General features: G+C 30.8%; 2 protein-coding genes across 2 annotated transcripts; both read left to right on the forward strand.

The window, feature by feature from the left end:
- Positions 1 to 8,484: 8,484 nt before the first annotated feature.
- On the forward strand, positions 8,485 to 9,033 carry LOC133037013 (uncharacterized). Its single transcript, XM_061113807.1, has one exon. It carries the CDS (start codon positions 8,485 to 8,487, stop codon positions 9,031 to 9,033), a length of 549 nt encoding a protein of 182 aa, XP_060969790.1.
- A 19,544-nt stretch (positions 9,034 to 28,577) lies between these two features.
- LOC115715011 (fatty acid amide hydrolase) lies at positions 28,578 to 57,132 on the forward strand. The gene is made up of 20 exons (XM_030643790.2): positions 28,578 to 28,786; positions 29,171 to 29,280; positions 32,592 to 32,655; positions 33,404 to 33,582; positions 33,683 to 33,800; positions 33,924 to 34,001; positions 34,420 to 34,567; positions 39,209 to 39,321; positions 53,858 to 53,933; positions 54,048 to 54,119; positions 54,217 to 54,268; positions 54,607 to 54,678; positions 54,829 to 54,909; positions 55,039 to 55,142; positions 55,280 to 55,372; positions 55,787 to 55,855; positions 56,101 to 56,165; positions 56,281 to 56,342; positions 56,513 to 56,608; positions 56,784 to 57,132. The coding sequence occupies exons 1-20, from the start codon at positions 28,687 to 28,689 to the stop codon at positions 56,838 to 56,840; spliced, it is 1,809 nt and encodes a 602-aa protein (XP_030499650.2). The 5' UTR covers positions 28,578 to 28,686; the 3' UTR covers positions 56,841 to 57,132.
- The last annotated feature ends 14,957 nt before the right edge of the window (positions 57,133 to 72,089 follow it).

The following is a 72,089-nucleotide window of genomic DNA, read 5'->3' on the forward strand; positions in this document are numbered from 1 at the left end:
CAACTACCAGGATGCATTTTCACACTATTGAGTTCTTTTGCAAAGATACTAACTAGGAGTGGATCGGGATGAGGGTTATTCATATTGGCACTACAACATATCAATAAACAGAAGTAAGGTTTTGGTTCTATAAATTCATACACAGGTTCAGAAAACAAATGATCACATATGTTATAAAAATACTAAATCTAACATAGTTTATTTTCCAAGGTTTCCAACAAACTGATACAGTGTCCCGTTTAGGCGAGAGTCAAAGCATCATCCATTGAATAGAGTTGTCAATTCATCTAAAATGTCAAACATTCTAGCAACCTTTTATTCGATCAAGATTGGAATTCAGCGTTGTCCCGTTTAGGCGAGAGTCAAGGCAATTCTATCTTATGAGCTTCTACCATTGTTTCGCATTCTTATAAGTCTTACATAGTCGCCACCATTAGGGTGGTCATGAACCATATAAATAAACCTATAAGAATACTTATCTTTCGAGATTAAACGGCGCTAACTTGCTAATGAACGTTCCTCCATTAGGGAGGATTACTCACTAAAACAATAGCTATGTAAAACCAACAATGGAGATCGAATTTCTCTTGATTAAAGCTCATTATTTAAACATGTATTTTGTTTAATCATTTATATTCCATATCTCAATAATGAAATATTACAAATTAAAGTAAAAACTTTAATTAAATTTCAAAATGGAATAATTTTGAAAAATATCTTATTTAAGTTGTTTAGAAAAATCTAAATACCCAACTTAAAAATATTCCTCAACCAATGACTTAATTAAATATTACCAATTAAGTAGTAACCACTTAATTTAGAAGATATTCCATTTTAAGTTCCCATATTTGGAAAATATCAACTTAAAAAATATCTAAAGAATCTTAATAACCAATTTCCAAAATTCCTCAACTTAATTTATAATAGGAAATTCAAAAATATTCAAATCTAAGTTGATTTGATAGATTTAACTAAATCTCAACTTAAATAGGAATATTTAATGAAATTATAAAATTAAGATTCAGAAAGAATTTATATGGTTATAATTCCATATTTAATTAAAAACAAGAAAAATACATATAGCTTTCCAGAATATAACTATTCAAACTATGTTTTTCTTAAATTAATTTCAAGGAAGAATGAAATTAATTATGTTGCTAATCAATTTTTTTATTAGGTCAAACTAATATAATTAACCTAGCACAGTTATCCAAATCAGGCAAATGGGCCTTCACAATTGGGGTTGTTCATGTGAGGGGGGGCTGGGTCCAGTATGTCGCACCCACTTCTAAGGCTCCCAACTCTCACACAAGGCCCAAAAGAGAGGAATTTAACCTTACAATGAATAACTGTTATTAATTGAATAGGCTCACAACTAAATGAGCCTAAATAAAATCTATCAGTTATGATATTTTATTTAGCAACAACCACCTATATGTATCTATAATAGAAATTAAACATATAGGCTCACACAGGCATACACATTTGGATGGATCCTATCATGTTGCTAGGTCATACACAGATGAAAGAAGTTTGTAAAAATTACCTGTTACAAATTATTTACTTGATCTATCGTCAATTGAACCTTTGGTTAAAATTAGATCATCTGATCTATCATCAAGTTAACCAAGGCAATTTAGATCAAGCAATAATAGGTTTTAGAAAACTTACAAACAATCTAAAACACATACTCCTGCAACAAGGTTAGATTTGGATAGTTGGATGTAGGATTTATTTAATTTTAAACATTTATTTCGAAAATAAAATTAAAATTAAACCTACCATTTTGAAAAATTAGGTTTTTGGGTAACCTAAATGTCATTTCAAAATAAATTGCTAACTTTCCTTTTAAATTTCATGTTATTTAATAAATTAAATAATAAAATAGAAAATGGTAAATACATACCCTTTTCTTGTTTTACAATTTAATTTAATTAAAAAAAAATAACAAAATTTAAAAGTTAACAAAAATACCTTATTTCCTCTTTTAAAATTATCATGATTATTATGATCTTATTTTAATTAAGGTCAAGTTACCAAAAAAAATTAATATCTGACCTTAAAAAAAAATAAAATAATCAAATTTTAAAAGAAATAAGAAAAAGGGTAAGCAAAACTTGATTTTTCCTATTTTCAAAATCAAATTACACTAATATCTAAAATTAATTTTAAAAATAAAAATTAATTTATTTTTGATAATTAGATTTGAAATTTGAAAAACAAAAATCAACATACAAAATTACACAAAAAATCGGAATTTAATTCCATGAAATAGCATGAAAAATCGAAAAAATTGAAAAATTGGATGAACTGTACGGATGTCATGCAGTGCATGACCATCCGCGCGCGGATCCAAGGTGCTTGACCGAGAAATCACGGCGCAGGAAGGCTGCAAGCAGCCATTCCGCGCGCGTGATGAGTTGCTTGTCACCCCGATTTTTCCAATTTTCAAAAATTCATAACTAATTCAAATTAAATCGAAATCGAGTTCTGTAAAAAGGTAAATTGCTTAGAATTTTCCAAACTATCCAACAAAAATAATTACAGAATAAGAACAGTAACCATTTTTCCCAGAATTCACAAACAACAATCAAACATCAATATGACACTCAAAGCAACATGATACCATCCAAAAAACAAGAAAATCGTTTTAAGTCCAAATTTCTTGCAAGCAAATCAATTACCATGGCTCTGGTGCCAGTTGTTGGAAGTTATTTTACCAGGAACTTAGATCTACTCACAAGTATGTTGATTTAACAACCTAAATATGAACTTCTAAAACAATATGAAATTAAACACATAAGAGTATCAGAAATCTTACAGTGATTGCAGCGGAATATATGTCTCCTCCCACTCAGATCTCTAACCCTTGATTCCTTTCTGTAGCAGAGTATAATCAAGATCTGAGCCCGATAATCCTTCTTTGTTGTTTCTGAATTCTACACAGCCTTCCTCACTATGATTGAGGTATTACTTGATGTGTGTGGGCACTACTCTAGCACTCATACATTTCGAAACAGTGAAGGAAGAGAGAGAGAGAGAGGGTGGCGGCTCAGAGAGAATTTTCTGACAGAAAATTCTTTCAGAATAATGCTGTGAAAAGCTTTTTCAGTTGTGTACAACTCTGAAGCCTTTGCCTTCTATTTATAGAAGACCACCAAGGGCTATGATTGACATTTGGAATTGAAAAAATCAAAGGGAAAAGGAAGCTAAGTGGCCGGCCTAGGCAATGTGGAAACAAGGCTTCCCACTTTTCCAACTTTCCTTTTCCTACACTGATAGTTTCTTGTTTTGTGAAAAACTGCCAATTCCATTGTTCAACCATATTAATGACAAATCTAATTATTTAATAATTAAAAAATAATTATCAAATAATATATTATCATTTATTTTATTAATAATGAAACTAATTAAAGTTTCCTAATTAATAAATATGCCCTTCAAAATCTCTATTTACTGTTTTGCCCTTAATAAGTGATTAATTCTCAAACAGACAAGTCCATCTTGAGAATTTTTAATTGATTAATTAAAATCAATTAAATGAGTCTTACAAGTAATATCATCTCAACTAGTGAGGGGACCATGGGTCTATATATTCGAGCTTCCAATAAGCAGATCTAGAATTTACCACTTAAATTCACTAACTTATTAATTCTTCGTTGAATCCACACACAGAACTCAGAATTGCACTCTCAGTATATAGAATGCTCTATATGTTCCACCATATAGACACATTATTAGTTATCCATTGTTATAATCCTAATGTGATCAATGATCCTCTATATGGATGATTTACACTGTAAAGGAACTTAAATTACCGTAACACCCTACAATGTATTTTATCCTTAAAACACTTAACCCTGTATAAATGATATTTCAACTAAGTGAAATGAGTACTCAATCATTTATCTCGTTTGGTTAAGCTCGAAGGAAATCACCCTTTGCTTACTATTCGCCAGATAGAAGCTATAGATTCCATATTTATGTTAGCGCTCCCACTCAATCGCACTACCGTGTTCCCAAAATGTATGTATTGCCCAGACTAAAGATTTAGGCTTAACTAACAAATCAAAGAACACGAATAACACTCTTGAAATTAAGCCTAACCATATCAGGATTTAGATCATGTGATCTAGGATCAACTTATGATATTGAATTGAATAGATGTTTACGATAATTTTCAAAATCTAATTCAAAGTTCAATATCGGTCCATTCCAATGCATACTCCATGCATCCAACCTGAGCTTTACTTTAACCTATGTTCTGGAAAGAACATAACATTTTTCCAAATGTAAGTAAACTCTGTTGTAGATTGTCATATCAGTGAAACCCAGTGTTCTGATAAATCTAGGAATACTTTATTCACATAGTCATGTTTATTTTCAACTGTGTTGACAACACAATAAACATGTTCAACTATGTGAAAGGGGTTTGGATGAATTTATAAATCAAATAGACAAGCAATTGATTAAGTGAACCAAAACATACACAAGTGAATGAAAAATTACTTCTGTTACTTTATTGATATTGAATAATTTGGATTACATTGAAACAGAGTTTTATTTAGGGCATAAAACCCAACAAATGAATAGCGAGCTATCCATCTCGCTATAGGAAGAAATACTCCTGGTAAACTCCAGCTCGCTGCCAGGGTTATTGTTGCTATTGAGAACTCCCAGGACATGATTGTCCAGTCTAAAAGGCTTACGGTCAAAGAGCGGTTCTTAAGTTTGCTTAGTACATAGTGCTCATGCCAGTACTAGAAAGTGTGTACGCTAAGTCCTTCGTCTATACACAAGGCGAGACATCTCAGCGAGGTACACTCTGTAGCGTGTCCTAATCCACATCAACGTTGACTTCCTTCAACACGATATAAATCACAGCTGTGTGATTTTCAAATAATAACTGTATATACTTACAAGGGGCATAAATTGAGCCCAGAATTTCAGGACATATCGTTAGATGATTTGAAATCAAATGTAATTAACTACAAACCTATGTTATTAAAAATAGGGGTAGAATATACAGAAAATAGGGAAGAAAAACTTTAGAGAAAAAAGAGAATACACCGTTTGTGAAAGAACCCTAGTTCTGTATCAGGAAAGTCTGAATAAGATTGACTCGTTGTAACGCCCTGACTGTCAGGGACGCCACGTGTGTGTTTTACAAACTTATTATCACTAATCTATTAGTTTAGGAAAAGGATGTGGTTAAATTTAAAACCTTTGGTTTAATTTAAAGTAAAAACTTTCATTATAAATACGGTTGTAATATCGGGATCCCTATAAACTATAGTTCATTTACAACTAGTTTACAATACAGTTATTACAAAATCAAGGTTACATTTCAAAAAATAAAAAGAAAGGGTCAATCCTGATTCCCAGAAGCCAAGACACCACGGCTGATACGTACAATGCTGGATGACCTCTGGCTCATGGCTGAACACATTTGTTATACTTCTAACCTGCACCACAAAGCATCCGTGAGTCACGGTTACTTAGCAAGAAAAGATACTAGATAAAGAAAAATCATGGAAGGTGAAAGCAGATTTCATTACAACAGATTATACATACCAATAGGTCATACTCTTTCAACATACTTATTCAATTCAACATCTATACGAATAAACTTATTACAAAATTAAGAGTATTGCTAACTATACATAATCAACATCTCCAATGTTTCATTAAACACCTTAATCATACTTTATTATAAATACTTATTTTCAATGCTTCATAAAGCACTCTAGTTCACCCATTAACATATCCACACAATTTCAGTGCTTCATAAAGAACTCTAATCAAGCATCATTAAAAACATGTATTCTTACATCCCTAGGCCACTGAGACTGCAAAAAAAGTGACCAATTTCATAAGCAATATAACATTCATTCAACCATACCATAACAGAAATGTATTCAATTACAACTCATCACATAATAATACACTTGATCCATTTCACAACATCGTAAGCACCTAATTTCGGTACTTCATAAAGTACCCTTACCACTCGTTAACCACGAGCTACATATGTCACTATCGTTGCCCGATACAGCAAACAATAAGTAAGAAACCTATCCGCGGTTTCAGGAGTAATTACTCATAACGGTAATGACAATTTCTTATACTCGATCATTATCGAGTCACAACGATAATAATCGTTTCATAACATTACCCTCAATTATAATCGAGTCACAACAATAATAATCGTTTCCTATCCTTTTCCTCAATCATAATCGAGTCACAATGACAATAATCGTTTCCTATTATTTCCCTCGATCATAATTGAGTCACAGTGAATACATATCGTTAATCTCGTTTGAGATTAAGTTACAACAAACACATACCGAGATTTTGATCATAATCGAACTGTAACAGTTATAACGTTAACCATATACGGTATTTAAAACTTTTCTTACCTCAGTCCAAAAATTTAGTGTACATGCTGACCTCAAGTGGAGTCAAAGCTTGACAATCCCGGGTCCTATGTCATGACAACAAAGCTCAATAAACAACTTATTCCAAACTTTAGAATAACCCTAACTTCATAACCGGACATATCTAACTCTCCACTGATTCGGAATAATTCAAACATCATTAAGATATCCTATTCTAAGCTCTGGGAAAATACCCCGAACAAAATCAATTTGGAAGCCTAAAACTAGGGTTTCCCTGTTGCCAAAATCGGTTGACCGGTTTCACTATGCATGTGAAACCGGTTAACCGGTTTTCCCTGCTGCAGAAATAGGAAATCTCTGGTTTGATGCTCCAAAACCCAACCAAATCACTTCCAAACCTGTTCAAACTCTCCAGAACAGTTTAATATTACAAATACAACATGTTCAAAACATTTATTCACATTAATTCATCCAATTACACAATTCACCATGCTAGAATCAAAATTAGGTTTTTTAACTAAATTTTCCAATTCCTAATCAAGCAGCCATCAAATACACTTAATCTAAACTCAAGTAAGCCCTAAATCAGACCTATAAACATAATTTAAACTCAACTTAATACCACAGTTCCAAAATCACAAAACTCGTAACAAGAACTAACTTAAACTTAAGAAATCTCCAAACAAACACCAAGAAAACTCACCTCAAAGCTTGGACAGCCACAAGCTCTTGCAAGAACACTTCAATTAATTAAATTGAAGAAGAAAAAATCCCCCTGGTGTGCTGGCCCTCTAGGTTCGAAGGAAGGGAGTAGAAGAAAGAAGGTTACTCTTCATTTTCTCAATTTCTCAACTATCTTTTTATTTCCAACTTATCCTTCAGCATAAATCATTTTTTTTCTAAATTAGAATAGCGTAACTAAGCACTAGAAGACAAAAGAATTAACTTAAGAAAATGACTATCCTAACCCTCCCCACCAAATTTAAACTATATTATACTTAAGGGTATTTAAGTAATTTCTAACTAATCCGCCAAACCGACAACTTAGAATTTTAAACTAGTCCGATCTAATTCCAATTCAACTCATCGTTTAATGTTATGACATTTTCGACCACTCCGTCAAGTTCCCACGGCCGCCGACCCAAAAATATTTTTATTTTAAAAAAAATGGTATCTACAATACCCCTATAATTCGATAAAATCTCTGTAATTAATAAATTACGCTTCATTTATTCATTTACTCAAATCCCACTAATTAACTCGTAACTAGCTTAAGTAAGATTATAATCTTACTCTAATATCCATATATTTACATATTTAATAAAATATGTCCAAATAAATATCAATAAAATTTTTGGGATATTACACTCGTGAACTATGCAGAATTAACTGTAAAACCACGCAAAAACCTTGTTTTCTTTTTGTATCAATTATTTTTTCTTAGATCATTTATACTTTCTGTGCAAAAATCTATTACAAAAATAGGCTCATAATCGTAAACGAAAATTTGCGTTAACAGTTTGGTGCTTTCATTGAGAGCCTACGTGATAAAAGCTCAAAAAAATCCCTCCTAACCAAAGAAGAAATTTTTTCTTTATGGCTGATAATGGGGAAAACGATAACACTCATCCTGAAGTGACTACTCACCATCCTAGAAAAGAGTCGATGGGCTCACAAAGGCCACCTAATTCACGAACAACACGTTCGACACGATCCACACGCTCAAGGAGGAGTCAGCATGATGGAGACCAAAACCCAAAAACTGGGAATGTGGAACCTAGCACGAATGTTGGCGGTTCTACACCCATGGGTGATGGTTCCTATGACCCTACGAGATACGTACCGTTGGTCGAGTCTGAAAATCGTCAACTCCAGCGATGTCTAGAGGAGGCAAACCAACAAAACGCTAAGTTGGAACGGGAGGCAGCCGCAGCTAGGGCGACAGAGGATAATGCCGCACAAAACTAACCTAATCCTGAAGTGAGAAGACCACGAGGCAGACCTCGCGGCTCACGAACCAGGAGGCAGGAGACAACTCAATGAGACCCCCAAGATTCTCAGGAAGAACAACCTAGGGAAACTAGGGATGCTCCTGAAGAAGAACAACCAAGTGATGAAGCACCTCTTCGAGAAGTGCCTCAAAGACCCCGGGGATGCCCAACCAAGGGGAATGAACATAATAACTTGTCGGAACCTTCTCACAGAAATGAGAACAGAAGGCAACCCAGGACTAGGGAATAGGTCAGACAACGGGACTCAGTTCAATGGTGAATTATTCACTGTGTTTTGTGAAAGGAACAAGATAATTAAAATCCTCTCGTCAGTATCCAGGCCTCAGGCAAATGGACAAGTAGAAGTTGTTAACAAGACCTTAAAGGATACTATGAAGAAGAACTTAGATGTTGCTAAGGGTAGATGGGTCGACGAACTACCTCAAGTACTTTGGGCTCATAGGACGACTGAGAAAACAGCAATGGGACATACTCCTTTCTCGCTAGCATTTGGCTCGGAGGCAATGTTGCCTGTAGAAGCAAATAACTTGACTCACATACAAGAGATTTATAACCAAGAAGAAAACCAAGAACTTTTAAAACTGTCCTTGGATCTACTTGATGAAAAACGTACTGAGTCGTAGATTACTAATGCAGCATACCAACACCAAGTAAAAAGATACTTCAATAAAAGGGTGAAAAGGAGGCTCTTCAACATTTGAGACTTGGTGCTAAGGCGAGTATTTGCAAATACGAGAGATGCATCTGCAGGAGTGTAAAGACCGCTTAGCTTAAATTCGGAAATTAGTAGATAATTAGAGTTTAATAATGAAAATTAGTTATTGATATTATTTATGATGATTTATTTGAATTCAGGATGCATTTTATATGACATGTATAGGAATTTCGTATTTTTGCATGTTCAGTGTCCGGCAACATTGGAATGCGGTGTATGGCTTAGTTGAATCACATCTTAGTATTTTAGTATAGCGAGGCGATTTAGTAGAAATTGGGAATGTCGAGATTAGTCGGGAATTCAGAATTTCCCAAATTACCCCTTAGTGACTTTTAGTGATTTTTGGTGTTAAAGGGCAAAATGGTCTTTTTAGCAAGAGGTGTTTTATCTTTTGTGGGTTATTTAATCTGAATTTTAAAGTTAATTAAATGGTTTATTTTGATTAAATCAAAAGGGTATTATCTCATTTTCATCAAAAAAACAAAGTAAAGGAAAATTTCATTTTTTTCTCTCAATTCTCTCTCTCATTTTTGAAATCCATAGAACCAGCTAGGGATTGGGTTTTCTTCAGAAGCTCTAGGGGATTTTCAGCTAGTTTCAAGTGAATCCAAGCCAAGGTATAGCCCTTGGTAACCTCCTCATTAGTTTCTTGAATTTTAAGGAAATGAATTTTGCATGAAATGGTGTTTTAGCTACTGTTGTTGCTGTAGTTGTTAGATGTTGTTTTCAGAAGTTAAATTATGCTTGATTGTGTTGGTTTAAGCTTGAATTGATGGTTGTTAGTTAGATTTAACCAAGTTTGAGTTTTGAACTCAAACTTGCAGCTTTAATGGTGGATTTTGTTTCTGAGTATGTTGTGATGTTTTATTGCTTTAGATATGTTCATTGGGGTATAAATAGCAGGTTTGGAAAGTTTGTTTTGGATTGGGGATGATTTGGTTGAGATATGAAAATTTTGGTCTTTCCTGCACTGAACCAGAATTTCGGTTCAGAGGGGCTAGTAGGAACTAGAATTTCGGTTGGCTCACAAGAATTTTCCCAGAACCAGAATTCCGGTTGGGGAACCGGTCTACCAGTTGGGGCAATTTTGGGAACCCTAGTTTTTCCCATTTTTGTGTTGTTTAGGGTATTGCAATGCTATTTATCGATAGGGAAACTTTTAGTTTCTAGTTTAAGACCCCGGGAAGTGATTTAGTGTGTCACTCACCCATGTTCTGATTGATGTGATTTAGGAGCCTGTAATTCGCCGAGCAGTTGTTCCACTCAGGTTGGCCGGCACACCTGAATTCGAAATCAAGGTAAGATTAGTATAATGTCATGCATATGTTTATACATGTTTAGCGTACATGTTAGTTGCTGATAGAATAACATAATAGATATATGTTAGGCAAATATATATAGCCATCAGATTAGCATATCCTGGCAAGAGTGAGGTGTACATAGAGTTGCACCGAGATGCCATCAGATATAAGCTAGGCTATCAGATAGTATGGATTAACTGCTACCACATCAGTGCGATTAGAGTACTGAGTATAGGCTGGATTCGCAGTTAGTCATACTTTGTCAAGATCGATCCTGATTCAGTTAGGGTGGCCCCCTAGGATGTTTTGCTCGTGAGTCGCACTGGAGGATAGCAACTAAACTCGCCGACACATACAGATCTAACCTGGCAGTCTCACCTATATTCGATCCCACAAGCCCTCAAGGTGTTACCTACATATTCTCTGACGGGTCGCACCTTTGACTCTATTAGCTCAGCCTCGAAGGTGACATTAGGGTCTTGGGGAGTCTTTGATTTACGTGTCTTGGAAGAGATAATTTCAAAATCCAAGTCACCTGGTTCAAAAGCAATTGTGACCTTGGGTAAAAATAGAGGCTTAGCCAAAGGAATAGAAGACACATTGAGAGGTTCAGGCCAAGTAGCATCTCGCAAGAAATGGCGTCTGCCTTCTATAATTTCTTGCAAGAAGCATCTGTGGCGACTAGCAATATCATCTTGGTGGGTTTTCACTAAGTGTTCCCTAATTTTTGCATCATTTATTCCAAATTGGATTTGGGTTTTGGAATTTTGGGTTTGTATGGGATGGAAAATTCAGTAGGATACTCAATTTCTAACTCTTCTGGACGATAAACTTCTAAACTAGATTGGGACATTGCTGCAAGGAGAAAGCAATCCCAATTCCTGGAAGAAATTTATCAAACTAGAAGTTGGTAAATTGGAGAATTTCAAAAACCTGTGTTTTGTCTAAACCCTAACATTTACAGTGATACAATTTGACCCTAAAAATTCTAAAACCAAATGAGATAACAACGATGCTGACCAAGAAGTTGGTAATTAAACCCAGAAACACAACATAACAAGCATGTAAAAAAAATAGGAGAAAAGTCACTTACTATTTGGAATCGGTTTTTGGGACGATGTACGGCCCTGCAATCTACGTGTTGGATATTTATTTTACCAGGATCTTAGATCTACTCACAAGTATGTTGTTTAAACACCCTAAATATGAACTTTCTAAAACGATAAATTAAACACATATAAAGTTAAGAAAACCTTACATTGATGTAGCGGAATTAATGTCTCCTTCCACTCAGATCTCTAACCCTTGTATCCTTTCTGTAGCAGAGTATAATCAAGATCTGAGCCCGAATGTCCTTCTTCTTCAAGTTTGATCGTTCACAGTCTTCCAATCTATGATTGAGTTACTGCTTGCTCTGTGTGGGCACTCACTCTTTCACTAGGGTCACGAAATTGATGAAGGGAAAAGAGAGGGATGATTTCGGCTAGGTATAGAAAGTAGGGAAGGCTCAATTTTTCTGAAGAGAGAAATTTCTGTCAAAAAAAGGTTATATTAAACTTGTGATTTGACTGAGCCATCACTTTCTATTTATAGGCAACTACTAGGTTTAGGTTAGGAATTATTTGGCATTAAAATAATGAAAATATTAATTTGAAAAACCTCAATTAGTGGTCGGCCATGGTGTTATAGTGGGCCCCACTTGATTTTGTAGTTTTATCAAATTTTATCTCTATTTTCTCAAAAACGCCAATTTTCCAATTCTAACCTTTTAAATGCCAAAACTAATTATTTAATAACTAAAATAGATTATTAAATAATATTGTCATTTAATTTAATTATTAATTAGACATATAAAGCCCATTAATAAATAAATAAACCTAGAATCTCTTTTCTTTCCAATTTCACCCCTCCTTAGTGAAAATTCATAAAATTAGACATAGTCTAACTTTAGAATTATAATTGATCAATCACGAATCAATTAATGAGCCTTACAAGCAGAATGTTCTCAACTAGAATGGGGACCATGGATCTATATGCTGAGCTTCCAATAAGTGAACCAAATTTACTAAGTAAATTCCTACTTATTAATTCTTCGTTGAATCCACTCTTAGAACTTAGAATTGCACTCTCAGACTTATATAGAGCATATTATATCTTTCACGATATCAATATGCTATCTCATTTAACCATTGTTATAATCTTATTGTGATTTAAAGATCCTCTATATAGATGATCTACATCGAGATGGGATTTCTTTACCGTTCTCACCCCTCAATGTATTTTGCCCCTTAAAACACTTAGCTACCTGTAAATGGTGTTTAGTGCTCTAATAATTAGTCAGTTAAACAAGAGCTCATCCATTTACTTCTATTTGCTAAGCTCGAAGGGAATCATCACTTGACTTCTATACACCAGTAGAAGCTATAGATTCCATATTTATGTTCAGCACTCCCACTCAATCATACTATCATGTTCCCAAAATATACGTATCACCCTGACCCAAAAGTAGGCTTAACTAATAAATCAAAGAACATGAATAGCACTCCTGAGTTGAGCCTAAGCATATCAGGATTTAGATTCTTTTAATCTTAAGATCAACTACTGATATTGACTTGGAAAGATATGTATAACGGTAAGTTTGTAATATCTTAACTTAGTTGCAATATCGGTCCAGTCCAATGTATACTCCATACATTCGAAACTAGTATACTTTACTAATGTCCTGGAAAGAACATAACACTTACTCCAAGTGTAAGTACACATCATCGCTGATTATCACATTAGTGTAAATCCAATAACACTGATGAAACAGGGACCAAGTCTTTTGATTCATATGATCACAATCACATTCCACTGTGTTGACGATACTGTAATTGTGAATAAACATATGATCTGGATTTAACTGATTCTGTGTATAATAGTAATAAATATATTAAACCATTAGCATGTAGAATTCATGCAAACATCAATCACTTCAAATTTCTTATATTGATAACTAATCAAATTGTAAAGGGTTTTATTTAGGCCATAAAACCCAACAAACTCCCACTTGCACTAACATAAAACAAACTGTGTAAATAGGTCAATCTGATGTCTTGATCTTCAGATCAAGTGTAGTATATTAGAATCCACCCAAACTTCTGGAACTAGTTCATAAATACTTATGAAAACTCCTTTACTATATGCTTTACTTATCTAGGGATACTGAAATCTTTTACTGTTTTAAAAGTACATCTGAATTAACAGAAGACATATCTCTCATATTTTAAAATATGTAATTGAGATAATACAGTGTAGACTTTTCTTTAGTGATATAACTTTATGGTATTTTCGAATTTACAAAGTTATAATTCTTCTCTGGTAGAGCTTGAATTATTATACAATAATTCCTCCACCCCCAAAGTAAGCACAATCTCATAGATCTCGAAATGAGTTGGTGAGATACAAGGATAACTGATACACAGTTCCATAATATCTAACATATAGATCACTTTCATAAATCTTTCCTGAATATCTTCTAATGTTCCCTATTTGATTACTTCTCAGATAGCTCCCACTTAATAGGAGATGTCTGGTTAAACAATACTTTCAACCTCTGATTGTTTGGAGAGTTACCTAGTTGTGACTTTTGTATTAGTCTGAAACTTTAAGTTAAGACTAAGTCATCAACATAGCAGACTGGTATTTGAAGTGAAAAATACATGCCAGAGATTAAGTAATCAAAATTAAGATACCATAAAATTTTAGGAGGATTAAGAATTCTTGGTTCAAGTCATTCGAATAGACTGAACTAGAGTTCTTTATCTTATTCTCATAATTCTGATAAGTTATACCTATCCATGTGAATGGTTAGATTTGCTTTTCAGTAGAGTTCTTAAGTACCTATCACAAGTATCAACCTAATGATGATGGGTATAAAACTTTAAAATTCTCCCACTCAATTAAGGTAGTGTGAAACTTTAACAAAGAACTTTTATAGGTATCAATCTTTTACTTACAACAGTAAGAAACGAAATGGAACATACAATCAAGATCAAGAATTTATATTGACAATAGCTGACTCATTATATTACTTCCATGTTTAAAGAAGATATGTGTTACATAGGGAATTGTGGAATAGACTCCACCCCTAAGAATATACATATAGGGTACTTGTGGATAACCTCCACCCCTAAGTATATAGAGATTATGATCCACCCATAAAGGTCGTAAAGATCATTATTCTCTAAGTGTGATAGAGTTTATGTGGAGTTGAATACTATCCAGAGTTCATTAGATATAAAAGATCGTTGAACTGCATAGTTTTCTTAACTTTTCTCCACCCCTATCAGATCAAAAGATCCTTTTATTAAATAAATTCTTAATAATTGTATTAGAATTAACAATTATTAGTGAACATAGAAATAATTTCTAGTGTTTATTTAATATAACTCTATGAAGAGTTGTAAATATTATAGAATTTGCATCAATAATAAAAACACTTACACATACAAACATAAAAATATAATGTGGTAATAATTGATGAAGATAAATTAAATGAAGCTCAATCTCATAAATTGCAATGGTGATTTCGAAAAATAAAAGAATACTTTATTAATAATAAAAAAAAAAAATGTATTGCAACAAAATGAGAAAAACAGGGATAAATATCCCTAACTAAAATTTGAAATCCAAATTGTCTTTAAACTAAAACAATTAATTCAAAAAAAAATTGAAGAGCTTCATCTTCATCTGGACGATTTCACCCTTTGGTCCAGCTTTCTGATCCAACTCATCTGAGTTCAAGTAGCTTGGCCTATAAAAAGAAGAAAACAAATAAACAAAGTTAGTCCAGAATCATAAATCCAATTGGATAATAATTCACTAAAACTCTTAAAGTTTATAAATAGAAATACCTTGTTTCTTTGCAAGAAGTTTAGGACACTGGGGTTTCCAATGACCTTTTTCATTGCAGTAGAAACACTTTCCTTTAAGTGTAGCATCACCAGAAGGAGCAGCCTTTTTATTCTTCATGGCTTTTGTTCGCTTCTTGGTGTTCTTCCACTTCTTCTTCGTTTTGGGCTTCGAAACAGAGGCAACATTTGCTTCAGGTTTGTTCGTCCCATTACCATTTCCAGGATTATGAGGCTTACTCCCTTTCTTCTTGGGTCCTCCAATCAAATTTTCATAAGTTTGAAGGTCATTGACTAATTCATGAAAGTCAATTTCCTTCTTATTCATGACATAATTTGAAGTGTATGGTAGAAATGTTGGAGTTAGGCTATTCAAGATAAGACTTACTTGAGTAGCACTATCCATTTCAGCACCATGATCCTGGGCTTCTGGGAAATAACTTGACATAAGGAGAACATGGTCACGCACGTTTTGATGAGGTTCCATCCGTGCATTAATGTACTTCTTAGTCGCGTCAAAGCGTGACTGAAGTGATGCCTTACCGAATAGCTCATTTAACTTCGTCATAACTTCAGCAGCCTTTTCGGTTTTAGAAAACCGAGTTTTGAGGGTGTCTACCATGCTAGAAAGCATAAAGTATAGAGCTTTGTCATTTACTTTCTGCCAACGCTCATACTTTTCTTTCACAGCTTTGGAAGCATTGTCCCCAGGCACTTCAGGTGACGGCTCAGTTAAAACAAACAAGGCACTTTCTCCTATGAGAGCAATATTAATGTTCTCATTCCACTTATTAAAGTTAGATCCATTCAGCTTGTTTTCAGTCAATAGTGATAACATGGGATTCATTTTGATAATACAGGATACTACAAAATAATAGAAATCAACAAATAGAAATTAATAATGGTTCGCACACAAAATCAATTCAGAAATTATAAGCACATAGCAATTAGGAATGATATGAGAAAATACTTAAAAAATTCAATCCTAAATAATTTCCAAGGTTTTTCAACAAACTGATATCAGTGTCCCGTTTAGGCGAGAGTCAAAGTTACCATCCATTGAATAGAGTTGTCAGCTCATCTAAAATGTTAAACATTCTAGCAACCTTTTATTCGATCAAGATTGGAATCCAGCGTTGTCCCGTTTAGGCGAGAGTCAAGGCTATTCTATCTTATCAGCTACTACAATTGTTTCGCAATTTGCAAGTCAAATATGGTCGCCATCATTAAGGTGATCTATACCATATAAAATACTTACAAACTACTTATCTTTCGAGATTAAACGGTGCGAAATTGCTAATGAGCGTTCCTCCATTAGGGAGGATTACTCACTAAAACAAACGCGATGTAAAACCCACAATGGAGATCGAATATCTTAATAATAATAAAGCTCATTCTTTAAAATGTATTTTCTTTATTATTCTAATAAATAAATTCTCATTAAATTCGAAATTTAGATTTGAAATTCAAAATTAAGAATTTAATATAATATTTATAAAATTATACTTAGATGGTGATTGAAATAAAAATAATTATTTCCATCTTGGTAATAATCTTAAATATAAATATTAAGGAAATTAATTTAAGTTGAATTAAATTAGATTAATTAGCAACTTAAAAATTTCCTTTGAGAATATATTTATTGTATTTGAAAATTAAGTATATAAAAAAATACAAATTTCGAAAAATAATAAAAATTAGAAAAGAAATATCTCAAGCAAAAATATTATCTATCTAGATTTTCTTTTGACTAGTTAATTCAATTTCTAATAATATATATTTTAAATTCATTTATTTTAAATTAATCAATTAAATGAAAAAATCATTGATTGAAGTTGACCCAAGAATTAATTAAAATAAATAATTAATTTACAAGTCAATCTATTTTTCAAGATAAATTCAAAAATATTGCATAATTAAAATGCAAATTTCAAAATTGATTAATAAAATAAAGAAAAATATATATTTTGAAAATTATTTAAATTTAGGTTGAAAAAATAAATTTCATCCCTAAAAATAATTTTCTATTTAATTAAGTGTCATGAAAAATAAATAAATATTTAAGTATCATGATGAAAATCAACTTAGATATTTAAATTTTTCAAGTTAATTAAATGTATTAAATTCAAGAAATAATAATTAAGTGTAGAGAAGGCTTAATTATTTAATTTCTAGTTTAATACTAGGAAAAATATACTTAATAAAATTGTACCAAAATTAATTATTTAAATAATTAATTTCACAAAGTATAATATTTTCCTATTTAAATATTAGAAATAATAAGTAGTCTAGAAATTACTATCTAGAAAATATCTTATTTGGCTAAGTATCTTTTCAACAAAAAATTTGAAAAACTATCTAATTTAAGTTATATAGAAAAATCTAAAACTTAAATAATTTTAAATTTAGATTTAATTAAATATCAAAAATTAAGTTATAACCACTTAATTTGAAGATATCTTTTTAAGTTAATATTCGAAAAGATATTAACCTAAAAAATATTTAAAATATTCCATTTTAAGTTAATATTCGAAAAGATATTAACTTAAAAAAAAAAAAAAACTTAAGAATCTTTAATAACTAATGCCTATGATTCCTCAACTTGATTTAAAATTTAAATAAAATATTCAAATTTAAGTTAGATAAGAAAAATCAGTTGATACAACTAATTTATAACTTAAATAGGAATATTTAATTAAATAAGCTCCAGAAAGAATCTAGTTAGATAAAATTCTATATTTAATTAAATACAAGAAAAATACAAATAGTTTGTCTAGAAATAATATCAAAAACTAAAAGTGTTTTTCTTAAAAATTAACTTTAAAATATTAAAATGAAAATAAATTTTCATATATTTTAAAAGTTAATTATGTTGCTAATTCAATTTTATTAGGTCAAACTAATGTAATTAACCTAGTACAATTATTCAAATCAGACAAATGGGCCTTCACAATTGGGGTAGTTCATGTGAGGGGGTGCTGGGTTCAGTATGTCGTACCCACTTCTATGGCTCCCAACTCTCACACAAGGCCCAAAAGAGAGGAATTTAACCTTAAAATAAATAGCTGTTATTAATTGAATAGGTCCAATAACTAAATGAACCTAAATAAAATCTATCATGTTGTGACATTTTATTTAGCAACAACCTATATGCATCTATATAATAAAATAAACACATAGGCTCACACAGGTACACACTTGGATGGATCCTATCATGTTGCTAGGTCATACACAGATGAAAGAAGATTGTAAAATTTACCTGTTACAAATTATTAACTTGACCAAGGGAGCCATGAGTTAAAATCAGATCATTGGATCTGTCAACAAGTTAACCATGGCTAGTTGCAATCAAGTAATAATAGGTTTTGAAAACTTACACACAAGCTAAAACCATATACTCCTGCAACAAGGTTAGCTGGATAGTTGGAAGTAGGATTTATTTAATTTTAAATAAATAAATTTCGAAAAATAAATTATTAAATAAATAAATAAAATAAATATTTTATTTTGAAAAATAAAATGAATAATAATATTAATTTATTTTTCGAAAAAAAATAAAATTAAAATTTAATTTTCGAAAATAAAAATATTTATTTAAATTTCGATATTAAAAAAATATATTTAAAATTAAACCTACAATTTTGAAAAATTAGGTTTCAACTAACCTAAATATCATTTCAAAATTTGCTAACTACTTTTAAAAATTAAATGTTATTTTATAAATAAAAATTAGAAAAGATAAATTAAATATCTTTTTCGGATTTTAAATTTAATTTAAATAAATAAAATAACAAAATTTAAAAGTTAGCAAAATATCTTACACCTTTTTAAAATTACATGATTATAGTTATCTTATTTTAAATTTAAATAAGGTCAAATTATTTAAAAAAAAGTTTAATATCTGACCTTAAATTTAAAAATAAGATAAGATATAATCAAATTTAAACATAAGATAAATAATTAAGCAAAAAGATAGATATTTACTAATTTCAAATTCAAATTACACTAATATCTTAAATTAAATTTAAAAAATATTAAGTTAATTCATTATGATAATTAGAGTTAAATTAGGAATAGTAAATATATAAATACAAAACTACACAAAAAATCGAAAGTTAATTCCATGAAAAAGCATGAAAAAAACGAAGAAAAACGAAAAAATTGCAAGTTGTACGGACATTTTTCGCGGGCACATGAGAATTTCAGCACAACTCCGTTTTTTTTTTAATCTTCAAAAAATCATAACTAATTCAAATTAAATCGAAATTGACTTCTGTAAAAAAGTAACTTGCTTAATTTTTTCCATACTATCCAATAAAAATAATTCCAGAAACAAAATTTCAATTATTTTTCAAGAAAATTCACAAACATCAATCAATCATCATATAACACTCAATACAACATGAAACCATCCAAATAACAAACAATCGTTTTAAAGTCCAAATTTCATGCAAGTTAATCAATTACCATGGCTCTGAGGCCAGTTGTTGGATATTTATTTTACCAGGATCTTAGATCTACTCACAAGTATGTTGTTTAAACACCCTAAATATGAACTTTCTAAAACGATAAATTAAACACATATAAAGTTAAGAAAACCTTACATTGATGCAGCGGAATTAATGTCTCCTTCCACTCAGATCTCTAACCCTTTTATCCTTTCTGTAGCAGAGTATAATCAAGATCTGAGCCCGAATGTCCTTCTTCTTCAAGTTTGATCCTTCACAGTCTTCCAATCTATGATTGAGTTACTGCTTGCTGTGTGTGGGCACTCACTCTTTCACTAGGGTCACAAAATTGATGAAGGGAAAAGAGAGGGATGATTTCGGCTAGGTATAGAAAGTATGGAAGGCTCAATTTTTCTGAAGAGAGAAATTTCTGTCAGAAAAAGGTTATATTAAACTTGTGATTTGACTGAGCCATCACTTTCTATTTATAGGCAACTACTAGGTTTAGGTTAGGAATTATTTGGCATTAAAATAATGAAAATATTAATTTGAAAAACCTCAATTAGTGGTCGGCCATGGTGTTATAGTGGGCCCCACTTGATTTTGCAGTTTTATCAAATTTTATCTCTATTTTCTCAAAAACGCCAATTTTCCAATTCTAACCTTTTAAATGCCAAAACTAATTATTTAATAACTAAAATAGATTATTAAATAATATTGTCATTTAAGTTAATTATTAATTAGACATATAAAGCCCATTAATAAATAAATAAACCTAGAATCTCTTTTCTTTCCAATTTCACCCCTGCTTAGTGAAAATTCATAAAATTAGACATAGTCTAACTTTAGAATTATAATTGATCAATCACGAATAAATTAATGAGCCTTACAAGAAGAATGTTCTCAACTAGAATGGGGACCATGGATCTATATGCTGAGCTTCCAATAAGTGAACCAAATTTACTAAGTAAATTCCTACTTATTAATTCTTCGTTGAATCCACTCTTAGAACTTAGAATTGCACTCTCAGACTTATATAGAGCATATTATATCTTTCACGATATCAATATGCTATCTCATTTAACCGTTATTATAATCTTATTGTGATTTAAAGATCCTCTATATAGATGATCTACATCGAGATGGGATTTCTTTACCGTTCTCACCCCTCAATGTATTTTGCCCATTAAAACACTTAGCTACCTGTAAATGGTGTTTAGTGATCTAATAATTAGTCAGTTAAACAAGAGCTCATCCATTTACTTCTATTTGCTAAGCTCGAAGGGAATCATCACTTGACTTCTATACACCAGTAGAAGCTATAGATTCCATATTTATGTTCAGCACTCCCACTCAATCATACTATCATGTTCCCAAAATATACGTATCACCCTGACCCAAAAGTAGGTTTAACTAATAAATCAAAGAACATGAATAGCACTCCTGAGTTGAGCCTAAGCATATCAGGATTTAGATTCTTTTAATCTTAAGATCAACTACTGATATTGACTTGGAAAGATATGTATAACGGTAAGTTTGTAATATCTTAACTTAGTTGCAATATCGGTCCAGTCCAATGTATACTCCATACATTCGAAACTAGTATACTTTACTAATGTCCTGGAAAGAACATAACACTTACTCCAAGTGTAAGTACACATCATTGCTGATTATCACATTAGTGTAAATTCAATAACACTGATGAAACAGGGACCAAGTCTTTTGATTCATATGATCACAATCACATTCCACTGTGTTGACGATACTGTAATTGTGAATAAACATATGATTTAGATTTTACTGATTCTGTGTATAATAGTAATAAACATATTAAACCATTAGCATGTAGAATTCATGCAAACATCAATCACTTCAAATTTCTTATATTGATAACTAATCAGATTGTAAAGGGTTTTATTTAGGCCATAAAACCCAACACTACGAATCAACGAACGGCGTGAAGATCCCCCAAAATGCTTGAAGTCAAAAATTAAATTGGATGAGACTCGTAGAAAAAATGTTAATGACAAAGATGGCATGCAAGATTTTGAGCAAATTTGGGAATGGTTTTTCGGCATAAAAGCTTGAAAAGTTTCTAGAATTTCAAAAATGGCAAAAGTAATGCAAAGGTGGTTCATTTTCTCCTTTAATACTCTTGGGATAATCTCTGTTAGATCAGGAAAACAATTGATCCAACAGGTAGAATTTGAAAGAGAAGTGGAAAAGATAGTTATTAAATGTTGATATCTCGAAATCACAAAATCGCCAAAATCAGAGGACATGCATTTTTTCAAAAGGGATTATGAAAAAAATACCCTATGCAATCATTTAAAAAGTACTTTTCATTAAAAAGAACTTTTTAAGGGGCGATTGTTATACCCAAAATTTGGCTGGCACTTCAGAGGAGGACACGTGTCAAAATGGGAGAATACGAATCAACAAATATAATGATAATTATATTAGAAGATAGTAAAATAGAATAGCTCATTAAATGTAAAGTTGATAGAGTATATTTACAACTTGCTGACTGTAAATTCTTAAGAGAAATAAGGATATAAAAACTAGTGTCTCGCGCGTTGACGAGAAACAATTCTACGTCAAAAGTACAAAGCAAGGCATCAACCTCATTACATATGAAGAGAAGTAGATGAAACATGTTGACTGTTAAAAGACTTAGCGTATAATATACATTATACAAACTAAGTATAACAGTTGAATGAATTTGAACAGGGAATAGCGAGACATCCATCTCGCTATAGGGGGGCATACTCATGGTACCTTCACTAAGCTTCAAACATCTTTCAATGGGATTCATTGCTCCGTCGAGTCAGCTCTCTCAGATAGAAGCTGACATTCAAATGATGTTGACTGCTGAAGTTCATCTTGTCACCAAGAACATGTGATGGTCAGATGGAGCTTTATGTCTTCAATCGCAAAAACAACGAGATTTACATAATTAACCTCGGAAAGACATGGGAAAAGATTCAACTCCCTACCAGGGTTATTGTTGCTATGTTCCCAGCCAGATGTCCCAGCACGATGCATTTTGCAACATATTTAATACACATATGCATTGACCTGGTAAAAGCGGACCAATCACAGTTATGTGATTTTCAAATAACGACCGCATTTATTTTACGTGGGACGTAATCAAATCCCACAATTTCAGGGGATTATCGTTGTGGGATATCATTCTGATTGTAATTAACTGCCCTCCTATGTAACTATAAATAGGGGCGGAATACACTGAAAAAACGACGAAAAATCCTTTAGAGAAAAAGCCCTAGTTTTGTATCAGAAATCTAATAAGATAGACTTGTGGACTATGCAAAAATTTAACTGCAAAACCATGTAAGAAAACTTTGAGTTATTTTTTTTCCTTTTACTACAATTATTTTTGTGCAACTCCATCACGAAATAGGCTTTAATTTTGTTAACGAAAATACAAGAACAAACATAAGGTGTAGGGTTTATTCGCTTAAGTACATTGCCACATAAAGTATATTTTTATGTAATGAATATATCGCAATACATGGAAGATAATACTCGTCATATAATGAGGACCTATCGCTATGATTCATATGTTTATTGTATAAAGAGGAACATTGGGTTTAAGTGATAAATCTAAATACTAACCAAGTGGAAGAATATTAGAATATTTTTAAGGGAAATTTGCGACATAAATATTCATTTTGTTCATTTTGTTGCTAATAAGTACCTAATTTTTAAAAATTGCAGCATGAATACTCAAAATCATACTTTTAAAACTCTGTCGTTGGTACCCACTTAACAGAGTTACTATTAAGGACACATGTACTGTCCTGATAATTCTTTCTTTTCTTTTTACCTAATTAATTAAGTAAATACATAAAATTAATTAAAATAAAAATAAACAAATTAATAATCGTTTAAAACATATATTATATATAAAAAAAAACCTAAATTAGTAAATCTAAACGCACTAACCTAGCCACCCACCCACACACTCCTTCACCATCGCACCACCACATGAGAGATCAGAATTGCGTTTCACACGTTCTTTCTTCTTAAACCCAATTTCCAAGCGAACACCTTCCAACCGCCCATCACTATCACACCACACGAAAGACCTTGGGAGAGCCATCAATGGAGGAGGACAATTACTGCGGTATGGGTTCTTACCATGGTTTCTTTTTCTATTATATTTTTGTCTTTGTTTTCTTTTCTTGTGGGTTGTCTTAGAGAAATGAGCTGGTTAAAATTTGGAGGGTAGTGATTTATGTTTTTTTTTTTATCATATATGTTTTAAATGATTATTGATTTGTTTATTTTTATTTTAATTAGTTTTATGTATTTTCTTAATTAATTAGGTAAAAAGAAAAGGAGGAATTATCAGGATAGTACACGTGTCCTTAATAGTAACTCTGTTAAGTGGGTACCAACGACAGAGTTTAAAAAGTGTTATTTTGAGTATTAATGCTGCAATTTTTAAAAATTGGGTATTTATTAGCAACAAAATGAACAAAATGAGTATTTATGCCGCAAATTTTCTTATTTTTAATATTAGCACAAAATCGTTCAAATTAATTTTGCATTATCTCCCTGACTATATTTTATCACAAATCAATATGTGATAAGTATGAATATTCTAAATATGGTCCGTTTTTTATTTATCGAATCATTCTTGATTTGATTTACCGAATTAATTGTCAAAATATTCTGACAATTAATGTGGCGTAAATACTAATGGAATATCTCGCCTATATATAGGGTCTCGGTCCCCAAGCTCCTGACTCATTTTTATGCAAACAGTAAAATTCCATCTAAGAGAGTAGAGAGACCTTGGAAGCCTGATTACCCAATCCAAAGCAACACTAGGATTGAAGCTCAAAGATCTATGACTGAAGATATTATGATCTCTTTCGTAGTTCACATATACGGTTAATATGTTTATTATTCTGCTTTGCAAATTGATCGTAAATACATCATCTTTTCATATAATAATATCTAACAGGAATCCCATGCACCATATCTTACACTTACTTAATCCTAGTTTCTAAATCTTATTTCTACCACGTTTCTAAATTCTAACAGTATCTCACCTTATTAAGAAGATTATTTCATTTTTAATTTTTTTAGGGGGAGAGGAGCGGAAGATCACGTGTTCATAATTTTTAGAATAATTAGAAATTTTTTCCCTTGAGTTTTCGACAATATTAATTTTAGCTCCTAAAATATACGACTTGTTAAGAATCCCATATGAACTATTACATTTACAGAAATTCAGTCATTCTGTTAAGTTCCATCCCATCATTCCATTTAAATGATGACGCATCTTTGTCAATTAGCGAATTCGCCCCTAAATTTTGGCAGCTATAAAATCGTACCCCCTCAAAAATAAATGAGAAATTTTTAATATTTTTTTTAGTAAATCTTAAAAAAAATAATTTAGATCTTAAGAAAAATTATTTTGAATGATTAAGAAAATTTAAAAAAAAAAAAAATTAAAATTTTAAAACTAATTACGCGATATAAAAAATTATTTATTTTTTATTAGAAAATTCAAGTAGATATTAAAAATTTAATTTGTAAAAAATATATTAAAAACAAATTTTTTCAGGAACAAACTTGAATATATTTGTTTTTATCAAAAAATGTAGATTTAAGTAACCATAATACTTTTGGAAAATTCTACAATGCACCCCCTTAAAATAGACTTATTGATGCACCCCTATCTGTTTTAGCATCCGAAATAATTTTTTAGTCAAATTTTTTCTCATGATCATATACGTTATAGTTACTTAAGAAATCCTGCAAAATTTGAAAAAATTCGGAAAAGTTTAACACGCCAAAAACTACGCTCAAACAGTGTGTTGTACGCGTGTCTATTTTATTTTACACGCGTGTAAATTAGACTGTTTGAACATTATTTTCTATACTGTAAATTATTCCGAATTTCTCAAAATTTTGTAGGATATCTTAAATAGATATAACGTACATGAATATGAAAAAAAAAAATTAGACTAAAAAATTCTTTTGGATGCCGAAACAAGTTAAGGGTGCATCAATACATCCCTTTTAAGGGGGTGCATTGTAGAATCACCCAATACTTTTTTACTTTAATTTATCTCTTTTTAAGAAAATAATTTTATATTTTTATTGAATTTTTAATTATTTTTCTTTATTTGTGAAGGTATGAGTTTATAAATATAAATAAGTTTAATTTCTCCTTCAAAAAATCTTAGTTTATTTAAATTATTTATTAGATTTTTAACAATTTTGGTTTGATTTTTTAAAATACGTATTGATAAATTAAATAAAGTTTAAAAATATTTTTTTTAGTAAAATTAATATTTTTAATTAATTTAATATTTTTATCGAGATCTTTAATAATTTTTATTATGATTTTTTTTTTTGAAGTAATAGAATATTAGAATTGTTTTAAAAAAGATAGAATATTATAATTTTTAAAATTAATGTTTTTTAATAAAATGTGGCAAAATTTTGTATTGGTCAAAGTTTAATAGGTAAAAATACTAATTTTTAACGGTAAAAGAAACAGAGCCTAATAGAATGAGTATAATTATGTAACTGTTATATTTTAGAGAGAATTTTTAACAAGCAGTATATTTTAAAAAAACAAAATGAGCTAGTGCCGAAAGTAGAGAATGTAAAAATACTAATTATTCTAATTTTTATAATAATACAAATTAAAGAGGTACTCTTAAAAGCAGTTGTGCAATCCATACCAACATATGCCATGAGTTGTTTCAGATTGCCAGTCTACTTTTGCAAGCAAGTGGAATCTATGATGGCAAATTTCTGGTGGGGCTTGACTGAAAATGGATCAAAAATCCATTGGCGCTCTTGGAACCTTCTTTGTAAATCAAAATTAGAGGGCGGCATGGGATTTCGTTCCTTCATTCACTTCAATCAGGCACTTCTTGCTAAGCAAGCATGGCGAATCTATGACAATCCGGATTCACTTCTCAGTCGTGTCCTTAAGAGCAGGTACTTTCCACATAACACCTTTTTGGAAGCTTCTTTGGGTCACTCTCCGTCTCTCACTTGGCAAGGAATCCATTGGGCTAGAGAGCTTCTCCTCAAGGGCTTACGCTGGAAAGTTGGTGATGGAAGACATATTCAGTCGGGTTATGATCCTTGGATTCCTGGGCACAATACTTTTTTGCCTTTTCTTTACAAGGGTCCATCCAATGGTGTTGTTGCTAACCTTATTTCTGATGAACGGCAGTGGAATGTTCCCCTCTTACATCAGTTTTTCTCTCCTGCGGATGTGGACAGAATTTTAACTATCCCCTTGAGTTACTTCAGTGGTCATGACACTCTAATTTGGCACCACCATAGCACCGGTTTGTACACGGTTAGTTCGGGCTATCATCTTGCTTCTGATCTTGATACCATGGATCAAAGTTCAAGTTCTTGTGTTCAATCTTCTTGGTGGAAATTTTTTTGGTCCTTGCAACTCCCGCCGAAAGTTAAAATTTTTGCTTGGAAAGCTGTCCATGATGCTCTTCCTGTTGCAACTCTGCTGGTCAAAAGAAAAGTGATTACTGACTCTACTTGCTCGGTCTGTAAGCAAGCTTGGGAGACCGTTGGACATGCACTTTTTCATTGTCGGTACGCTCGAGCTGTTTGGCGTAATTCTAGTCTGAGTTTTGATTGGCATCTGGCTGCTACAATGCAGAAAGGTGATTATATTTTTCACCTTTCATCAATTCTTTCAAAGGCTGAGATGGAGCAACTTTTCTGTACACTCTGGACGATTTGGAATGAGCGCAATCGTGTTGTTCATGGTCAACAAGCACGGCCTGCTGCTGGTTTGGCTTCCTATGCTGCAACTTACCTCTCCAATTATCGCAATGCACAACAGAGACATGGTACAGCTGCAACAACTGCTGCAACTGCGCACCAGCAAGCACACCAGGCCACGGTTACAACAGTTTCACCTCCCAGTTCGAATCCTCGGCCTTCATTGCAGGTAGTCCCTGCAGCACAACTTTGGCGACCACCAGACTTCAATTTTTTTAAGTTAAATGTTGATGCTGCTGTGGATTCCAGCAGAGGTGTAATCGAAGTGGGCGCTATTATTCGGGATTCAAAAGGTGTTGTTATTGCTGCTCTTTCAAAGCAACTCATTGGCAATTTTCGCTCCCATGAAATGGAAGCTTCTGCTCTCTTTCATAGCTTAAATTGGGCAATTCAACAACAACTACCCATATCGATTGCTGAATCTGATGCTTTAATGGTGGTTAATGCCCTACGAGCTCCCTTCAATTCAATCTCTACTTTTAGTGATTTAATTTTAGATATTTCATGTCTTTTATCCTTTCTCCCTAATGTAACTTTTTCACATGTCAAACGTTCGGCCAATATGGCTGCACATGGTTTGGCAAAGTTTGCTTTAGGGGTGGATGAGGCTTGTTCTTGGTTTGAGGAAATCCCTCCTCCCATTTACTCTGTTATTGTAAATGAATACTCTTCTTAATTTATAATAACAAGTAATTTTACTCAAAAAAAAAAAAAGAGCTTGGTACTTTCTTATCAAATCTGAGAATCAGTTGGAAATGAGTGTATGATCTATCCCACTAACAACTACCGAAAACTACACTATGACATCCCTATCTGCTATCTCTAACCCCCCGCAAACCTTATCCCAACTACCAAAACAGTTAATTTACCCTTTTAATTATAATAATAATAATAAAAAAAGTAATAATTAATAATAACAATGTTATATATTTATTCAAAAATAAATAAATAAATAAATAACAATGTTATATACCGTCCTTTTTGTTGTCCCCTTTCTCTCTCTCTCTCTAACATGTAATAAGTAACATGCATATAAATTAGTGGTGTATGGTTCTTGTAGTTTTCATCACTCCATATTGGCCAGAACTAGAACTAGAACCAGAACCAAAAAATGGGTATTTTCAGAAATGAAGTCCTAGTTTATAAACCTCTTAAAGAAGTCGATCTGACCTCTCATAGCTCCGAGCCCTATCTACCAGCGAATGTCAAAGGTTCATATGATCTTCCCTTTTCTTTCTTCATCTTCTATGACTTTTCTATCATTTCATCTGTTTTTACGAAAATTGTGTGACTAAATTATTCCACAAAAACCAGCCAAATGCTACTCAATTTTGTTTCTAATGTAAAATAATCTAGCTTATAGATGATTTTGTAGGTGAACATCTTCAAAATTCATTGTAAATTGATAAGACATAACTAAAATCAGGAGAAAAGTAATTAATAAGCTCTGTTTCTTTAAAATCGGGAGAAGGATTTGATTGTATTAGTTTTCCTTAATTAACAAATCGACAAATATGATGTTTTGTATAACATAAGTATGGATTGTCTGAAGTGAAAGCTAATTGACTATGTCTTTGGTTTTGTGTGTGTGTTAGCACCACGTATGGCTGGATTTCTTGTCAAGGTTTTTGTGTGGTTTATGGAGTCAAGGATTTTTGGAACTTTGCTACTCTACATTTTGAAGGCTAATAATCTTATTCATAAGGTAATCAATTCACTCATTCCAATATACTATTTTAGCCCATTATAGCACTTAGCATCGGTTTAAACAATTTTCTGTAATTTGCAAAGCCACCTTACCGTACCATAGAAACAGTCAAAAATTTACTTTAAAAAATAGAAAAAAGAAAAAGAAAAAGTATATGTATTTGTTAATATTTTGTGTAGAGCTGTAAATTTAATGTTTACTTCTTGAAAAAGTATAAACCAAATGTGATGTGAAAATCTGTTGGACAGTTGTTCAAAAACGTTGTTTCCATCACACTTGAAACAGAAAACAAAACACAATATGTCACCAACTACAATTTATTATTATTATTATAATTATTATTTTATATCTATAAATTTTTCGAAATTCATTGATGATTTTATGATCAGAGTTTGTATTTGAAGGTGGGGCAGAGATAATATATTTCTTCAGAGAATGTATTCTTTTTGTTTTTTTGTTAAGGTTTGGAGAGCGTATTAAAAAATAAAATAAAATATGTTAATCAAATTATTGAGCAATTTGCGGCGAAACCCCCTTATGTTTTAATTTTTATACACTTAACCCCCTTATCTTTATTTTTGGTGGCAAAACCCCCTTATGTTTTAATTTTTATACACTTAACCCCCTTATCTTTTTTTTTTGTGGCAAAACCCCCTTATGTTTTAATTTTTATACACTTAACCCCCTTATCTTTTTTTGGTGGCAAAACCCCCTTATGTTTATTTTTCTTTGCAAATTTGACACGCCAGTTAAATATTACCGTTAAATATCAATTTGGATGACCACTGTATACACCTTTGTATATGTAACGGTAAAACCTCGAAGTCGATACAGTAGTAATCCAGTTAGTATTTAACGGTAATATTTAACTAAAACTTTAAATTTGCAAAGAAAAGTAAACTGAAGGGTTTTGCCACCAAAACAAAAGATAGAGGGGTTAAGTGTATAAAAATTAAAACATAAGGGGGTTTTGCCACCAAAAAAAAAGATAAGGGGGTTAAGTGTATAAAAATTAAAACATAAGGGGGTTTTGCCACCAAAAATAAAGATAAGGGGGTTAAGTGTATAAAAATCAAAACATAAGGGGATTTCGCCGCAAATTGCTCCAAATTATTCAACGCAGTCATTTTATTCCTGGTTTTTTTCTAATTATAAATCAAGACAAGATGGGTATATATAAAAACAAATTCTTTAGTTAAGCAAATAAAAAGAAAAAAAACAAATTCTTTAAATAATAAATTTGAGGTTTTGGAGAAATTTTTTTTTTTTTTTCGTCGTAAAGCAAACAAGTTTAATATCTAAAATTTAACATTTATTAGTCGATTATCAATTTTCAAATAAGGGGTTCATACATATAACATTATTATATTTAACATACAAATTTTAACCCATTATCAATTATGATAAAAAGTTTGGGACCGATCCTGGACTAAGGTAGACCAGGGTCCACTCAAACTCAAACCCAAGACGAAAAAGAGAGATATCGCTATACATATTAATTCAATAGAAAAATGTATTTTTACAAGTTACTAAAATTTGTCCTTTTTCTATTTATGTATTTTTTTTCTTTTCTTAAATTTTATTACAATTTTTTTTACTTCTTTGTTTTTCTTTTTATAATTATATTTATATAAATTTTATATTTACGTAATAATCTAGATTTTTTTCTTTTACAATTTTGTTTTTAAGTTATCTCTCTCTCTCTCAAATTGGATTATTTCCTTCCTTTCTTTTTAATTTTTTTTTAAATAATTTTTCAATATTTTTTTAAAGGAAATATTCCTTTCTTATTATGTTGTTTTTCCCATAGCTAAATTTCTTCAGTTATTTCTAATTATTGTGATTAGCTAATTTTTTTTAGTTCTACTTTTCTTATTATGTTATTTTAAAGAAAATTACTTTATATATTATTCTTTTTTTTTTAATTTACGGTTTGGTTTGGTTTGCTTCGGTAATTTTTCCGGTCATTTCTACGTGGATTGCTATACGGATTTTGGTTGCGATTTAAGTTACTTAATTAGTTGCTATAGATATTTTGAAGTGTAAAAATAAAAAAACTTTTATTTTTAATTATATCATTATTTTTATCCTAAAAAAATAATTATTTTTAAACAGTTATATAATTATTTTTAAACATAAGTAAGACAAATTAATATATGTAATTAGCTGTTAACTTTTTTAATTTACTATTTTATATTAGTAAAAAAATTCATTAAATAATTTTATTTGTAGAACTTTTATAAAATGAAATTAATTAAGAGTTTTTAATTTTTTTTTTTATTTTGATATAAATAAAGAATATAAAATGATTGCAAAGTGCCAAAGGCACATTATCAAGTTTAATATATTTGGCATAAACATTACATTACTGACTTAATATTTAGTCCATTGGCATATTTATAGAGTATGAATACACCCATTACCCAATACTGATTGAAAGTAAATGATTTTATATACCATTATGATATTGACGTGTTGGAAGGGCAACAAATGTGTGAAACAATATTAAAAAAAAAAACATTGTTGACAAAAATAATTACAAATAAGAAGAACCGATTAGAATTAAGAAGTAGAGGCTGAGCATTTATTTGGTGCGGGTAGCGGTATAGAGTCCATACCATTGGCATAGGACCACTGCCAGAGGATTGGCTTGGGAAATTTGATTTTCTATACTTACATATACCTAATATTTTATTTCTAAACTAATACATATCATCATTGAAAATATATGACCACTTTATCTAAAACCCAAAAATACCCCTCTCAAATTTTCCATACTTTTTTTTTAGTGCAAAAACATAAAAAAAAAAAAAAATTGATAGTCCGATGGGGTCCGATGGTGGTCCGATGGTGGTCCGATGGTCACCTGATGCTACTTTTGTATGTACAAAAACATAAAAAAAAATTGGTAGCAGATTTGGTCCGATGGTAGTCCGATGGGTGGTCCGATGGGTCCGATGGGTGGCCCGATGGGTGGTCCGATGGTGGCCCGATGGGGTGGCCCGATGGATGGTCCGATGGGTAGCCCGATGGGTGGTCCGATGGTGTAAATGGGGTGATGTAAATGGGGGTATTTTAGGAATATCATAAAAATTGTCATATTTTACAAATATTAGTTATTATTTGTTTAGAAAAAAAATTTTAACCAAATGTAAGCATAAAAAATCAAATTTCCCATTGGCTTTTGGGCTTTATGCTATGAATTTATGGTTTTTAATAAAAGGCACGTTAAGCAGTAGCACCCTTGCTATTAATATACTATATCTGAATTTTAAAACATTTCTAAATATTTTCAAAAATGTGTGCAGCTTGTCACAAATGCAGAGTTAGAAGAGTCTCCTATTTACTTCCCACTACATCCTTTTGACGAAGGTTCACTATTCTCGTACTATATTACTTTTCCTTCAATATTATTTGCATTTATATGGATATTGAAATTGAATGTCATATTTTTTTTAAAAGAAAAAATCATAAAGAATAGTAAATTAAAAGAAGAAAATGTAATTTTACAACTACCAACCTTAATTAAAAAGATATTTGATGCCAAAAAAAGAAGTTTATTTATTTTACTTTTTTTAAAGGAAAATAAGTACTTTAATATTTATTAGATAATGACTTTCTTTTTATTAGTAGCCCACTTATTGGTGGGCCATCATCAAATTGAATATAGGTGAACCGTGTACGATATTTTAAGGTTGTTTAGGCTAGGATATCTTGAAACTAAGGCAAATTAATTTGGTAATCCTACTTTGGTGATCCTGTTGATTTAATGACATTGCTTCTCAGTTCTCACCAGCCGCTTCTAATTATGGCAACACCACTGAATGAATCATCATCAATTCATCACTCAAGAAAAAAACTTCCTTTAATAATTATATTATTTAAAATATCTAAATTTATATATTTATTTTATTATGTAATAAAATTAATTAAATATGTTTTTTTAATAAAAAAATTTAAAAGATATATTTAAAAAATATAATTGAATTTATTATATTTAATTTTATTATTATTATTTAAATTAATAATTAAATAATAACAACTCTAATAAACTCTATAGAAACATGTATTCCATGTTACTAATACTATTCACTATTTTTTAATTGTTATTATTATTTAGATGTGAAAGAACATGAAGTGAAATGCATACGCTCTGAGTTATCTCCGCTAGAAAAAGTTCAAGAAGCAACTGAATGTATGCCTCTCACCTCACAAACAACATCAAACCAATCATTTAAACGATGGACTATAATGGATTATTCAAAGGCATATACCTCTCTACAACTCACTCCTACTGTGGTACGTACTTATAATTAATTAATTAATATATAATTGTAATTAAAGTGTTTCAACTTTAGGCATTATCTATCTTAATAAAATTTTGCATTGTAATCAACAGGTGGCAGAGAGATTTATAGAGGCTGTACATGAATCTTCAGAAATGTCATTTTTTATCAGCTACGACACCAAAGATATTCGACAACAAGCCCAAGAGTCAACACTTCGATATGCAAAAGGTAATATTGTCATACACTCACTCATAAATAGTAAAGTGGATACAGTACATAACATATTGATCATATTGAAATTGATTTACCTCTAACGTTTACGTACATTACAAAAAACTTTTTATATTTTAGGAGAGCCTATTTCAGCTTTAGATGGTGTGCTAATAGCTATCAAGGACGAAATTGATTGCACGCCCTATCCAACAACAGGTAGCAGTACCGGTCTATTCATATTTTCCTTTAAATGTGGTAATATTGAAATTAATAAATCAATTGGTATTTTTGAAAATTATGGCTATCACAACTAGGTCCTTAATCTTTCAAAAATGAAAAAGACAAACAAGGTTCACAATGATATTAAATCAGGCTAGCTAACAGCTATATCAGGTTTTACCAAAATAATAATATCTGTAGTTACTCTAAAATTGTCCTTATTACTTAATTTTGGACAATACCAACTATTTCTATATTTGAAAATACCATCATTATAAACCTATCTTGAAAAATACAACTCACATATTTGTATATTCCACCTTATTATTTCAAATTTCTAAATACATATATTTGTATGCAAATTTATATTAAAATTATTAATATTATGTGTAGATTAATTTGACAATAAATGTAGGAGGAACAAAATGGTTACACGAACAAAGACCTTGTACCAATGATGCATGTTCTGTTAAGCGTCTTCGACTCTGTGGTGCCATACTTGTTGGAAAAACCAATATGCATGAACTTGGGGCCGGAACAAGTGGGATAAATCCACATTATGGGTAAGAAATACACATAAATATTTCCGATCTTACAAAAATACCCATCTTTTTTTACTTTTACATTTTTACTATCATATGTTTTTACTGTATTAAGTTTTAAAAAATATTGTGTTAAAATGTGAAAATTATAAAAATACTGTGTTGTGTTGTAGTTAAATAAAAAAATAACTAATACAATTAAAAAATAATTTTGGAACAACAACTATAAACAACACAAAGACAACTTCAGAATAACAAAAAAAATAACAATACATTTACTTAATTGCAATGTATAAATAATATCAAGGGCTGGGCTGAGATGTAAAATTGTCTTAAATTTAGAAACTAAGTTAGTAAATGTCTCCATTTAAAAAAAATAAGAAAATATCCAAATACAATAAATTAACTAATAAAATTTATAAAAATACATTTATCACATATTTTTTTAAAAAATATATATATAATAATAAAATTAAATTAATATAATTTTTTTAGTATTGCATATTATTATATTGTAACAAAAATGAATAAATATACTAGATCAGTAAATATATACAGCAGTATTTAATATATCGTATTACTAAAAATTAATGTACAATAGTAATAAAATTATATACCACAAAGAAATTATAACAATACTAAACTAATATACAAAAAATATATATATATATTATGCTAACAAAATTATATATATCACTATTAAAATATGAATACATACCAAAAAATTTATATATAATAAAATAGAAACTAAATATCATCTTAAATAAATGATATATTGTAGACAACAAAAATCATATACCATACAAGAAAATGTATATACCTATAATAAAAAATAAAACAAAATAATATGATATTATTAAAAAATTATATATTTCATATTAACAAAATTATATATCACCTTTATGTATAATAAAATAAAAACTAAACATGCATTATCTAAAATAAAATGAAATACTATACAATAAAACTTATATACCATATAGCAGAAAATATATATATACCGTACAATAGAATTATACATAATAATAACAACAAATAAAAATAAAAATATATAAGATGTTAATAAAATTATATATCATGTCAACAAAAGTAAAATAGAAAATAGAACTTAAATATTATTTAAAAAAATTATGGGGAATTACTCCATATACTATTTTTTTTAACTTTTTTTTCTTTTCAAATTTACGGTTTGAGTTTCTAAAGTGGTTGCAGCGCTAGTTGCAATACGGGTTTCTATACAATTTTTTGTTGCGATTTAGGTTGCAGCGCTAGTTGCAATAGGGATTTTTATATAGAATTCTGTAAAAATGCAAAAAAAAAAAAGAAAAATATGTATATATATTTAGAAGTGTAAAAATGAAAAAGGCTCAAAAATTATATACTGTATAACAAAAAATACATATACCATTCACCAGAACATATATACAAATAATAATAATAATAATAAAAATATATTACTAATATATCTATGTATACTATACTAACAAAATTATATACCACAATTAAAATATATATACTATGATAACAAAATTATATACTACCATTGTATATAATAAAATAAAAACTAATTAAATATTATTTGAAATAAATAATCATACAATTGAAATATGTAAAAATAATAATTAAATATATGTGCGTATGCTAATAAAATTATATACATACATTAAAATATTTTTATTATACTAATAAAGTTATATACCACTATTATACATATCAAAATAAAAAATAAATATCATCTAAGAATAATAATATACCATACAACAAAAAATAAAAATATATACCGTATAACAAAATCTATATACCAACAACTCATAAAAAATTAAAAAAAAAAAACGACATAACTTTAAAATAAAAAAGATTTTAACAAAACTAATATAGGTATACCATAATCTTTAAATAGTTTAAAAGGGTCATTTCTCTACAAGTTTTGAAATGAGGACATTTACTAACATAATCCTATGATTTAGGGTCATTTGCTATAATTTTTTGAAATAAGGACATATGCTAACATAGTCCTATGATTTGGGGCCATTTGCTATAATTTCCCTAATATCAACTCCTTAACATGTTTTTGTATTACAAAATTCATTTTTTACTTAGTTTTGACAATTTGATTTATCTTTTTGTACTATTACATTATTTTTTTTTTCATAGAATTTGTTGTTACAACTTTATACTTTCAGTTTTTTTTTATCTCTCTTCATTTTTGAGTTAGTGACAGTTAAAATGATAATTTATTTTTTAGAAGTTAAATAAATAATTACATATAATACTAGAAATAATAAAATCTTAGGAATTCAAAATGAGGTATATAATATAATAGATAACATATAATTAATATGTCAATATCTACTACTCCACATTTTAGTCAATTAAAAAAAATAAAAAAAAATAACATTGTATTTAAGAAAAATGTGTCAAAAAAAAAACTAAATATAACATACAAAAAAAAAATTATCAAGAATAAACTAAAAATACACACATGTATAAAAAAAAAATATTCAAGAAAAAAAATCTAAAACCCACTTAAAAACAACTAAAACACAACATCAAACTAACAAAACAAATACACATATACACAACAAAAAAATTATCTGAAGTAAGCTAAAAATATACCCATAAAAAATACACATAAACTAAAAAAAACTGTGCAAAAAATACGTAAAAACAACTATAGAATACCTAAACAACAATATAGAAACAACTATAAAATAACAAAAAGATAGTTATATAAATCAACAAAAAAAATAACAAGACATTAACCTTGTTAAAATATGTAAATCATTCATAAATCAACTCCGAATAAACTACAAAATATCTAAAAAAATATTATTTTTATTAATCATGTCAAAGAGAGAAAGATATAGGAGGAGTACTCTTAATTTTTTGTAGGAGAGAGAAAGAGTGTTAAAAAAATATATGAGAGAAAGTGTGGAAGTAAAAGAATCATATTTTAGTAAAAGTTAAAAGAAACTAATTAAGATTTTTTATAAATGTGATTAATTAAAGAAAAATAATAAGAAATAGTTTGTGTGTGAATAGTAAAATAAATATAAAAAAGAAAAAAAAGAAATATTATAAGTGTTTGTGTTTTTATTAAAAAAATATTAAAATAAAATTTTATAAGAGAATGAAAAGTATTAAAAAAAAGATACAAAAATGTAATATACATTAATTAAATATCTATAAAGATAAAAAAAGTTATAGAGAGAGAATTGGAAAAAAAATGAAAAAGAGAAACAAAGAGAGAAAAGAGAAAGAAAAGAAAAAAATCACGTTAGTCAGCCAAGCCAAACGCTAACTTATATAAGATTAAAAAAGAAGGTCAACCAACCTGAATGGAAAAATAAAGAAGAGAAGTCACTTAAAAAAAAAATAAAGAGATATAAGAAAGAAAAGAAAGTAATTAAATTTAATAAATTAAGGTGGCGTTTGGTAACACTTTTTTAATCAGTTTTCTGTTTTTAAAAGTGGAAAAGTGAAAATATTTTTCAAAAACATGTTCTATAAAACTGTTTTTACTTTTCAATTTTATAATTAGAAATCAAAATTTTAAAAACAAAAAAAAAAAATCACTTTCAATATTTTTTTAAACAGTTTTTTTCTTAATCAATCTTTTGGATTACAATCAGACCCGGACCCAAATCCCCTCCTCACGACCTTGGCGTTGAACCCGGTTTCTGACCCGAATCCGAATCCAACCCCGAATCTTTACCCGACTTAAATAAAATCAAAAAATAAAAATGAAAATGAACTTTACAGAACACACTTTTGTTTTCTATTTTTAAAATTAAAAAACAAAAGTGGTTAGAGAACGCAGTTTTGTTTTTTAAAAATAAATTTTTTAAAAATAAAAATTTTACTTTCATTTTGTGATTAAAAAATTAAAAAGCAAAAGTGTTACCAAACGACACCTAAAATTTTGAAAAAAAAAAATTGAATTTTGTGTAAATATCCCTAAATATTCATATATAAGTTATTTTTCAATTAAAAATTTGCAAAAACCATATACATATTTTACTGCCATTATTAGTATTAGTATAAATATCTATATATAGAAAAAATATATCAGTATTATAATACTATTTATACTTCATTCTATTATTTTTCTTTTTCTTTTTTATTTTAAACCACGTTATTAATATCTCGTTCATCTAAAGTTTGAATAGGGAATAAAACGTTTATATATGAAATTAACTTTAATTATTGAAGTGTAATATTTGTTGGAGAAGTGCTACCGTCAACTTTCTATTACAATCTTTAGTCAATCTTTATGTTTGAAAATATATGTCGGAATATTTTTTTTCAATTTTTTTTACGAGAGTATTCGTTATGCTTACAACATCATTCCTGTAAAATTTTTCGAATAGTTTACATTGCCGAAAATGTGTTTGAAGTTTTTTGAACTCGCGTGGTAAACTGGAACATCAAGAACTCTATTTTTGGTACTGTAAACTATTCAGAATTTTTTAAAAATTTACAAAGATGATACTGTAATTATAACGAATACCGCTATAAAAAAAATTAAAAAAAATATTTCGACATGTGATTTCGGAGGTGAAAATTCACTAAGAGGTTGTAATATAGAAAATTACTAATTAGCACTCCTCTATTTGTTACGATGAATGCAATGTAGTAATGAAATGATTAATATTATTGTAGAGCTACAAGAAATCCATATGATCCAAACAAGATTTCTGGAGGCTCTTCTAGTGGATCTGCAGCAGTGGTGGCTGCTGGATTATGTCCTGTCGCCCTAGGTGTTGACGGCGGAGGTACACTACATTATACACGCCAAAAACTAAATTTTTATTACTTTACTATTTTTATAAAACAAAAATAAAATCATACATAAATGGGTAAAAACTAGTACGTCTCATTATTAACTAGCTAGAGTTGAAGTGGCCTACTTATTAATTTTTACGGCCTCAGCCATTTATTACCTAGAAAAAGACCTTATACTATTTATAAGTCATAAAGTACTACCAGCTTATTACCTTGTTTACTTACACCTCAGTTTCTAACCTTAATATATATCATATACTTTTTTCTTTTTAGAGAAAGTAGTTTTAACTCTCATAAAAGGGAGAACTATATAAAATCTCATTGAATAAAGTTATCGGCCATAACTTGTGGCCAGATACAACCATAAAATAAGTCTCACTGCCAAACAAAATACTAGAGAAATCTAGAGCATGAGATATACCCCAATTCTAGAGCAAAACAAAAATTTGACATTAAAGGATATATAACTCATTACAAATATCATATATATGTCTTTAAGAATAAAGCCCAATTAGAGAAATCTATCACAACATACAAATATATGAGTTACTCTCCAGCTATAAGGTGGAATATTCTTAGAAGTTTCATTTTGGTAGTTTCGGCAATTATTATTCACTTGTTTTGGAAAATCTATAACAACAATCAACAAACATTTTCTATCTATATAGATAAAAACAATTGAACTTTTATCAATACTATCATATCAATCAAAACAAAGTGTACAATGCATAATAATAAAAGACATAAATCATCCACAAAAAATGAGACACTACATTTTAAGTGGAAGCTCAATAAAGAAAAAAAAAATACTAAAAGAATAAATATAGCTCATTTAATTTTATTTTTTTAATCAGCTAAGTATATATTTCACAAAATAAACTTACATCCTAGCAGTCATTATCATAGACTTGCCCTCTATTAAAAAAACTCAAACCATACTGTGTAACAATTTTTTTTGGCATAATACTTTTAATTCTACTTTTTATATTATATTTAATTTTTTTAACAATAATATCTATTGTATCAATTTTCATGTTCCAAAGAGCATCATTCCTACACCACCAAATGTGGTATACTGTCGCTGCTAATATTACTAAAAACACTTGGCGTCAGATCTATTTAGTTTTGCTCTAGCCAGCCACTTCAATATTTCCAAAACGGTACATTTGGTCATAGCCCAATGCACCCACAGGTTGATTTCAACCCAAACATAAATACTCAAATGGCAATTAAAGAATAAGTGCTCCCCAGTTTTCCTATTTAGCCCACAAATTAAACATTTCTCATGATTTTGGCATATGTTGTATTTAAACAATCGTGATTTGAATCTCAATCTATCTAATATCACTACTCACAACATAAATTTGTGCTTTGGTATAGATAATTTATTCTAAATTTTCCCTTGCGAATCAATAGTGGGAAAAGTTAGATAAAATTTAACATATCCATCTTTTATCAAGTACATACCTCTTATAGTATATTTGGAAAAGCATTCAGCCCCATCAATTTACTCTTCACTTTTACCACTTGCTTCCAATTGCTGGAAGGGGGCGCCTCATAGGCCTTCTAATTTCTTTCTCCTATATACATCGTATTCACCCATTTGACCCATAAAGTATCTTGCTTAGACTCAGTAGCCCAAACATACTTGCCAATAGCTGCTTCATTCCATTCTTTGGTTCTTCTGAATCCCAATCCACCTTCTTTTTTGGTTTTGCACAAGTCATCCCAAGCTATCAAATCCGGTTCACTAGAGTCCACCCCTTTCCAAAGAAAGCTTCTACATATTGAATTAACTTTTTTCAAAACCTTTCATGGAAGAATCATACCTTGTGACCAATAAGAATGGATAGCGAGTAAAACATAATTAACTAAGGTTGCCCGACCCGCATAAGACAAGTTTCTCTAACTCCATCCTTTGATTCTTTGCACAATGTTCTCAATCAAGACATCACAGTCTGAAATAGATAGTTTTTTGTCACAAATCGGAATGCACAAGTAGCAAAATGGTAACTGGCTTCTTCTAAAACCTGAGGCATCCATCACCCTTTAGATTTCTTTTTTAGTCATATTGCAATAGAATATTTCAGACTTGGTTTCATTTGGTTGTAGCCTGGATGTTTGAGAGAACAGTTTGAGTCCTTGAAGCATACGATAAATCTATTTAAAATTATCGTGACAAAATGGCAAAATATCATCTGCAAAGCAAAGATGATTCAGTTTCAATTGCTCACGTCTTCCATGGAATTTAAAATCATCTTTTCCCCCAACTTTCATCATCAATCTTGATAGATATTCCACTACAAAGATAAACAGAAGAGGAGACATGGGGTCTCCTTGCTGAAGACCTTTTTTTGCTTCAAAAAGCCCATGCAAACTTCCATTAAATAAAAGACTAAATCAAGGAGTTCAAACACAAATCATGACTAGATGAATAAATTTTCTTAGGAACTTGAAAGCAATCAACATGTCTTCTATAAAGTCTCATTCAATCGTATCATATGCTTTCTTTAAATCTAATTTAATCATACATTTAGGTCTTTTCCTACTTCTCCATAGTGTTTCAGCAAGCCTTGACAAATCATGGAATTATACAAAATGAATCTTCCTTAGATAAATCTACTTTGATTTTGAGTAATGGTATCAAGAAGAATCATTCTCAATTTAGAATAGATAAGCTTAGTTGTAATTTTATAAATCACATTACAACAAGCTAATAGGTCAAAAATCTAAGACTGAGTTCAGGCATTTATCTTATGGAATTAGAGTGTAGGTGGTAGAATTTATCTCTTTGAGTAGCTTCCCCAGATGTAATAAAGAGATAAGTGCATCCCCAACATCCTTTCCAATTAATTACCTCCCAATTATCTTGATAGACTAAGCTACTAAAACCACTTGGCCTTGGCAATTTGTTCCCCGGGATGTCAAACACTGCTTTCTTTACCTATTCAAGTGTATAATCAGCCAACAATAGGTTGTTGTGAGTTTCATTTACGATTGGGCCTTGAGCCATTACCCGATTGCTAACTGATTTCCTTCCAGTAAGAGAGTTCCCCAAGAGGTTCTTATAAAAGAAAAAAAAATGCCTTAGTCACTAGCTCGAGTTGATGTATCATATTACCATGCTAATCTTGAATAGAATAAATTCCATTTTGGGTCCTCCTTGCATAGATACTAGTATGAAACAAGGCAGAATTTTTATCTCCATCTTTTTGTTGAAGGAAAGAGATATAATTCTAATGAGCTACCTCATGTTGGCCCTGAACTAACTTTTCATTTGTGATCATCTCCTTGTTGAGTGGATCTTTCCCTAGCTCTTCTTGGCATTCTAACAGCAACTGTCTAAGTCAAATCTCATTTGCTTGCACATTTCCAAATTCATTTTTATTCAGCTCTTTCAACACCACCTTTAATGCCTTGAGTTTTTGAATCAATCTTAACATAGGAGAACCAACATAGTTCTTGTTCCAAACAGATTTAGACTGTTGTAAGAAATTTGGAGCTTTTGGCCAAAATCTAAAATACCTAAAATGTTTCTTCCCTTGTTGGACATTCGGGTACACCAAAAGCAAAGTAGGGGAGTGATCAAATTCTTCCTCTACCATAAACAATAACTCGACAGTAGGAAATTTGATTAGTCAAAATTGGTTAGCTAAAACCCGATAAATTTTGGAGTAGATTCAAGTTTCGGCATCCTATTTGTTCGACCAAGTAAAAAATTACTAGTGAATTTTACATCTTCCAACCCACACACCTCAACATATTCTTTGAATTCTTTAGAAACATGCTACCTCTTTATTCCCCCAATCCTCTCTTCCACGCTCAAGATATCATTGAAGTTACCCAAAACAATCCGTGGAGACTTCACTAACACCTCAATCTCTTTCAAATCATCCCACAATATTTTCCTACTTTCCTCATCGTTGAAAGCATAGACAAATGCTGCCAAGAATTCTTCCAAACCAGTCCTCGATTGAACTTTTAAATGCATAAATTGACTAGTACATTTCTTAATGTTTATAATAAACATAATAGAATTCCAACTCACTATTTGTAGAGAAGCACCAACCAGAAAGTATATTTACATATACAACACTCAATTTATTTTGGTTTTAAGGAGACCAACAAGACCTACTTAGGAAGAGAAGATTATTTGTTTAACCTCCTCTTGCTTTTGGCGCTTGTTGATCCCCCTGGTATTCTAGCATAGTATTGTATCCATTTCCCCCAGGAGACTCTCCCCTCCCTGTGTACGATCCTATTCACTAGTCATAGAACATTCACCAATTTGTGGTAACATCCTAAAATTGCTCAAAGTATCAATCCCTTCACTTACTTTCTTTTCCTTCCACACCACCTTAGCTCCTTTTTTGACTTGTTGGAAGCCCTCAACATCGGACTTCCCTTTAGGATCCACGGTCTCTCTTCCTTTCTCCCCCCATACTTGTTTTGACACTTCCTTTTTCTCACACTTCTGACTTATGTCCCATACCCAAGTAATGATCACAGACAATTGGTAACCATTTATGAATCACAAGCAACATAATGTATTGATTCAATTTATTAGTAAACGAAACCAAATCAGAAAATTCATGATGTACCTAAACTCCTAACATTATTCGAGGATAGTTCAACATTTCTTTGTTCTTTGTCACCTCAAATAGCATTCCCCAGTGTGCCAAATTTTTTGAATAAAGTTCCTTCTCTCCAATACATAAGATCCAAACCATGAATTTGAATCTAGGTAGCTACAGAGCAAACATCTTTCCGAGTGAAATCTATGTATGGATCCCATTCTTTCATAATAACTGGTTTCTTGTCAAAAAATAAGTACCCTCCCTAAAGAACCTCATCTCTCTGAGCTACACTCAAGAATCTCACAATATAAATTCCTTTGGCTAACAAACCCACTTTCTGCAGACTTTTGTTCTTCCATATTCTATTGGGAAAACCATTAAACACACTAAAAGGAGGATCTACCCTCATACATAGCAAACTAAGGCTAATTTCCAAAATTCAATCTCTTCTTTAATATCTTCCATTTCAATTTTTACCCAGATGAACATTTCTGTTCCGAATTAGATTCCTCAAATTTGGTATTTAAATTCTGTATTAGTTTCCCAGAGTGAAGAATCAGAGGATGAGAATTCTTACCAGATCGAGCTTCTCTTCACACATCTTCTTCTTCTCCAGATTAGTAAAAAATTCAGATTTGATCTCCTGCTCTTGTTGAGCATGTTTTAGTATTGTAAAAGGAGATAAAGTCTCCTGTTCCCTCTCCAATTCCCTTTCATCCCCATTTCATCTTCCTCATCAATCTCATCTCCTAAAAATAGAGAAGGTTGAAACCCCTACGATTTCCTCCCTTGACTTTATTTTAAGAACTTTGTTCGAAAACATTGATCCTTTTTTTCTCATCATCTTAGTCGTACTCCATCGTGTCCCCTCACAACTTTCTTCCTAGGTTGACCGTGACCCGCCATGGAAATAACAGAACTTAGGATCGAGCCCTAATATGGCATCGAAAGGAAAAGTAATAAAACTAATATTAAGCAAAAAATTTATTCATTTCAAACTCTTACTGTCACTATACCAAGATTAACATTTTAAATGAATATTCATTATCCATCTATAATGATTGATAGAACAAAAAAAAAATTAAGTCTTACCAAATTAGTAGGGAGGGTAATAACCAGTTTAAATAGATAATAAGAATACTTTGCAAGGATTCACTTCCCTTGTAGAAAGCTTTTAACTTTTGATGAGCTGCCTTTTACATTCAAACATTATCGATCTCAAGTTCTTATTTTGGTGTAGGCCCAACAAATGAGGTGGAGTCAACATTTACAAGCACGCCTCCCCTCCCCCATCTTTTTTCTTGTTCTGTCTAACGTTAAATTCATATATATATAAAAATAACTATACAACAAAAAAATATTCTGAAAACCACTTCAGAATAACTAAAACACAACATAAAAATAACAAAACAAAAAATTACATATATACAACTAAAAAATTGTGAAGAATAAACTAAAAATATACACCATAATTACAAATGCACATAAATTAAAAAATAACAAAAAAATAATTGTATAATAAAAAAAATACAGAAAAACAACTATAACACAACTATAGAATAATTAAAAACAAATATGAAAATAATTATAAAACAACAAAAGACAACTACAACGTGACAGAATAAAGAACAAGACATTGACATCGTTGAAATATGCAAAGCATTCATAGATGAACTCTGAATAAACTACAAAACATCCAAAAAAATACTACTTTTGTTAATCATGTAAGAAAGAGAAAGATATAGGAAGAGTGCTCCTAATTTTTTTGGAAGAGAGTGAAAGAGTGTGAAAACTATATATATACATATGAGAAAAAATATGTATGCAAAATAATTTTATTTTAGTAAAGGTTAAAAGTAATTAATTAAGATTTTTTACAAAGTGTGATTAATTAAAAAAAAAAAATAGTACCAAATAGTTTAAGTGTAAGTAGTAAGAAAACGTAAAAGAGAGAAAAAGATACAGAATGAGTGCTTGTAATATTTTTTTTTTAAAAAAAATAATAAAATAAAATTTTGTGACAAAGTAAAAAAATTAAATAAAAAAAAATATGTGAAGGGTTACACTTATTACATTTATATATTTATATATATAAAGATAAAAAAAGATTAGTATGAGAAAAAAAGAAGAAGAAGAGAGGTTGACCGGAGAGAAAAGACAGAGAGAGAGAGAAGGAAAGAACAACAAAAAAATTTTGTAGAAGCTAAAATAAATAGAAAAAGTAAATAAAAATAATGAATAATATAAATATAAAATATTCCTTATCTCAATATAAATGTTAAGTTTAAAAGAAATATTGTATTTTGTATAAATATTCTTTTATTTTCTCTCATAACACTTTTTTCTCATCATTTTCTCTTATCTTTTTTTTTGGGTCTGGATCTGAGTCCTGGTCAAAGTTCGGGTCCAGGTCCGGAGTCCATGCTTGGGCCTAGGGTCCAATGTTTGATTCTTTGCTGGGTTAGAGTTCATGTCGAGGTGTGGAGTGTTGAAGTAATTTTTTTCTTTTTCTTTATTTTTTTTAAGAATCTAAACTCAGCTTTTAAAAAATATTAACCAGACGCGTCTTATATTTTCAAAACTTATTTTTTTGTTAAAACACAATTTTGAAACAAGAAACCAATGCGAAACAAGCCTTATATTTCCTTAAACCCAAGTTTCTAAAGTGATTCATGTCACAAAATACACTTATTTGGTTTCTTTGAAAGTTTAATGTGCCTGACTTAGCTATTTGGATATATGATGTGCTCCAAATGATCATATTACTACCAACTTTAAAAACAAAAATATTAATAGATACTCACTTGTGATAAAACTCAATCTATAAATCAAGTTTGGTTTTACAATGTAAATGCCTTTTATTAGAAAAATATCAAAGTTATTGTAAGTCCAAATAAGAGTTTAACATAAGCTCCATAAATGAAAGTCTCTGCATATTTGAAAAGAATCTTTGATGCCAAGGCTTACTACTTTGCCCCAAATATCTTTCAAAATTACTAATTTTTTTTTTATGTTTTTTGAAAGAACAAAAATTCTAATACATATATTTTTTTTTAAAAAAATATTTTATTTTATGTTTTTACCATTATATACCAAATAATATGCTTTTTTTTTTCCTTCAAAAGAAGTCCATTTATAATATTTTGCCAAGGATCCTTAAAGTAGTTGAGATGGTCTACCCTTTGGTTGTGACACACAAACCAAAGAATTATGGTTGTCGAACACCAATAAACTCCACAAAACACAATTGTCCCAACAAACATAAGCCCCTAACATACTTGCCTACAAATTCTCATGTCGGAGCACGACCTAAGTGATAGAAAATATTGGCATTTCCTTAGCGATGAAGGCAAAACTTTGGAGAAAGGACAAAGAGTCTGTTGAACTTTGTTTGTTAACCATCAATATAATGTTCTTTTCTTCGTCAATACCATAAGGAAACATTATAAACATAATTTAACCCTTCAAAATTTTGTTAACTTAAATAAAATAGAAAATCTTTTAATTAATATATAAATAGTTCACATTGTTCACTTACCCTTGGGGTTTTAGCTATTTTATTTTTGGTGAATAAGAATAATAAATTTCTTAGATATTGTATTTGGAAAGCAATAAAATAAAAAAGATAAGCAGAGAAAAGATTGAGAGATAAAAGAGAGACAAAAAGAGTCAAAGATGAATGAAAGATTCTCTAATTAACAGTCACATGCTTGGAAAGATTCATACAATGCTTTACACAAACTGGAATTACAGAATGAGAGACAAGGCAACTAGTTTACAGCTAAGCAATGACAAACCTAACTGTCTGATTGACATGCATACTAGCAGAAACCAACTAATATAGCTAACTCTAATTCTAACATGCCCCCTCAAACTTACGACTGGACTAGAGTTGAATTTAATTGTGAGTTTGGGTCTAAAAGTAGAGAACCTCGAACTTGAGATAGCTTTTTTTAGACCAATTTCTATTTAGTCTATAGCAGGAACATATTTCACTTGAATGAGGTCTTGTTGAATCTTATCCCTAAGAAAGTAGAGAGCATGAAGAACAAGATTAAGTGTCAACATGATTGTGCTTAAGTTATCACACCAGATTGTAGGGACTTTTGGTACATGAACCTGTAATTTTGAAAGCATAGAATACAGGCAGATGATCTCAGCAACTGTGATTGCAAGACTTTTATATCAAGCTTCAGTGCTTGATCCGGGTATTGTATGTCGCTTCTTAGTTTGCCAAGTGATCAAATTGGATCCAAAGTAGACTGCAAAACCAAATGTATACTTTATGTCATCTGGATCAAGAGCCCAAACTGCATCATAGAAGGCTACAAGGTCCGTATCAGTAGGTGATTTTAGATGTAATCCATAGTCAATTATGCCACTAATGTACCTCAAAATCCTCTTTATAACTATCCAGTGAACCTGAAGAGAATTGTGCGTGAATTGACATACTTTATCCACACTATATGAAGTTTTTGGTCTAATAATGGCGAGGTGTTGAATAGCTCCAACAATGAATCTCTACAATTGAATGCTTTCAACTAGATCACTTCCATAAGCTTACAAGTTTAATCCACTAGTCATAGGTGTGGATGATGATTTTTCCCCTTGTATTTTAGCTCGACCCAATAGGTCTTTTACATACTTAGATTGAGATAAAAACATACCTTTATTAGTGTATGACACTTCTATGCCATGAAAATAACTCATCCTTCCTAGATCTTTGAGAGAGAACTAATTATTTAGAACTTTGATCAGTCCTAAAATGATCTCTGGATGACTACCTATAACCATAATATCATCAAAATATACCAATTCTAGAGTTGTGAAAGAGCCAAAATGTTGAATGAATAATGAATGGTTAGCTTTGGATGGGACAAACCCAAAGGATACAAGACACTACTGTAACTTATCAAACTAAGACTAGGGGCTTATTTCAAGCCATACAAGGCTTTTGTGGAGTATGCAAACCAGATATGGTGCTAATGGATTTTCAAAACCAAGAGGTTGTGTCATGTACACTTCTTTTTGCAAATCTCAATTCAAGAAAGCACCAAGTTATCTCACAGTCCAATTCTTGGATAAAACCAAGGTCAATACCATTCTAATAGTCACTATTTCACAACAGGATTGAATGTCTGAGTAAAATCAAATCCTAGTTGTTGATGAAACCCTTTGGCAACCAATCTTGCCTTATATTTGTTGATTGAACCATTAGGATTTTCCTTAACTCTATAAACCCAATTGCACCCAAATGGTTGTCTTCTTGCAGGTAAAGGAAAAAGTGTGTATGTTCCATTTGTAACAAGAGCTAGGACCTCATCTCTCATGGCACAGTTTCACTGCTCTTGTAGAAGAGCTTCCTTAATGGTGGTAGGTAACCTTGACACAATGTATACCTTAGGCTTAAAGATTACAGACTTAGATATACTCTGCATGTCATGATAGCCAACAAGAGTGGTTAAAGTTGTAGGAAGAATTCTTGTTTAAGAGCTTTGAATAGTGGGAATCGATTCAGTAGTGGGAGCTTAAGGCTCAGGAGCTGGAACACCAGTACTATATTGAACTAAAGTTGGAATGGGAGCTAAAATACTAGGTGCCACTGCTGGCTCTTGAGAAGTAATAGGAATAGGTCTTGAAGTGGTAGCTTCATCTCTAATTTGTTTCAAGTGATAAAGGAAAATCAGTATTATTTGAACTAGACAAGGCATTATCAGTATGTGTAGAAAACTGAGTGTGAGGTGAAGAGCGCTCAAGATTATGATGACTAGATGCAGGACTCGATTGAGAGTCAGATATATTATTTTGTATAGCCAAACCAGATTTTGAGTTAGGTGGGATCGGAAGCAGTTGTGTTTTGAGAGTTGGAATGTGGCCTGATGTAGAAAACTGTTGATGGATAGGAGAATGAGGAGTTTAAGTGCTAGTTTTGGCATATGGATATGTATGCTCATAAAAAATAACATCCCCGAATATATAAAACCCACCTATGCGGTCAAGACACTTACATCCCTTGTGATTTAGACTGTAACCAAGGAAGGTGTAGGTTGTTGATCTAAATCCTAATTTTTGTTTGTTATATGGCCTTATGTTGTGAAAATAAGTGCATCCAAAGATTTTAAATGACGTGTAATGTAACACCCTAACTAACATAGGCGTATTACGTGATTTTTAAACATGCTGTGCAGCTCGTTGCTAATCAACGAGGTTTATGGAAAAACGTGATTAATTAAAATTTTTGCTTTTTAATTAAACTTATAAAATAATATTACAAAAGACTCGGGATCCCGATTATAAAATCATTTACAAAAAGATTTAACTGTTTAACTGATACACAAAATAAATGTCGCCTAGCGACCAGTTACAAAATCAGCCTCGCTGTCCCGAGGATCGTACTCTCCAGGCCTAACCGCCCCGACATGTACAATCTTCACAAGCTCGCTCACGGTCCATCAACTTTAGCCTTGCCTTTACCTACACATAAACGTAGAACTGTGAGTCGACAGACTCAGTAAGAAAAGCATAATAATACTCATACATAATCCCGGTTATGATCAGACGCCCATACCCCTGATCACAACCCTAACTGCCGTGTCCAACACGATACTGAGTCCCGCTACTGCCGTGTCCAACACGGTACTGAGCCACTACTACCATGTCCAACATGGTACTGAGTTCTGAACGTTCATAGGGACGGTACTATTGACACGTAACAACCTGATCGGTCGAACCGGTCATACTCCGGCTGCTGGTCATACTCCAGCCTGTACCGACGTGTTACTATATCCTCCTGATCGGTCGAACCGGTCATACACCGGCTGCTGGTCATACTCCAGCCTGTACCGACGGGATACGTCAATAGTACGGAACCATTAACCAAGTGTCAGCCTGATCGGTCGAACCGGTCATACTCCGGCTGCTGGTCATACTCCAGCGTGTACCGACGTGACAGGGTTGGATGGTTCGAAGCCAACATACATAACTAATGTAATCTAACAGGCTTCCTACATGCACGCTAAACATGTAATCTACATATGCATACTGTTATACTAATCTTACCTGGATTCCGAATTCAGGTGTGCCGGTCAACCTGACTGGAACTTTAGCTGAGCGGCGGATTACAGGCTCCTAAACCATAAAAATCACAACACTATAAGTGACACGCTAAATCACTTCCCGGGGACTTAAACTAGGAACTAAAAGTTTCCCTATCAATAAAAAGCATGGCAATACCCCCTAAAACATAAAAACGAGGAAAACACGAGTTTTTGAAATTTCCCCAACCGGCAGACCGGTTGCCCAACCGGAATTCCGGTTCTGGGAATTTTCGAAGCCCATCCGGAATTCCGGATGCACAACCGGAATTCCGGTTTCTCGCAGACAGAACTTACCCAGAATGCACAGAAACAAAAATCACCATTGGAGCTCAAGCTTTGAGTTCTAAACTCAAACTTGAGCAAATCTAAACAACATGCATTCAAACCAGCTTAATTCTACTTAATCAAGCATGTCTAAACTTCTGGAAATAACTAAAACATCAAGCAACAACACAGCAACAGAACATAACCATAAAACACAGCAGCAATAACAACCAAAAATCATGCATGCATCAACTATATTCATCATTTTTTTCTAGAATTACAAAAAGAAAAGATTAGAAACTTTACCAAAGATTTGAAGAACACTTAGATTGGATGAAACTAGCTTTAAAAATCAAAGTTCCAGCCCTTGGAACACCCTCCAGCCGAGAGAGAAAGAGAGGAAAAGAGAGAGAGTTTTTTCTATTTTCTAACTTTGTGATTTTTTGATAAAATGGAATAATGAAATAAAAGCCACCTATTAACATTTTATTTCAGCCAACAAACATATAAAATAAACATTTATTTTCAAATAATAAAATCATTAAAAGACAAAACACTAATGGGGCAAAAAGACCATTTTGCCCCTCCACCTTAAAACCACATAAATCATACTAAAGGGGTATTTTTGGGAAATTCTAAATTCCCGACCATTCCCGACATTTCCAATGTCTAATAAATCGTCCCAAACTACTAACATGCTAAGTTGTGATTTCTACTGAGCCAAACACCGAGTTCCAAAATACCGGGCACCGGAAATGCAAAATATGAAAACTACTGAATGACATAGCAATGCATTTCTGAATTCAATAAATAACAGTATAATAAATTATTTAAATAGCTATAAATAATTTTCATAATTAATCAAGATTAACTGCTAATTTCCAAATTAAACTAAGCGGGCTTTACATGTAATCTGGTTTGGAATTGAATAGAACCTCTAAGGGAGACTTGTTGTGAAGAACACGTGTTGGAAGCCTATTATGAATATAGACAACATTTTTAAAGGCTTCATCCCAAAATTTCAATGGCATAGATGCTTCAGCTAAGATGGTTATTCCATTTTCTACAATGTGACTGTGTTTTTGCCATTTTTTCATGAGTGGTTGAGCAAAGATATTTATGAATGACTCCTAGTCATTAAGATACTTAGTATAGGTATTGTATTCACCTCCTTAATCTATTTGGATGACTTTAAGCTTGGTGCCTAACTGAAGTTCAACTTTAGCTTTACAATTTTGAAACATTTTGAGTGTCTCAACTTTAGTTTTAATCAGGTAAAGCCATGTGTATCTAGAATAGACATCCATTAATGTGGTTGCCACATGAAACCTGGTACTAAGAACTTTTCCAGCAAATGCAACTAGATCAACTATTTGTTTGACCTTCAGAAGATAATTATTGAGGGTGAGCGATCCTTATTCAGGTTTTGAAGCTTAGTTCGAATCACCAGAATTTTCGCAAATACTGATAAGGTGAAGTATATTCCTAGTGTAATCCCAGATCTAACTAGTAGAGTTCCACCATAACATTCTGGTGAGCAAGCTCTCGGTCATGGAGGATAGAAGCCAAGATACAAGGAGTTTATCTTGAAGTTTGCACTCTGAAAAGGCAGGATTGACATTGCGAGCAGCTCAATCTTCATCTGTCACGTATTTCACAAGAGAACTCGATTCTTGAATAAAAGTTTGGACTCAATTTCCTCTGATAGCTGCCAGGAACTATTGCTTCTACAAAAGATAGTTGTGATCATTCAAAAGTATTAAAAGATTGGGATTGAAGTAAATTGGTGAAGATCCACCAATTTCTTGGTTTCTTACATTTGACAAAGTAGGAACAATACTTGTTTGATTCAAAGTGTTTCTTTCTTGGGGATGAAATTCATCTCCTAAATTCGTGACTACATTAGCTAGTAATAGTGGAAAACCATACTTTGATACCATATTAAATCTCTTAGACATTGTGTTGGGGAAGTATGAAAACAAAGAAGAAAGACAGAGGAAAAATTGAGAGAAAAAAAGACAAAGAGAGTCAAAGATGAATGAATGATTCTATAATTAACAGTCACAATGTTCAGCAAGATTTATACAAAGCTTTACACAAGCTGGAAAATAGAATTAGTTACAAGCAAACTAATCTACACCTAAGCAATAACAAACCTAATTGAACAAACTGACTCACACACTAACAAAAACCAACTAAGATAACTAACTCTCATTCTAACAAAGAATCATTGTATAACTTCAAAATTTCAATCACATCAATTTATTACAATGTCCATATACCCCAGTTCCCCTGAATTCTATTCCTCATCCCCGTATAGTACTACAAATATGATCAAACCAATCTTTATTTACATTTTTTGTCTTCTTGGGAGAAAAATTCAAAATTTAACTTCTTTTTATAAAATTTTCCGTGAAGTATGATTAATGTGTCAAATTTTGTGAGACCAACGGACATCATTCTTTACGAACCAAATGTGGTTTTAACTATTTATTATTATGTATTTATATTCTTCGTAGTTATATTATTAGTTGTGTTTAACCCTCAGAGATTGATTGTTTCATAATGAGTTTAATTTGTTTGATTAGGATCTGTGCGAATGCCTGCAGCTCTTTGTGGTATTTTTGGTTTTAAACCAACCTTTGGGCGTATACCTCATTCAGGGTAACCTATATATACATATATGTGTACAATTAATGTACTACTTAATATTGTTTTACAAGGAAGAGGGTTATGTGGCTTTTCAAAACGTCAAATAATGAATTGTTATGATTTCAGCGTTCTTCCATTGAATTGGACTGTTGGAATGGTTGGTATACTATCAGCCACAATGGAAGACTCTTTGCTCGTGTTAGTATAATCAGTACATTTTACATTTTTCTCTTGAATTTATAACTTTTATACAAATCATATATCACTCATTGAGATATGCATGTATGATTTGCAGCTATGCAGCTATTAGTGGCGAGCTTCCATCAAATCGCTCAAATAATATATCGGTAATAAATTCTATTTTACGAATCTCATTTGGAATATTCAACTACACATGTCAAGTACTATTAAGCTGAGCTTAATGTTAGTTAATAGTCACTTAGGTTAGTTAAAAGTTAGTTAGTTACTGTTCATTGTTATTTCTTGTTATTTCTTGTTATTAATTCTGCACTATAAATACCCTGTGTAAACACATTCATTTGGTACACTTGTTTGTGTGCATTCCTAAATCTAAAAAGTACTTAGTATACGCTCATATGTTTTTTATTTATTTTTTTCTTCATTGTTTTACTAATTATCATCGTTAATATTGGCTTCTATAATTTTCTTGAATTATCATCTATAGCCTCGAGTAAATTTCCCAATCCTCAACTCAACATTACCTTTCTCAACGGTGAAGATAGCAATGTATGACAAGGTAAGTGAAGTTATACATTATCGATCGATGATCAATTACATTTTTTATATATGTATATTCATATTTATACATTTTCTAAATAACATTCCATTTTAATGATATAAATTGATGAAGTTGCTAACTTGAAAAACCAATAAATGGTTCAATTAGTGGTTCAATGATTGCAGAGAAGATATTAAACAATGTTGCTCTAATGCCTTGGATAAGCTTGTGCATCACTATGGTTGGAAGGTATACTATAGACGCTATATACATAAGCATTTGACAACAAAGTATAGTATATATGTGTGTGTAGATATTTCTTAAAGTGATTACTGATGAGGTATTTGCTAATTATTTAATTTATTATATATGTGACAGATTATAGGGGTGACCATTCCGGAGATAGAGAATATGCGCCTTGCACACTATACCACCATAGGATCTGAGTGTAGCACCTCTCTTAGTTCCTATCTTGAAAAGTTGTATGGAATTCTCTCTCTCCCTCTCTTCAATTTCTTCTTAATTTTTTGGTTGTATGTATACATCTATAAATATACTGTATACTATGTTTTTTATATTTAAATTGATTTACTAATAATCTTACAACATTTCTAATTAGGGATTATGCAAAAATAGGATGGGATGCAAGATTTGCACTCGCTATATATGGTTCCTTCAGTAGCAAGGAGTACATTAAGGCCCAAAAAATCAGGCATAATACATACTTATTAACTATTACCTTTTTTAATACATATATATATTACATGCATGAACTAGTTGAATGTGAATATAGATTCTTTGTTCATTCGAAATAATTATTAAGGTTTTTATTTGATTTCGATGGACCAGCTAGCATGATTTAATCTATGAAAAATATTGAAACCTTAACAAGATAATAATAATATATTATCGTATGTACTTTCCTTTAATTTTATAGTATTTTTGCTTTTACAAACATGGCAGTAGATAAATTAATGTGTTAATAGAAATATTTCTAGGCACATGGAAAACCTTTAAACCTAGAAATTAATGATCTAATAATATGTTCCATGTGATATATGTGTTTGTTTGTTACTATATTTATCATACGATATATGATCACCTTAATTAAATTCACCTTTCACAGGAACCGTCAGATCCAAATTCACGACAACATATTTTCCCAGGCAGACGTCATAGTTACTCCAACTACAGGGTATATATATTAACTTGAAAATTATTGTGGACATTGTCCCAAAAAGAATAAATGGTAGAGAATTAAACCATACATAAGAATATGAGTTACTCCACTCGTTGACAATTAGTTTTGAGATGGAACCCTATAATTCTCAACAAAAACTGAAAGAAAAATAAACAAAACTGAGCTACAACTATTAACTTCTTACCAAATTTCTAAATAATTATAAGAGTCACTAATTTGAGCTATATATATAATCACAGAGTAACAGCTTATCCAATTTTCAATGATGCTCTAAAGACTGGTGAACTCGACTATGTAAATGGAGGTAGTCATTTTTTATTTGTAAATTACATAAAATACGATAAACATGTGATCTTATTTGCTTATAATTAAATTTATGTGTTCTTTCTAATAATTAATCAAATATAAATTCATGTCAGCTGCCCTGGTTCGATATTCGATAGCAGGAAACTTTTTGGGGTATCCGGCAGTCACTATTCCAGTATGATATATCTTATCACAGCCACTATATAATATATATAATTCTACTAATGATCCATACATATAGCAAACTATATATGAGTATTCAAAACTATATTATTGCAATTTAAGTCAAATTATAATTTCTTAATTATTATTATTTATCTATTAATTTTTTTAAGATAATCGCAGGTTGGATATGATGAATCAGGCATGCCGATTGGTCTTCAGTTTATTGGTAGGCCATGGTGTGAAGCAACACTAATTCACATAGCATTTGCAATGCAGGTAATAATGAAATATTCTCTTTTATTTGAACAAAATTTATTTAAATGATTAAAGTTACTATATACGCTTAGAGCAAACATAATTTTATCAAGCCTACTTCTCACATTTCAAGGGGAAAAATGTAGAATATGATTGAATATAAACTGACATATATTGATGTCTATTTTATTTTCAGGCCCTTTGCATTCAAAGCTACAGAAAGCCTGAGGTTTTCTATGATCTACTCAGCTAAAATTAAGTACTCAAGAGCACGGCATGTAACGAAGCGTTCCAAGTTATTAATTAAAACCCTAATTATACAAGTTTGTTACTCATGATAATTGAAAGAAAAATTGATGAAGAAGAAATATTGGAAAGGAGGATGTGGATGGGGGCATGGGTATGATAATTAGTTTTATTTTCTTCATAATAAACAAACAAAAGTGTAGCAATTGTCATTTGCTAATACATTTTCAACACTAGCATCTTTACATTTTTCACTATTTGTGACCATAGATTTTCTAAATGAACTTTTTATGATTTCATTAATTTTATCATAGTGTTTAATATAAGAGTGAGAACTCTTACATACCAGCTGATGTAAAACACATATATTTATGAAAATAACCAAGTGAGAATGTGAAATAAGAGTAATTAACACCAAAATTTTATGGTAGTTGATCACCACCCTTTCAGCAGTAATAGGGGCTATATATGATCACTTTGATCTTTTATTAATATTTACTTAAGATCACAAGAATGTGTGAGTTAAGTGAGTTTCCAAAGTACTTATAGTAAACCGTTACAAAGAAAAGACTTAGGATGCATTTCGTTGGCATAAATAAAAATATAAGAATAAAAATAGAAATAAAAGTGAAAATGTAAATGGAATATAATAAATTTCAAATGCAATAAAAATTTAATAAAATAATTATTAATTTTTTTTTATATTGCATTGGAATGATATTTCTTTTTATTTCAAAATAATAATCATTCTACCAAAATAGTAGAAAAATTGTTCCATTAGAAAGATATTATAATATATTAAAATGTGACGTAACAAAGAATAAAACTTGATTCCTTTCCATTTCATTACCTTCAATCAAAGACAACTTTAAAATAATTAGTTTAAAGTCAATAAAAGTTATAAAATTGAGAGCACTTGTTCTCTCAAAAAAAAAACAATAAAAATATTGAATTGTAAAAGCCTCCTATTTATAGGAAATATAAGAAAACTTTTTACAATTATAATAATAATAAAAAAATATTTAAAAGAGCATATTGTAGGAATATTCTTTCTTAATATTAGAGATATTGACCATTGAATTTAAATGCTAGTATTTAATCTTGACAGTAGATGTTCGAGGCTAGATCTTGTTCGGTGATCTTGATTTCTGTTGAACGACCAAGATTTGCTAAACTTGGATTAACAGGTGTAATGTCCCCGCTTCAAGCCTTCATTGGGTCCTTCCACCCACGGAATAATGGCTCTTATACACACGAGTACGCCACTCTGGCTGCTTCCTGGATTGATGTCTGACCCTACAGACCAACACGAGTGTTTTCAGCGTGCTTTGTCCTCACTCACACGCATCCTGAGAAAACTTCCCAGGAGGTCACCCATCCTTGAAATTCCTCCAAGCCAAGCACGCTTAACTGTGGAGTTCTTTCGTGATGGGCTACCGAAAAACAAGGTGCATCTTATTTTTCGGTAGCCCATCTCGAAAGAATTCCACAGTTAAGCGTGCTTGGCCTGGAGCAATTTCAGGATGGGTGACCTCCTGGGAAGTTTTCTCAGGAAGCGTGCGAGTGAGGACAAAGCACGCTGGAAACACTCGTGTTGGTCTGTAGGGCCAGTCGTCAGTCCATGAAGCAACCAGAGTGGCGTACTCGTGTATAAGTGCCATTATTCCGTGGGTGTAAGGACCAGTGGAGGCTTGAAGCGGGGACGTTACAATAGGACATGAGAATGCTAAGCTTAATGGAATTTTTTAAAAACTAGTGAGAATGTTCACCTCTCCCTTGAGAACAACTCCTATGTGCGCAAGGTAATTGTGTAAGACATCATTTGGGCACCCATTACCTAGCACCACTGTTGAAGTGTGTTGTAGCTTCCCTAATTTGTGCTTGATGTTGTTGAAGCATTTGGTCTGCTACAGGTGAATGTTTGGTCACGGAGCCTTTCCTCGGGAGATATGTCGACCTGGGTGCAAGGTCCACTTGCCGCCAAGTGTGTGTTACCTGTCTTCTTGTAGTCCTCGGGAGTTATACAATGTCTATATTATGGGTCATAATTAGGTTAAACATCCATTGAGTTGCACGTTCACTAACAACATGAGCACTATACCCAAGTGTTCACCTGGACGCAGGATACTTGGGTGTAGGGTGTTAGGAATAGTGTGTTAGACAATAATATAGTGTATGTAATACAGCATATATATACGATATGTAATGCGGAAATAAACTATAAACATATCGATAATATATGCAATAAAAGATTGATATATCTCCAGCCATTGATCTTTGAGCTTATATCCCTGTGATAGCTTCGGTATTGGAGGTCAGGCTTCCTCACTCTCTCTACTCTCTTTAGATGAAATTTGTTGAATGAATTCAAAATAAGTGAGGAGCTCGGGGACCGAGACCCTATATTTATAGGTGAGATACTCCATCAGTATATGTGCCACATTAATTGTCAGAATATTTTGACAATTAATTCAGGAAATCAAATCAGGTAATGAATATAGAAATCTGACTAGAATATTACATAATTGATTTTGTCCAGATTCAATGAATATAAAATATTCATTTATCAAAAAATTAATAATTTATTTATTTCCTTAAATAGAAAATCATTTCCTTAAATAGAAAATTATTTCCATAAATAAAATATTCTAATATTCTCCCACTTGGTCAACATTTAAACTAAAACATTCAAACCCAACGTTCCTCATTATATAATAAACATACGAGTCATAGCAAAATGTCCTCATTATGAGTCGAGTATTATCTTCCATGTATTACAATACATTTATCATATAACAATGTACTTTATGTGGCAATGTACTTAAGTGAATAAACCCTAAACATGTTTATTCAGGTCCTCTGAAATTTTCTGAAATGTAAAATTAAGATGCGCATAAATATGAGAAAAATAAAAATAAGAGTTTCATTAATAATAACTTTATTTGTACAAATTACATAAGGGATCCAAGTCCCATCTTCTCTACATGATCCTTGAATTTATGAGGTGGCAAGCCTTTTGTCATAGGATCGGCAATCATCAATTCAGTGCTAATGTGTTGAATGACCACTTTATTTTCTTTAACATATTCTCTAATAGCTAAGTACTTAATGTCGATGTGCTTGCTTTGACTTCCACTTTTGTTGTTCTTAGCCATGAAAACAGCAGCTGAATTGTCACAGAACATCTTTAGAGGCCTTGCAATGGAATCAACCACTCTAAGGCCTGAAATGAAACTCTTTAGCCATACACCATGTGATGTAGACTCAAAACAAGAAATGAACTCAGCCTCCATAGTAGAAGTAGCAGTCAAGGTTTGTTTGTTACTCCTTCAGGATACAGCTCCACCAACAAACATAAACACGTAACCAGATGTAGATTTACATGAATCAGTACAACCAGCGAAATCTGAGTCTGGGTAGCCAACTACTTCTAGATTGTCATTTCGTTTAAACATCAGTTTGTAATCCTTAGTACCCTGAAGTTACCTCATTACTTTCTTTGCAGCTTTCCAGTGGTCTAACCCCGGGTTACTCTAAAATCTTCCTAACATTCTGACAGAATAAGCAATGTCGGGTCTTGTGCACACCTGAGCATACATTAGGCTTCCGACAGCAGAAGCATAAGGAATGTTCTTCATTTCTTCTCTTTCAAAATCATTCTTTGGACACTGGCTCAAATTTAATATATCACCCTTCACAATTGGAGCAACGCTCGGTGAACAATCTTTCATATGAAATCTTTCTAAAACTCTGTTGATGTAGGCTTCTTGAGATAAACCTAAGATACCTCAGTATCTATCTCTATGAATCTTAATGCCTATGACATAAGATGCTTCACCCATGTCTTTCATCTCAAAGTTCTTTGAAAGAAATTGTTTCACTTCACGTAGCAACCCTTTATCATTGGATGCAAGAAGAATATCGTCCACATATAAAACAAGAAAATAGATCTTACTCCCACTTTCCTTCAGGTATATACATTGATCCATGACATTCTCTTCAAATCCAAAGGAAGAGATTGTTGGGTTTTGTGCCCTAAATAAAACCCATTTCAAAGTAATCAGATTTACTTACTAATAAAGATCAGAAATAACATTTTATGTTGCATGGTTCACATGATTTATTTCATGATTATATGCATATAATGTATGAATTCTATTTAAGTCCAGAACATATGAATTTGTTAATGATTATAGTGTTGTCAGAACAATGGAATATAATCTTAATTATATGTTCGAAAGTTTATTCCCTGATTTGTCAGTTCACTGGATTTAGACTGGCATGATAATCGGCGATAGGTATTCTTACACCTTGGATAAGTGTTATGTCCTTTCCAGGGCATTGGCAAAGTTTACCAGTATCGGATGTATGGAGTATACATCGGAAGGGACCGATATTGAACTTTGATTAGATTTATTAAAATTTACCGTAATATCTATTCAATTCAATATCACCTGTTGATCCTAGATCAAATGATCTTAATCCTGATATGGTTAGGTTCGAAGAGTATTATACATGTTCTTTGATTTATTAGTTAAGCCTACTTTTGGGTCAGGGTGATACGTACATTTTGGGAACATGATAGTATAATTGAGTGGGAGCGCTAACATAAATATGGAGTCTATAACTTCTATAGGAATTTAGAAGTGAAACGATGATATCCTTCGAGCTTGGCTAAACAGAGATAAATGGTTGAGATCTCATTTCACTTCGCTGAAATATCATTTATACGGAGCTAAGTGTTTTAAGGATACAATACATTGAAGGTGTAACGGTAATTTAGTTCCTATTCAATGTAGATCATCTATTAGAGGGTCATTGATCAAATTAGGATTATAATGATGGATAATTAATAGTGTATCTATATCGTGGAACATATAGAGCGTTCTATATGACTAAGAGTGCAATTCCAAGTTCTAAGTTTGGATTCAATAAGGAATTAATAAGTTAGGGAATTTACTTGGTAAATTCAGTTCGACTTATTGGAAGCTCGGTTATATAGGCCCATGGTCCCCATACTAGTTGAGACCATACTGCTTGTAAGACTCAGTTAATTGATTTTAATTAATCAATTATAATTCTAAAGTTAGACTATGTCTACTTTATGAATTTTTCACTAAGCAAGGGCGAAATTGTAAAGAAAAGAGATTCTAGGTTTATTTATTAATTAAGAGACTTTATATGTCTAAATTAATAAATATATTAAATGACAATATTATTTAATAATTAATTTTTAGTTATTAAATAATTAGAATTGGCATTTAAATGGTTAAATTGGAAAATTGACATTTTTGAGAGAATGGGATTGAGAAATGACAAAATGGCAAAATTGCAAAGTGAGGCCCATTATCCACTAATATGGCCAGCCACTTTGTATAGGGTTTACCATTTATATTTTTCATTATTTTAATTCCATACAATTCTTACCTAAACCTAGAAGGCATTCTATAAATAGAAAGTGTTGGCTTCAGGAAACTATGAGACTTGCATCTTATTTTCTCTCAGAGAAAAACCTGAGCCTCCTAGCCACCCTCTTCTTCTCTTTTCTTCTCTTCCATTTCGAAATACTTAGTAATAGAGTAGTGCCCACACACATCAAGTGGTATCTCAATCATAGTGTGGAAGATTGTGTAGAATCTAATCAAGAAGGAGAATCAGCATCAAAGGAAGGAGAGAAAGAGATACAGGTTCAGATCTTGATTATGTTCTGCTACATAAAGGAATCAAGGGCTAGAGATCTGAACGGAAGGAGTCATTATATTCCGCTGCGCCCAATGTAAGGTTTCCTAAACTTTATATGTGTTTATTTCATTGTTTTAGAATTCATATTAAGATTTATGAAACATACATGGTAGTAAATCTAGATCCTGGTAAAATATTTCCAACAACTGGCACCAAAGCCATGGTAATGATTTACTTTCATGAAATATGAATGAAAATGATGATATATGTTGATTTGGATGGTTTCATGTTGATCTGTGTGTTATATGATGATTGATTGATGCTTGTGAAATTTTATGAATTATAATTGAATTTTCGTTTCTGGAATTATTTTTATTGGATAGTTTGAAAAAATTAAGCAATTTCTTTTTTTACAGAACTCAATTTCGATTTTATTTGAATTAGTTATGATTTTTTGAAGATTTGAAAAAATCGGGGGTGGTGACACATACTTTTGCGCGCGGCTGGCTGCTGGTAGCACCCTTTGTGCGCCCAAGCAGCCCCTTGCGCCCAAGGATGTGCACCTGGATGGTGTGCTTTGCATACCGTCCGTACAACTCAAAGTTTTTTCGTTTTTCTTCGATTTTTCATGCTATTTCATGGAATTAACTTCCGATTTTTTGTGTAGTTTGGTATTTTGATTTTTACTTTTCATATTTCAAATCTAATTATCAGAAATAAATTAATTTGATTTTTTAAAATTAATTTTAGATATTAGTGTAATTTGAATTTGAAAATAGATAAAAATCTATTTTTGCTTACTTCTTTTCTTATTTTTTTAAAATTTGATTATTTTATCTTATTTTTAAATCTAAGGTCAGATATTAAATTCTTTTTATAAAATATTCTATTTTAAGTAATTTGACCTTATTTAGATTTAAAATAAGATTACTATAATCATGGTATTTTAAATAGAAATAAGATATTTTTGTTAACTTTTAAATTTTGTTATTTTTACTTAAATTAAATTATAAAATCAGAAAAGGGTATGTATTTATCATTTTATTTTATTGAATATTTAATTTATAAAATAACATAAAAGTTTAAAAGATGGTTAGCAAATTTTTGAAATGATATTTAGGTTAATTGAATCCTAATTTTTTAAAATTGTAGGTTTAATTTTAAATTCTTTTTAAAACCAAAAATATTTTTTTATTTATTTAAATATTATTTTCGATTATTTTTTATTAATTAATTTAAAATTAAATAAATCCTACATCCAACTATCCAAAGTCAACTTGTTGCAGGAGTATGTGTTTTTAGCTTGTTTGTAAGTTTTCTAAAACCTATTATTGCTTGATCTAAATTGCCATGGTTAACTTGTTGACAGATCCAATGATCTGATTTTAACCCATGGTTCAATTGTCAATAGGTCAAGTAAATAAATTGTAACAGGTAAATTTTACATTCTTCTTTCATCTGTGTATGACCTAGTAATATGATAGAATCCATCCAAATCTGTGTGCCTGTGTGAGCCTTTATGTTTATTTTGTTGTAGATGCATATAGGTTGTTGTTGCTAAATAAAATGTCACATCTTGATAGATTTTATTTAGGCCCATTTAGTTTTTGGCCCTATTCAATTAATAACAGTTGTTCATTTTAAGGTTAAATTCCTCTCTTTTGGGCCTTATGTGAGAGTTGGGGGCCAATAGAAGTGGTTACGACATACTGAGCCCAGCTCCCCCTCACATGAACTACCCCAATTGTGAAGGCCTATTTGCCTGATTTGAATAACTGTGCTAGGTTAATTAAATTAGTTTAACTTAATTAAATTGATTAGCAACATAATTAATTTCAAAGTAAATGGAATTTAATTTTTCTATTCGTATATTTTAAAATTAATTTAAGAAAAACACGCTTAGTTTAAAGAATTTATTTCTAGATAAACTATATGTATTTTTCTTGTATTTAATTAAATATAAAATTTTAACTAATTAGATTCTTCTGAAGCTTAAATTTAGATATTCCTCTTTAAGTTGAAAATTGGTTATTTCTAACTAATTTTTTTTTATCAACTTAAATTTTGAATATATTTCTTTGAATTTTAATTTAAGTTGTAAATTAGTTATTTTTAACTAATTTTGGATCAACTTGAATTTGATATCTTTCAAAATTAAGTTGAAGAATTCTAGGAATTGGTTATTGAAGATTCTTTAGATATTTTTTTTAAGTTGAAATTTTCTTTAAATATGGATAAACTTAAAATGGAATATGTTTTTTTTTTAAATTAAGTGGTTACAACTTAATTTTAATATTTAATTAAATTATAATTTGAAAAATATTTAAGTTGGATATTTTAGATTCTTCTAAACAACTTAAATAAGATATTTTTCAAATAAAATGTCACACCATGATAGATTTTATTTAGGCCCATTTAGTTTTTGAGCCTATTCAATTAATAACAGTTGTTCATTTTAAGGTTAAATTCCTCTCTTTTGGGCCTTGTGTGAGAGTTGGGGGCCAATAGAAGTGGGTACGACATACTGCACCCAGCTCCCCCTCACATGAACTACCCCAACTGTGAAGGCCCATTTGCCTGATTTGGATAACTGTACTAGGTTCATTAAATTAGTTTAACCTAGTAAAATTGATTAGCAACATAGTTAATTTATATTTTTTTAAAAAAATTAATTTAAGAAAAACACACTTAGTTTAATGAATTAATTTCTAGATAAACTATTGTATTTTTCTTGTATTTAATTAAATATAGAATTATAACTAACTAGATTCTTTCTAAAACTTATTTTAATTATTTCATTAAATATTCCTATTTAAGTTGTAAATTAGTTATTTCTAACTAATTTTATTTATCAACTTAAATTTGAATATCTTTTGAATTTCAAAATTAAGTTGAGGAATTCTAGGAATTGGTTATTGAAGATTCTAGAGATATGTTTTAAGTTGTTAAACGTAAAATGGAATATTCTTAAATTAGGTAGTTACAACTTAATTTTCATATTTAATTAAATTTTATTTGGAAATTTTTAAGTTGGTTATTTTAGATTCTTTCTATAACAACTTAAATTAGATATTTTTCAAATCTTGAAAAGATACTTAGTTAAATTGAGATATTTTCTAGATAGTTATTTTTATACTAATTATATTTTCTAATATTTAATTAGGAAAATATCATAGATTGTGAAATTAATTGTTTAATAATTAATTTTGGTACAATCTAAGTTAAGTATATTTTTCCTAGTATTAAACTAGAATTAATAATTAAGTTTCCTCTATACTTAATTATTTATTTCTTGAATTTAATACATTTAATTAGATTGAAAATTTCAACATCTAAGTTGACTTTCATCATGATACTTAAATATTGTTATTTTCATGATATTTAATTAAATAGAAAAATTATTTTAAATTTGAAATCTTATTTCAGAATAACTTAAATTTAAATAATTTTCAAAATATATTTTATTTTATTTTATTAATCTTTTTTCCACAATTTCGAAATTTCATTTCTTTAATGCAGAAATTTTGAATTTTATTTGAAAAATAGATTAAAGTTAAAAAATTATTTGGGACCAACTTAAATCAATGATTTTTCATTTAATGATTAATTAAAATAAATGTACTAAAATATATTATAATTAGAAAAATTAATTAGTCAATGAAAGTCTAGATAGATATTATCTGTTTTGCTTGAAGTATTTTTCTTGTGATATTTAATTAAATAGAAAATTAATATTTAAGTTGATATTCATCATGATACTTAAATATTTGAAATTTTTCTTAAATATTTAATTAAATAGGAAAATTATATTTTTGTTGTAAATTAATTTTATTAATTAATTTTGGGCCAACATAAAATTAAGATAATTTTTCCAAGATTTATTTTTATTTTATTTTAAAGTATTTTTCGAAAGTAGTATTCTTATATACTTCAATTTTTCGAAATGCAATATATATTTATAGAAAATTAAATTTGAGTTGTAAATTAATTTAAATTAATTTTAAAACAACTTAAATTGAATAATTTTTCTAAATATTTATTGGAAATTATTACTAAGATTAAAATAATTCATGTTATTTTCATATCCATCTAAGTATAATTTTATACATATTAAATTAAAATTTATATTTAGAATTTTTTATTCTAAATTGGAAATTTTAATTAAATAAATATATATTTAAAATAAATTGATTAAAATAAATATTAGAAGAAAATACACTTTAAATAATGAGCTTTATTATAAGGACATTCGATCTCCATTGTTGGTTCTACATAGTTCTTGTTTTAGTGAGTAATCCTCCGTAATTGAGGAACGTTCATTAGCAATTTAACGTCGTAGAATCTCGAAAGATAATATTATTTTGTAAGTATTTTATATAGTATTGATCAACCTAATGGTGGCGACTGTATTTGACTTACAAAAGTATGAAACAATGGTGCAAGCTCATAAGATAGACTAGCCTTGACTCTCGCCTAAACGGGACAACGCTGGATTCCAATCTTGATCGAATAAAAGGCTGCTAGAATGTTTATCATTTTAAATGAGCTGACAACTCTATTCAATGGATGGTATCACTGACTCTCGCCTAAACGGGACACTGATATCAGTTTGTTAATGACCTTGGAAATTATTTAGGATTGTATGTTTTAGTATTTTCACTTGTCATTCCTACTTGCTATATGTTTAATAAGTTCTGAATTGTGTATGAATTTATATTGAACCATGTTATTTTCTGTTATTAATTGTAGTTTAATTTCGAATCTTCATTGTTGGTCTAACTTGGTTTGTTATTCTAATGGGACAAATCCCTAATGGATTGTCAACCATTAGACAAACATAATAGTGTTAGATCTCGAATGATAAATATTGTAAATGCAACATCTAGCTGTTCATCAATTGATGACACCTTAGACTAGTATTTACAATATGAAACAAGAAGATTGTATAAATAAGATTACTTTGACTCTCGCTAATCGGAGCATTGTTGGATTCTTATTTAAATACGAAATTATCCTAATTCCTCTTACCTTATTCATTTCGAATTAGCTCAATAACATATCATTGGATGAATGATCTATAAATCATTTCATGTCATTCTATATTTTCTCTTAAGAAATTAAATGACGCATATGATTATATTCCCGAAATTCTATCCCAAAATGATATAAATCCTCAATCTTAAAAATCTCCTACTTGTATGGGCAAATCAGACTTAGAGTTAAATTAGTAGTGGTGGTCCAAGAAAGAATTACTCATTAAACAGTTACACATACACAAGTGTTTAATAACCATTTTCTATCAATGGATTCAAACTGTATGTTAGTATGGAATATGAGTTTAGTATTCTGTGACCAGAATCCACTTGCAATATTCTAAGAACTCTTTGATGTAACTAAACCTAAGTCATAAAAAGATACAACCACATATTTTTTAAATCTATGGCATTTGTATCTTGTTCATAGTGGTTTTGACAAGATCAATCTCTGCAAAGAGTTAATATGCCCATATCCACTGAAAGTAAGTTCATCTCATTTCACATATGGATGTACATTCAGGGGTGGATATAAGTTTTTCCTTGTATTCTAAAGACGATCACTCTAGTTTTTACCTTAAGCACAAGAAATTTGAAATGTTTGAAAAATTTCATGAATTTCTAGCAAAGGTGATAAACCATTAAGGTAAGTGGTTAAAGATCTTGCAAATTGATAGGGGTGGAGAAATAGTTAGTAGATATGCAGTTCAAAGATCATTAAGTTGATTTTGAATTATATCCAAACTTACCTCCCCAGAAATTCGAGTTACATATTGATGATTAGTTACTAATCGTTGCCTAAGTCCTTCTATGGTAATACAATTTCAGAATGATGCAATGGTCGGGTACTTAGTGTAAACCATTACTAGATTCATGGAAGACCTAATTGAAAAGCTAGAACTATGTTTTGCATGTTTGTTAGCTATTCTAAGTGATTAGGGGTGGACCATCCCATAGTCATTAGATAAGAAAGTGTTTGTTTAAACTATACTACTTTTCTAAGAGAATGACTAAGTTTGAAAATAAAGTAGCAAATAAAGGAGATAATTTTTTTTCTTGATTCCAAAAGTGTTCTATCATCTTTACATGATAATTCCACTGCCTCTGTTGTCTTGACACAACCGAAGAAGTCAATACCATTTAGTTTTCTTAGACATAATTCACGGTACCTTGTCGTAGTGGGAGGGTTTCAAGGAACTCACTCTTCTTATGACTTGGAAGACACTAGTGATTAAAATCCATTGTGAGTTTAAACAAGTAATGGATTGTCAAGATAAGAAACTAAGAAGAAAAGCCAATAGAACTATGGTTTGATCCATTCACATGGGGTAACCTAAAGTTTTCTATTACAAAGGACATAAAAGGAAATTTTCGTTAATAAGTCTATTCAATGGACTTAACAAAACTTCCTGTTCCTAGTATTATAGGTTTGAGTTTATCTAAGCCTATAGCTTATGGTATACCTAGTAATTAGTTACTCTAATGCAAGCAACTTACTTTAGTAAGATGCTGAAGCATTTTTTTTAATGGCAATCTATAGAAGCCTCTCGACTTCTAGGCAAAGATTTTATTTATCTAAGGAAAAGTCTCAACTATTCTAGAAAAGATAAAGCCATGAAAAAATTTCTTGAATCAACAGTGAGAGGTCTCAGATATGCTTTAGTATGCCTTAGACCAGACACCTGCTGTTGAGTGGGAGTAATGAGTAGGTATCAGATTAATCCAGGAGAGGAATATTGGAAGACAATCAAGGAAATCTTAAGATTAAGAAGAGTAACTACATGTTAGTCGACAATGGTGTGTTTGACACTCTTAGACTACACCACATCAGATTTCCAGACTTGCCTTTGTGCTAGAAAGTCTGCTGATAAGATGGTGATTACTCTGGGGGGTGGAGTAGTGATTTTGGAGAAGTGTAAAAACCTATCTGAAGTCTCTAGGTCTACCAGAGAGAGACTGATTTTTAAAGTTGAAGGAAAGATACTTATTCAGTCTAAGGAAAGTTCTATACATTTTTGGCACCGTTCCAACATTTCTAAATTACTAGTGTTACTTCCTGATTAACCAAAAAGTAGTTGCCGAAAGTATAGAATCCAGTGTCCCAAGAGAGTAGACATATAGAGAGGAATTTCACAATATCAAGGCTTTTGTGATTAAGGAAGAGTAATGGTGGAGAAAAGGTTGTGTTTAATACAACCTGTCAGATCCTATTACGAGGAATATACTACTACTACACTTGATTTGTATATCAAGGTGTTGAGATTATTTGAAATGCACATTTTGTTTTATATTAGTGCAAGTGGGAGTTTGTTGGGTTTTGTGCCCTAAAGAAAACCCATTTCAATAAAATCAGATTTACTTACTAATAAAGATCAGAAATAACATTTTATGTTGCATGGTTCACATGATTTATTTCATGATTATATGCATATAATGTATGAATTCTATTTAAGTCCAGAACATATGAATTTGTTAATGATTATAGTGTTGTCAGCACAGTGGAATATAATCTTAATTATATGTTCGAAAGTTTATTCCCTGATTTCTCAGTTCACTAGATTTAGACTGGCATGATAATCAGCGATAGGTATTCTTACACCTTGGATAAATGTTATGTCCTTTCCAGGGCATTGGCAAAGTTTACCAGTATCGGCTGTATGGAGTATACATCGGAAGGGACCGATATTGAACTTTGATTAGATATATTAAAATTTACCGTAATATCTATTCAATTCAATATCACCTGTCGATCCTAGATCAAATGATCTTAATCTTCATATGGTTAGGTTCGATCTCAAGAGTATTATACATGTTCTTTGATTTGTTAGTTAAGCCTACTTTTGGGTCAGGGTGATACGTACATTTTGGGAACATGATAGTATAATTCAGTGGGAGCGCTAACATAAATATGGAGTCTATAACTTCTATAGTAATTTAGAAGTGAAACGATGATATCCTTCGAGCTTGGCTAAACAGAGATAAATGGTTGAGATCTCATTTCACTTCGCTAAAATATCATTTATACGGAGCTACGTTTTAAGGATAAAATACATTGAAGGTGTAACGGTAATTTAGTTCCTATTCAATGTAGATCATCTATTAGAGGGTCATTGATCAAATTAGGATTATAACGATGGATAATTAATAGCGTATCTATATCGTGGAACATATAGAGCGTTCTATATGACTGAGAGTGCAATTCCAAGTTCTAAGTGTGGATTCAATAAGGAATTAATAAGTTAGGGAATTTACTTGGTAAATTCAGTTCGACTTATTGGAAGCTCGGTTATATAGGCCCATGGTCCGCATACTAGTTGAGACCATACTGCTTGTAAGACTCAGTTAATTGATTTTAATTAATCAATTATAATTCTAAAGTTAGACTATGTCTACTTTATGAATTTTTCACTAAGCAAGGGCGAAATTTTAAAGAAAAGAGATTCTAGGTTTATTTATTAATTAAGAGACTTTATATGTCTAAATTAATAAATATATTAAATGACAATATTATTTAATAATTAATTTTTAGTTATTAAATAATTAGAATTGGCATTTAAATGGTTAAATTGGAAAATTAGTATTTTTGAGAAAATTGGATTGAGAAATGACAAAATAGCAAAATTGCAAAGTGAGGTCCATTATCCACTAATATGGCCAGCCACTTTGTACAGGGTTTACCATTTATATTTTTCATTATTTTAATGTCATACAATTCTAACCTAAACCTAGATGGCATTCTATAAATAGAAAGTGTTGGATTTAGGAAACTATGAGACTCACATCTTATTTTCTCTCAGACAAAAACCTGAGCCTCCTAGCCACCCTCTTCTTCTCTTTTCTTCTCTTCAATTTCGAAATACTTAGTAATAGAGTAGTACCCACACACATCAAGTGGTATCTCAATCATAGTGTGGAAGATTGTGTAGAATTCAATCAAGAAGGAGAATCAGCATCAAAGGAAGGAGAGAAAGAGATCCAGGTTCAGATCTTGATTATGTTCTGCTACATAAAGGAATCAAGGGCTAAAGATCTGAACGGAAGGAGTCATTATATTCCGCTCCCAATGTAAGGTTTCCTAAACTTTATATGTGTTTATTTCATTGTTTTAGAATTCATATTAGGATGTTAATGAAACATACATGGTAGTAAATCTAGATCCTGGTAAAATATTTCCAACAGAGATGACATCATGAAACTTTAAATACCATTGACGGGATGCTTGTTTTAATCCATAGATGGACTTCTTAAGCTTGCATACAAAATCCTGACCTTCACGAGAGGAGAATCCTTTTGTTTGTTTCATGTATACCTCCTCCTCTAGATCACCATTCAGAAAAGTAGTTTTTACATCCATCTACTTCAGCTCTAAATCAAAATGGGCAACTAATGCCAAGATGACTCTGAGGGAATCTTTCTTTGATATAGGAGAAAAAGTCTCTGTATAGTCAATTCCTTCTTCTTGAGTGAATCCTTTAGCAACAAGTCTCGCTTTGTGTCTCTCAGTGTGCCTAATGAGTCTTTCTTAGTCTTATAGACCGATT

This window comes from Cannabis sativa, chromosome 4 (assembly GCF_029168945.1).
Source record: "Cannabis sativa cultivar Pink pepper isolate KNU-18-1 chromosome 4, ASM2916894v1, whole genome shotgun sequence".
NCBI lineage: Eukaryota > Viridiplantae > Streptophyta > Magnoliopsida > Rosales > Cannabaceae > Cannabis > Cannabis sativa.

Bases quoted from the DNA above. Each gene is read 5' to 3' on its own strand.
- LOC133037013 (XM_061113807.1), top strand. From the start codon at position 8,485: ATGCTCCTGAAGAAGAACAACCAAGTGATGAAGCACCTCTTCGAGAAG.
- LOC115715011 (XM_030643790.2), top strand. From the start codon at position 28,687: ATGGGTATTTTCAGAAATGAAGTCCTAGTTTATAAACCTCTTAAAGAA. The intron at 33,583-33,682 runs GTACGTACTTAT...TGTAATCAACAG, and splicing joins TACAACTCACTCCTACTGTG to GTGGCAGAGAGATTTATAGA. The intron at 54,269-54,606 runs GTAATAAATTCT...TATCATCTATAG, and splicing joins ATCGCTCAAATAATATATCG to CCTCGAGTAAATTTCCCAAT.